Below are 60,948 nucleotides of genomic sequence, written 5' to 3' on the forward strand. Positions count from 1 at the left end.
TCTAAGTAATTTCCACCAAAATAAATTTAACTTAGTGGAAAAAAAAAAGTATCCACAGCAAACTGAATTTACAGGAAAGCCTCCATCTACAAGAAAATCATTTTCATACCCTGAATTACCTTGAGAACAGTTCGTCTCCACCTAAACAAATCAACAATTTTGTTCCCTGGAGGATCTTCAGCTGACTTTTTTTCCCCCATTTTTTCCTTATTATTTTGCTAAACTTTCTCATTTTCATTTAATGATTCTTCTGGAGTTAGTCTTTTCTCTTTCAAAACAAACAGTTCAATTGGATGGAGGCTGGATAATTTCTTTGCTCTACATGACACTAAAGGCCATTAGCCCAAACAGGTGAAAAGGAAATGCATTCCTCTTGTTTTGTAGAGATCTGAGCCCTCCTGCAAACGTAGCTACCTCAAGAAGGGCCGGGATTTGCAAGGCAATTTGGCAGCAACTAAAACAAATAGAAAGTGAGATAAAGGACTCCTGCGCATCCACTGAGCACTGAGTGGTGTTTTTAAGCTGATCTAAGAGGAGATAGTTCTTACTTGACAAGTAACGAAGTGAAAATGAGGGGACACGTTTTCATGCAAATATGGGGCTAGTGTAAAGAAACAAGTCAATGGCCCATCACCCAATACATATCCCATCCCATCTTGTGGCTGTTCTTCTTAAGGTCTAGCTGGAAGAAAGGAGAATGAACATTAAGAGCATTTTGAGATTCTGATATTTAAAGCTAAGTGTTACCGGATTCCATTGGTTTTCAGCAGAGAAAAAGGCATTTCAGGGCTGGAGCTAACCCAATAGATGTTTGTCATTCTCCAGTGTATCTAAACCATTCTTTGTGGTTTATTTAGCTTACATCACGACTTAATCATAATTTTGTGAACAAGTTCGCACATCAGTGAGTTTAATTAATGAACTTATTCCAGGAACTAGGTTTTTAAGGCTTCAAATAGGCTTTTCTGGTCAGTGTTTCAGAAGTTAGGATACAGATTCATGATGAGATCCAACCCTAGATTTATACCCTGTGGGGTCATGTCCCCAGGCCAAGAAAGCTAGGCATCGGGAAGAAGTGTAAGGAAGAAGGATTGAAAATAACCCTCAAGTCTCTGCCGCAGCTTCACAGCCCTCCTTGAATTCAACCCTCCAGACAATTGTCGATTATAGTGTCTTCAGAAGAAGAAGGTAAAGCTTGAGAAAGTTAAATTGTTCATGGGGCCTTAAGTTTTGGAGTAAGAATTTCCATTCAAGCCTGTGTGACACCTCAGCTCAGAACTATCTCCCGGCCGCAGCATAAAAAAAGTGTAAAAGTCCTATTCAGGTGCCTAGCTCTGAATGTTTGTAGACAAGCTTGGCATTTTTGCCATTTAAAAAACCCTGCGATGGAGGGTCCACTCTGGCTTAGCTAATATCTTCAGGTATCTGTCCAAAAGACACTGTATGGGTAAGAACTGGTAAGATGTCTTAGCAAGAGAGAAAGAGAAATAAAATGTACACACGATTTCCCTAAATTTTATGTCCTGTGTTATCTAGTTGTAAACTGGGATTAGAATAATGGAGCCTAAATTTATTTATTTGTTACATAGCAAAGGGGAATTAAAGTTGTATGTTAACTGCCCTTTAAATAGTAGGAGATGATCATGCATTATCAGAGCAACTCCAGTGTCATCGAGGATATATTTGAAAGTGGAAATAGGGAACAGAAGACACAGGGTGATTGGCATGACTGAGAGGTACTCAGCCTGTCATTGCTCACTTTGAAGACGCCAGGCAGTGATGAGCCAAGCAATCTGAGAAACCTCCAGAACAGCAGTTCTCAGTCTGTGGGTCGCAACCCCACAGGGGTGGCATATCAGATAGACAATTCATAACAGTGGCAAAATTACAGTTATGAAGTATCAACGAAATAATTTTATGGTTGGGGGTCACCACAACATGAGGAACTGTATTAAAGGGTCACAGCATCAGGAAGGTTGAGAACCACTGCTCTGGAAGCTAGGAAAAAATAATTAAATGAATCAATCCTTCCCAAGCTCTGACCAAAAAGAACACAGCCTTCCTAACACATTGACTTTCACCCAGTGAAATTTCTAACCTACAGAAATTTGTGTCAACTTAAGCCAGGAAATTTATAACAGAATTTATATAGCAGCTGCCAAAAGCTAGCATCCAAGCTAATGTAGGGAAGAAAACTTCCCTTCTGTTCTCTTAGGTTCTATGACTCTCTTAAGAATTAAAGCAACATCAAACAGATTACCAGGATAAGTATGTATAATAGTTCTACATATTCACAGTAATCTTGAGAAGGAAGATGGTGGTTAGGTCCAAAACGTTCTCTGCCATACACAAGGAGCAATGAGTGACAGGGGACATGAAAGACAATCGGGCTTTGCTCTGAGGCAGTAACTCCTGGCACAGTGACTAGAAAGTGTACTGAGGAAAGCTAGCAGAAATGGGGGTTCTCTTAGTAAGTTTATACATGTCCATTACAGTATCAAGTCTCAAGAAATGGGCCGATGAGGTGATTCAGAAGGTAAAGGTGCTTGCCATGAAGCCTGGCAACATGAGTTCGATCCGCAGAACCCACCCATGTAAAGGTAGGAACCGAGACTGACTCCACAAGGTTATCCTCTCCTACATATGCACTGTACTATGCACACAAACATAATAATAAATAAAAATATTTTAAGAATGCTCTCGGGCTGGAGAGATGGCTCAGAGGTTAAGAGCACCAACTGCCCTTCCAGAGGTCCTGAGTTCAATTCCCAGCACCCACATAGAACCATCTGTAATGAGATCTGGCACCCTCTTCTGTATACATAATAAATAAATAAATCTTTAAAAAAAAAAAAGAATGCTCTCTTCCTGATGTGGTAATCCTCCCTTATCCAAGATTTTGCCCTCCACGTTTTCAGTTACCTAAAGTAACCCACTGTTCAAAAATATGTAATACAAAAAATGTACTCCACAATAATAATCTGTGAGCTTTCCATTGCGTGACTCTCTGAGTAGTATGATGCAGTCTTGCCTCATCCCACCCTGGATGTGAACCATTTGTCAGGTACACCACAATGTACGACCCACTTGTCAGTCACTTAGCTCAACTTACCTAGCAAATTGACTCCAGGTCATGGTTTTACCAAGGAATTCAGGGTTCCCTTTCATGAGTTATTAGTCTCTTTAATAAAAGAATTTTAAACAGTCTTAAAAGGAAGCTCAAGGACCATTTTATTAGAGTTTGGAAGGAAAACAAGGCAGGCAAGCTGCAAATCTCTGTGGCTGCCGGGAGGAGAAAATGGAGCAGCATAAGTCCTGCTTTTTGAGTTAGGGGTCTGGAAAGCCGGCATTTTCAGCAGTAGAGGGGGGTCAGTAAGCAGCTGCAGGAGAGTGAGGAGTTTCAGAGAACCAGAGAGAAGCCTAGACAGTCAGGAAAAGTGGGCAGGGCAGGAAAAACATACTTAGGCTTTTGGAGAAAGCTAAAGAAAAAAAAAATGTACTTTTAAATTTAGAACTTAAAAAGCTGGCAGGCAGATCTCTGAGTTCGAGGTCAGCCAGGATCACAGAGTGAGTTCCAAGACAGCCAGAACTACACAGAGAAAAAACAAAACAAAAAAAAAAAAAAAAAACAAACAAAAAAAAGCAACCTGGTAGGCTTAGCAGTGATTAGCAATGAAGATCCATCCATCCAAAAGCTATTGCACTGGAGAGGGGCGTTTGGCAAGCATAAATAAACACATTATCTCTTAAGGGCATTATTATTCCATCTTCATAGCACATCTTCAAGTGAATCAACTTTCCTAGGGGCAGGGGTAGACTTCTAGCTAGGTGATTGACAGGTCTTGCTGGATTACCCTTTTTGTTGTTTTTTTGGTTTTTGAGATAAGGTCTTATTATGTAGCCCTAGTTTAGAACCTGCTATGCAGACCAGGATAGTCTAGACCTCACAGAGATCTGCCTGCTTCGGCCTCCCAAGTGCTGGGATTAAATGCATACACAACCATTGGGGGGGGGGGGGGGGGGTGGATTAACTCTTGAAGGGCCAGAAATATTACTTTTTTTTTTCTAAGAAAGGGGCCCAAAGAGGGTAAGTTGTGATGTTTTCCTTTCTAGGGTTACTAAAGAAATGGGAGGCAGCATCCAAAGCAGATCATGAGGGAGTGCTTCTCTTCAATGACCTCCAAGGTTATTTATACCTATCTAAATACCCAGCATTCTCTCTTCAAGAGTTGAGACCCTAAGGTTATTTAAAAGATGGGCTGAAATTGGAGAGTAGGTATAACCAATTTTCACCATGAAAACCCAGAGCTCCAATTTCAAAGTTGTTCACTAAAGGGATAGGAGTGTCTGAATTGGCTAGCCCGCCTCATCATGGCTTCTAGACACCCGTGATGTCCATTTAGGAGAAGAGAGTGACAGGAAGCCAGAGTTCCTTCCGCTGTTCTAGTCTCCAGCCAGGATGAACCAAGGGCATTCCCAGCTTCTGGACCAGGATAAGAATGGCACCTGCCTGACCAGTATCACTACCCTGCTCTCACCCTTGGTCACAGTACTTGTCTTCAAGAAACCCTTACACAGTGACCTAACACCAGTTACAGCGCCTAAGCCTTGCCTCCCCCCATTTTATTGTGTTGTCTCATATTATCATCCAAAGCAGGTGAGCACAGTGAAGCAAGACATATCAGACCATATTAACATAACTTTCCTTGCACTATGTGGTTATAATTGACCTATTTTATAATAATTAATCTCTTACTGTGTCAGTAAGTGAACCTTTATCATATTAGGTATGTATCAGGAAAAAAATGTATATATGGTTTTGTATTATCCGCAGTTGGTTTCAGGCACATATGAAATATCAGAAACATGTCCCCTACGTATAAGAGTGCCACACTTTATTTTTAAAAGCTAGGGCCGCTCAGTGGTAGAGTGTTTGCTTGACAAGGCTCTGGGTTTGATAACCCCCTGTGCCACCAAAAATAAAATAAATAATAGGCAACCGTATATCTCATTTGTTCTACAGTCACAAGGGCACTCCTTGAGTCTTAAGATTGTACTGATCAATAAGTACTCAGGAATCATCTTCTCTGGCAACTTGCAGTTTTGTGAAAATAATTCTAAAGTATTATTTTCAAGAAGGGAGACTCTTAAGTCATGCAAACTTAAAAAGAAGGGCAAAGACTTTACACCACCTGGTAGTTTTGCAAGAAGCAGTATTAAAGTCAGCTCTAGCCCATTTGGCAAGCTGAGTTTTCAAGCAATTCAATAAGGACAACAAAGGCAGATTGCCGGTCTAGACACAACTGGTTAACGACCTACATGAAACCATAACCTTCCAGATTATCTTTTCACACTAGATGGGAATCTGAAGACAAATACTAGTACCTATAAAATAACCTCACCCCCTTCTAAGTTGGGAAGTAACCGAGTCTATAGGAAATCAGTCAAAGATGAAGCTCAGAACCAAGGGAGAGCAATTGCCTCCTTCTGATTTCAACTTCCAGGTAATTTTTAGCAAGTAGAAATCCAAGTAACTGTTATTAAAGTTTCCAGAATCAGAGAGAATAAACAGGTGCAGCAGCAGCAGCAACAGCAGCAGCAGCAGCAACAGCAGCAGCAGCAACAGCAACAACAACAGCACTCTCCTGCCTCAGCTCAGGGGTGGCAGTTTATCAGTGCTTCCCGCTCACACTGCCCCTTAGGAAATGACAATCCCACTTGCCTAGGCAGGAACCCTGGGACTTCAGTCCATACATCACTGGCTAGATTGAATCCATCCTTTAATTCAGCAAGACCAAGCTGTGGCTCTTCTAATAGAGTTGCGTCTTGGGTGTGGATGTCCATCAAGATAGATGAGACACAAAGGCTCCTCCCCTCCTGGAGTTGGTGTTACAGTGAGGTAGGAGTGAGAGAAGTTACAAATGGAACCTCAGACCTACAGGCTGTGAGGTGATGATCAACGCAATGGAAAAACAAAACCACCACCACAACAAAAAAAAAAAACCTTTAAGGAATGTTGTTGGGAGGCGTGAAGGCTGGACCTTAGTGTTTGAAAGAGGTGATCCTGGAAGACCTCCCAGAGAAAGCGGCATCTGAGGGAAGACATGACAAGCACTAAGAAGCACTTGCTCTTCCAGAGGACCCAGTTTCATACTCAGCACCCAGGTGGTGGCTCACAATCATCTAGACCTCCAGTTCCAGAGGATCCAGGGCCCTCTGCTGACTTCTGAGGGCACCAGGCATACACGTGGCACACAGACATCTAGGCAGGTAAAACACTCCAGCACACAAAAATAAATAAATGCATCTAACAAGGACCTTTTAAAGAAGAAACGTGACAAGACAGAGAGAGGCCGGTGTGTCTGTCCCAGGCAGAAGGATCATATATTCAGTGTGCTAAAAGAAAAAAAAAAAAAAAAAAAAGCAAGGGACCATACCAAACCAAGCGCAACAGGAATCACTGGAGATGAGGCCAGAGCCAGAGGGGAATGCCAAGAGTCATCAACTAGACTCAGTGTTTCAAGAAGTGCCTGAGCCTCACAGGATGAAGGAAGAACCCAAGGGAGACAGTGAGAGAAGAACAAAGCTGTCCCAGATATGTTGCTGACCTGGCCTGAGGGGCAAGAATGAGCTCTGGAGTGATTGTCCTTGATGTGGTGACCCTACCCCACAGGAGCTCTGGAGTGATTGGCCTTGCTGTGGTGACCCTATCCACAGGAGCTCTGGAGTGATTGTCCTTGCTGTGGTGACCCTATCTACAGGAGCTCTGGAGTGATTGTCCTTGCTGTGGTGACCCTATCCACAGGAGCTCTGGAGTGATTGTCCTTGCTGTGGTGTCCTTATCCCACAGGAGCTCTGGAGTGATTGTCCTTGCTGTGGGCCGACTCTCACACTTGTTGCTCAACCTCCTGGCTGGTACTGAGTTGGAAACAGTAGTTTGGGGTGTTGTATGCTATCTACCCAGACTGCTGGCTCTCTGAATAAAAAGCGTCCTAAAGGTTCAATTCCTGGAGCTAGAGACATGACTCAGAGGTTAAGAGTCCTGGGTGTTATTCCAGAGGACCCAGATTCCATTCTAGCACTCCCATAGTGGCTCACAGCCATCTATAACTCCGGTTCTAGGGGATCCAATGTCCTCTTCTGGCCTCCAGAGGCACCCAGCATATATGTGGCGCACAGATGTATAGGTAGGCAATACAACCATTCATATTAAAAAAAAAAAAAAAATCAATTCCTTTGCTCATTGACCCCTGGCAAGAGCAGCAGGAGCTTTAAGTGTCCCAGTAGAATCCTAGGCAGAGTACAGTGTCTGTACTTTAATGAATCCAGTAGTCCTGCTCAGAACAATTTACTGTTCCAGTGTACATAGGTAGTGTGGCTGTTTATTTGTTGTTTGAGACAGGATCTGAGCTATCTTTGAACTTTCTCTATAACCAGTGCTAACTCCTGATCTTCCTACCTCCCTTTCACAGGCATGCACCAACATGCCCAGCTCCCTCACCCCCACCTTATGTGTGGTGGTGTGCATGTGTACATGTATGTGTGTGCACATGTGTGCATGTGGAGACCAGAGGTCGATGCTGTATTCTTCCTCTATCTCTGTCCATCTTATTTTTTGAGGCAGGGTTTCTCACTAAACCTGGCTCACTAATTGGCTAGACCAGCTGGCCAGCAAGACCCAGGAATCCTCTCATCTCCCACCCCCTCACCCCGATCCATCAACACTGGAGACAGAAGCCAGCAGCCATATGCATATTTCCCCATGAGTGCTGGGGATCCAAACTCTAGTCCCCCTGCTTCCACAAGTTGTTGATTTTTTGTTTTCTTTTGTTTTTTGGAGACAGGATTTCTCTGTGCAACAGCCCTAGCTGTCCTGGATCTCTCTGTGTAGACCAGGCTGGCCTCGAACTCACAGAGATCCGCCTGCCTCTGCCTCCAAGTGCTGGGGTTAAAGGTGTGCCACCACCGTCCAGCTTCCACAAGTATTTTACCTTCTGAGCCATCTCCTCAGCCCTCCCTTCCTTCTTCCCTCCTTCCTGTCTGTCTTTTATACACCACTTTACTGTCTAGCTAAGATTGGCCTTGTGATCTTGTGGTACTCCTGCATCCAACTCCCAAGTGCTAATACTAGAAACACACACCACCATCCCCACCTGATTCCTTAACTTCATAGTCATCAGCCATAAACCTGAATTCATATACCCGAATGTAGACCTCTTTATACAAACATGGTATCTTCTTGAGAGTTCATAAATATTTCCCATGAGTTAATTCAGTTAAGATGTGCTCTGGGCATTCATAGATATATACCTAGACAAGAGAAATCTTCATCCCTTGAGTCTGCTGTTATGGCTTGGAGCATGAACTGTGAGATCTTGGATGGAATCCAACTCTTCTGCTTAGTGACTCTGCTTCCCTATGCTGGACAAGTCACAGCCTCTGAGAGTTCCACTAAAAGCAGTATCTAGCAGGGTCAGTGTGAGAAATAAGTAATGTCTACAATTTACTTTGTTGATTTTCCTCCGTAAGCATCCAATAAACGGTTCTTATTAAACAACTATGGTGTTAAGAGCCGATTTTGAAGCAGGATTGCTGAGCAAGAGCTACCTATCCAGGGCTCCAGTGCCTGCATCCGATGTCTGAGAGGATCACTTGTGGCCTAGGGTTCAGAGCACGTGTGGGGCCTGGATTCCATCCCCAGCCCCCACCCACCAGCCCACCAAAACAGTTGTCCACCCTAGAGAAAAAGAAAATAGGGCTGGGACGTAGCTCATTGTAGAGTGCTTGGCCAGCATGTTCAAGGTCCTGGCCTTGACCCTGGAAGAGCCTGTTGGGGAGATAAAGAATGTTCCCAGCAGGCGTGGCCAACCTTTTGAAATGGCTGTAATCCACAGATTTCACACTTGAGAATAAATAAATAAATAAACCATGAAAAGAAACAACAATGTTTTATATTTAGGCTTGTGCTGTCTGTATTCATACTATTTGTGGCTGCATGTGGCCCTTGGGTCACAAGCAGGATGCTTCTGGAAGGGGTTTGGTCAGAATGTGATTATGAAACTCAAAATCTTATTATCTTTCTACTATTTTTGTCTCTGATGGCTCGACCACCGAGTCACATCTCCAAGCCCAGAATCTAATCTCTTAATCTCAAACTTGCCAAACGATGACTTCTGCAGTCTCATATGTTAGCTGACTCTGCTAGGATTTTCCCTTTTTATACGTTCACTTTCCCATCTGTCCTGAGAGCTCATTGTTTCCGTGGCTGCTTCAGCTTTGGAGTTTGTTAACGTGTCTGTACCTTCAGCCTGTCTTCTGAGATGCTTGTCTAGAAAGCCTTAAGAGAAGGTAGAGCCAGAGGACAACAGGACACTCGCAAGGCACTGACACTCCTCTCAGCCCAGATCCTGCTAGTGATTTCTTGGGTTGTGCATGCCTAAGGATGATTGAGTAAAAATTGATCATTGCCTGCCATGAAAATTATTAATTAAACTCATAAAGCCATCCCTGGTTTCTACCCATTAATTGCTGAAATGAGTGTAACCTCTGCTTTGCATAGCACCTAGACATTGTGAATATAAAATAAATCATTTGGAAACAACTTATAGATTCTAGGAAAGAGGATTGAAATTTATCAAAATCTTCAGTTGAGATTTAACCCCAGCCCCCACAGGGAGTAAAACAGTTTTGAGGAGAAGATTATCAATATATGTTTTTAGCACACATAGTTTTCACTACTGTAGTAGGCATGCAGCAGACGTATGAAGCAGTCCCCTTGTAAAGCTTGTATCATGGTAAGGTAAGAGGAAGTTATTAACATCAGTTGTAGCAGCCAAGTCAACATGCACACTTTGGTCATAAGTATAGTAAAGCCATGATACATTGTCACTGGGTGGTGAACGGAAGCTAAAAAGAAAACACCACTGGGCTGGGTGACTCCACGCATGCTCTTACTAACTTCTTAAGCTTCCACTGAATGAAGGATTGCGCTCTCCTTTTTAGAGATGAAGGTCCTGAATCAGATTAGAACAAAGTCCTTCTAAACCAAGTCTAAATCTCCTGTTCCTTTGCTGTGTTGAGGAGGGCTTTAAAGTGTGCCACTAGTGTGCCTCTGGGCACACGGTGTGATTGTACTCCTCCACTCCCTACATACGGTCCAGCCATGTATGAGTGGGCATGAGACACGTCACTTCTGGCAGAGGCATCAGGAGTCAATCCACCTGTCACCTAGTGTCCTCTTTCTCCTGACATGTCACATTCCTACAATGGCTGTTTTGTCCACTTTCCATCCTCAGATGAAGACAATGCACATCAGAGTCTCCACCCAAACTTCAGTAAACACGTAGAATGAGAAACAAAATGTTTTTACTCTAAGCACTAAGTGTTAAGGCGTGGATTTTAAATGTCCCTCAGGACTTGTGTGTTGAATAAAAGCTTAGTCTTCAGCCTGGGCATTATTGGGAAGTTGTGAGACCTTCAGGAATGGGGACTCACTAGAAGGAGGTTAGGCCATTGAGTGCATGTCCTTAATGCCACAGACCCCAAAACACCAAAGCTAACCAACCATGAATGAACCTTCTCTCTCTCTCTCTCTCTCTCTCTCTTTCTCTCTCTCTCTCTCTCTCTTTGTTTTTTGAGACAGGGTTTCTCTGTGTAGCTTTGTGCCTTTCCTGGATCTCACTTTGTAAAGCAGGCTGGCCTCGAACTCACAGAGATCTGCCTGCCTGAGTGCTGGGATTAAAGGCATGCACCACCACCGCCCGGCAAACCTTTCCTCTCTTAAAGCTAATTTTCTCAGCTGTTTTTGTGATGCCAACATAAATCTAGCATACTAAGATTTGAGATTATTTACTCTGATTTTTAAAAAAGATTTGTTTATTTATTATGTATACAAAAGAGGGTGCCAGATCTCATTTACAGATGGTTATGAACCACCATGTGGTTGCTGGGAATTGAATTCAGGACCTCTGGAAGAGCAGTCAGTGATCTTAACCTCTGAGCCATCTCTCCAGCCCTATTAACTCTGATTTTTGCTTGTTTGTTTTATTAGTTTTTTGAGACAGGATCTCCCTATGGAATCTAGGTTGCCCTTCAGTGTTGTGTAGCTCAGGATGGCCTTGAACTAGCAATCCTCTCATCTCAGCTTCATGAGTTCTGGGATTACTTGCCTGACCACTAAACCCTATTTAAACCAACCAAACTTGACTTCTTGGAACTAGAAATAAGATGCTTGTGCTGGCTAAATTTGTTTGTTTGTTTGTCAACTTGACGCAAGCTGGAGTCATCCGAGAGAAAAGAACCTTAATTGAAAAAATGCCTCTATAAGATGGAGCTTGGGCAAGCCCATGGAGAATTTTCTTGATTGATGATTGAAGTGGGAGGGCCCAGACTGTTGCAGATAGTGCTACCCATAGGCAGTGTTAGAGTCTCAGGTTGAGACCTAACACACAGGTAGTCCCCAGAGGGCATAAGAAAATAAACTGAGCAAGCCAAGGGGAGCAAGCCCAGAAGCAGCACTCCTCCATGGCTTCTGCTTCAGTGCCTGCCTTGAGTTCCTGCTCTGACTTTTTTCAGTGATGGGCTGTGTGACACGGGACTATAAGTGGAAACAAACCTTTTCCTCCCCAAGTCGATTTTTTTTTTTTAAATTTAAATCACAGCAATAGAAACTCTAACAAAGACAATGCTGCTCTCATCTAGGCCAGTGAATCATTCTTTAAAATGGCTCAGTGTAGACCTTCTACCAAAGTTTGTAGGCCTCCAGTACCTGAAGTAAAAGTGAGAATTAAGTGTTAACTAAGGACCAGTTAGTAATCAATGAGGAAATTTACTGGAGGCTGAAAATCTGGGAAAGAATTTTATTATGTTTGTCTCATAACTTACAAGGCAGCTATTGTGTTTTATGATGTTACAGCTCTGGAGAAGGGTAAGAAATCGAACTCACGTGACTGGAGTTGACAAGGACTGCAAGAAAGAAATGACCTTAGCAAAGAGCAGCTCAGGTTGTTTTGTTTTGGAAATGACCTTAGCAAAGAGCAGCTCAGGTTGTTTTGTTTTGGAAATGACCTTAGCAAAGACTAGCTCACTTTGTTTTGTTTGGGTCTGGTTTAGTTTGGATTTGATTTTTTTTCCAGATAAGATCTCCTGGCCTCAAATTCCTGATTCCCCTGCCTCCATCTCCCTAGTGATAGAATTACAATTTGTACACCACCATGCCTGTCTATCAAGTCAGTTTTAGTCAGAACAAGAAGGGATTAAGACCACACATTTGGAGACTTGTAGGCAAGTTTGTAGAGAAGGACTTGAGGGATAAAGTCTAATTAGACCGTGGCTTTGTGGTAAGATCAAATCAAAGTGCGATCCTGCTTGTTGTAACCCAGAGTGGATTAATATGTTGCTCAACAGATCCTTTCACGTAGATACTTAGATAAAATGGCTTAAGGTATAGCTCTTCTACACAGCTTAATAAGCCTGACATGCCCAGAATTACATTGATGAAAGAAAGAAATATGAATGCAGCTCTTGACGCACAGACCTGAGAAGAGTAAGATAGACTAGAGTCTGACTACATTTTGAAACTGTGGGCCTAGATTAAGAAATCTAAGGCCGAAATAATGACTGCTGCATTCTATAGTACTAAAACTGTTCAGTAGCCCAATGCCCAATAATAAATCAGTATGACACCCTAGAATATGCCACTCTGGCATAAACGCTATTTTGAGCTGAAGGTGGTTGAGGAAAAGCAAACAGAGGACAGCTTCTCCTCCCTCCCCCACTCCAAGAAAATGGAGCTTCAGTTCCCATGAAGGCTTTCCCCTTCCTATAGCAGGAAGGAAAAAATAACCCTTATCACAGAGATGAAAGTGGTAGAAGACTCCCAAATGACCAAAACTCCAGAGAAGGTGCTACAAGAAAGAGCTACACATACAAAATCAAGGAAACACTGTGCATCCTCCAAATTAACTGATCAAAAAAGATGATAGTGCCAAGTCTCAGCACGAAGTGGAGTATGACTCACTTTCTTTGATGGTGTTAGTGTAAAATGTTTCAAAAATATTTTTTGAGAGTTTGGCATTATCTAGCAAAATCAGATTCAAGAATCTGGTTTGGGGGGCTAGAGAGATGGCTCAGTGGTTAAGAGCACTGGCTGCTCGACTGGGTTCAGTTCCCAGGGCCCATATGGCAGCTCACACCTGTCTGAACTTACTGTTTCAGAGCTTCTGACACCCTCATAGAGACATACATGCAGGCAAAACATCAATGATCATCAAACAAAAAGAAAGGAAGGAAGGAAGGAAGGAAGGAAGGAAGAAAGGAAGGAAGGAAGGAAGAAGGAAAGGAAGCAAGAAAGGAAGAAAGAAAGAAAGAAAGAAAGAAAGAAAGAAAGAAGGAAGGAAGGAAGGAAGGAAGGAAGGAAGGAAAGAAGGAAAGAAAGAAGGAAGGAGTCTGGCCCAGTCAATGAAATAAGGCCACATGAACGGTGGAAATGAGATATAATGACATGCAACAATATGGATGAGTATTAAAGTGAATCACAAGAAGTGAAACACAATACAAAAAAAAGAACACAGTGCTGGAGTCTGGTTCAATGGTTATCATGCTCATACATACACTCTCATACATGCTCAGGGCCATGATTCAATAAAGAACACACAAAATCAAAGAATCCATATCATCTGGAAGACTTGTTTCCTTACACCAAGTTCAACACCATACCAGTCTTCTGTATTTGTTAACACATATGTAGATGCTATAACTATAAATGAACAAAGAATGAGATTCTGGGCAGTGTCAAGATAGTGCTTACCTCTGGGGACTGCGGAGGGGGTTTATGGATGAGAGACACACAGGGGTCTGGGTCACCTGCCATCTCTATAGAAATAAGGTGTGGCTTTGCAAATATTCTCTTTACATTACCGAATCAGTACTCAGGTACTCTTCTTCTGATAAAAGTAAACTCTGGGTACCAGCGCTAGAACCATGGTTGTGAGTAATGTCACAGATGTCATTTGTAGCAAGGGCTAGTCTGTGGGCATTTTCAAGATCACAATAGGAGCTGGGCATGGTGGCACACCCCTTTGACCCCAACACTCAGGAGTCAGAGGCAGGCGGATCTCTATGAGTTCAAGGCCAACCAGGACAGCAGGGCTGCTAAACAGAGAAACTCTATCTCGAAAAACAAAACAAAATCATATTAGGAAGGGAAAGAGGGAACCGAATACTCGGTCAGCTGTTTGTATAGCATCTTTGCATTTTAAGGTGAAGATTTTTGGTTTGTAACACATTTCCCTTCAGGGAAATAACATAAGAACTTAGAAAACACATATGAAAATGACCTTGGGATGGATAGGGAAGCAAAGTGAGACAGGCTCTCACCTGTGGTGGTATTGTGTTCCCCAAAATATGGTGCAATCTAATAAACTTATCTGGGGTCAGAGCACAGAACAGCCACTAGTTACAGAGGCTAGAAAATGGTGGCACTCACGTCTTTAATCCTAGCATTCCAGAGACAGAAATCTGTCTGGATCTCTGTGAGTTCAAGGCCACATTGGAAACAGCCAGGCGTGGTGACACACGCCTTTAATGCCAAGTAATGAGCCTTTAATCCCAGGGAGTGATGGTAGAAAGCAGAAAGATATATAAGGCGTGAAGACCAGAAACTAGGAGCATTTGCCTGGTTAAGCTTTTAGGCTTTAGAGCAGCAGTTCAGCTGAGATCCATTTGGGTAAGGACTCAGAGGCTTCCAGTCTGAGGAAACAGGATCAGCTGAGGAACTGGCAAGGTGAGGTTGCTGTGGCTTGTTCTGCTTCTCTGATCTTCCAGTGTTCACTGCAATACCAGGCCCTGAGTTTGTTTTATTAATAAGACTCTTTAAGATTCCTGCTACACTCACCCTGTAGTCTAAGCTAGCTTCAGATTCATGACTTTTTTTTTTTTTTGTCTCAGCCTTCCAAGGAATGAACTCAGGGTCTCAGTTTAATACTGAGCTATATCCCATCCCTTAGTGGCAACGCTTTACTAGTAAAATTTTATGTCATTTTCTCCTTGTCCTGATATTTACATTTCATTTCCTCCCTTTGGGAATGGGAGATGTTTTATGCAGTTAAGTGAAATCAGTTTGTTCTTGTGTACCATTTGTATGGGGTCCATATCTGAACAGAGAACTGAGCATCTCAGGATCTTGTTGAATAGTAGGTTTTGTAGCATCAATTGTCTCTCCTGGGGTTGGCTCTTTGGGGTAAGGCCCAGGGTCATTAGGAGTTAGACTCTATATGTTTATACAAGACATCAGAAGTCACTAAAATAAGGTTCCAAGAGGTCAGGTCATACTGTTAAAGTGTGAGAATTTTGGCTTTTATTTTCTGGCTCTTTTGGCTCTACTTCCTACTTCCACCTTCTCTGACACATCAGCAAGGACAAATCACCAACAAGAAGCAAACATCATCTTCTGGAGTTTCATAAGAGCTGAGAAGGGACCTGAGGGTAGGTAGCAGCATTGCTGATTTGCCAGACTGTTATAGGATGATAAAGCATAAAAGGTTCCAGTGGCATTTTGGAGAGTGGAGAGAATTGTTACTATAAGAGGTTCAAGGCCAGACTGTGACATCGCTTGGAGGTCAAGAGGTCTGTCTTACTTACTGTTCTACGGCTGTGAGAAGGCATCGGGACCAAGGCAATTTATAAGAGAAAGCATTTAATTGGAGGCTTGCTTACAGTATCAGACGGTTAGTCCACGGTCATCATGGCAGAAAGCATGGTGGTAGGCACTGGAGCAATAGCTGAGAGCTCACATCTGATTTGAAAGTTTTAGGCAGAGAGAGAGAGATAGAGAGAGGGATGAGAGGTGTGTGTGTGTGTGTGTGTGTGTGTGTGTGTGTGTGTGTGAGAGAGAGAGAGAGAGAGAGAGAGAGAGAGAGAGAGGAGACTAGGCCTGCCTCGTGTAGGCCTTTGAATTTCTAAGCCCACCTCAGTAGTACTCTTCTTCCGACAAAGCCACACTCTCGAATCCTAAGCACTGGGAACCAAACATTCAAATACATAAGCCTGTTACGAAGAGCCCACCAGACATGACCACTCAGACAGTTGACAGCCAATCGGAAGTCTTCACTCCTATCAGTAGGACTACTTCCAAGTATTTTGCACCCACGTGTAGTGCCTAGTGTTTAGAGTAAGGAATTTTAAAAGGCAAAGCCCACATCCTGGTATTTCACTGATTAGCTGCAGGGGGAGGTTTTATGGAAGCAAGCAGTTTAACAGAAGCTAAGTTATCTGGAGCAGCTTGACCTCAGCTTTCTAGAACAGATTTGGGTAGTTTTCCACAGGCTCCTCCATCAAGAAGATCAGATTCTAGTTAAACCTAAAGTGACCTTAGCAAGAGTGTAAGATGAAGGAAGCTCTGTCTTGCCCTGTCACAAGCCTAGGGGAGGCTCATTCAAACCACCACAAGGTCCTTAGTGGTCGGAGACAGGTACCAATGTCAATAGTGACATTGATACAGCCGGAGCTCGGGGGCCTACAGTCTGGAAGATGCAATTATATGAAAGGGAATATAAGGCAGAGCTGAAAAGGAGACTTAAGCCAATAGACAGACCAAGAGAGAGTAGCCAGAAAAGCAAGCTCCTGTATGCCCTTCTGAGGAGCCATCCCTCAGAGATACTTTGTCTTAAGTCAGGTGTCTCTTCTGACAGCCTTTTAGCATCTCATGCTATCCCCAGCTGACAGGCACAGATGCAGCCTTCTCCCAGGGTCAATCAGGTATCTGCCTGGGCCTCTGCAGCATGTCAAGATCATGGCAGTTGGGGAGTACTGCTGAAGCTAGAGGAGGGATCCTCAAGGGCCTCGGGGGCCACTGAGATGTAGTCTAATTTCATAGCTATTTCGGCCTATAAGTTATGATAAGCCTAAGAAGCTGCCTGTGACACCATTCTCACTATGAGGCATGAACAAATGTCTAACCTACCAAAGTATGGACACCACCAAAGTCCAACTCGGTGAATCAGTGAGCTTTACTGGGGTTACTTATAGGAATATGGGCGAGGGGTTACTTACAATAGCAGAAATGACACATAAGTAGCTGCATCACCAAAGCCCACCCCAGAATCTGGAGCACTCAATAGGCAGCTCAATTTGTCTGGTGCTGTTTTTCCACAGTACTTACAGCTTATTTTCACTCCGGGAAGAGGTCTAGTGGATTTGGTCAGTTTCAGGGACTTCCTAAAACTGCTTCCTGAATATAAGCAGCTTCCCTATAGTGTAGTTTCCCTTCCCTTTAGAACACTCCTGTGTCTAAAGGAGCTTCCTTCGGAGGTGGAAGATTTTATCTGAGAAAAAATCGCTACACAACAGAAGCCAATCTGAGCTGGTTTATTCCAGTTCCTTTGCCTGTCACAATGCTAGTCCCATTAGGAGGCATATAACACCCCCCTTAGGTCAAGAGATCCCGAAAGGGGTAAGGGAGGGGCTGGTTATTAAGGGCAACTTGGAGATCAAGAGCAATGAGCCTGTAGAAAATGTCCCTAGCTGGAGAGCCCAGGTGAGGGCAATTAATTCTGCTTTTGGAGCTGGCACACTGGAATTTCCCAGAAGGGATCCAGACTCTATGACCTCTGTGAGGCTCATGATGACATACCTTAAACTACCACCATCTGTGGACCAGGTCCTTACAAACTCTTTGGGACTTACTTTGAAAGCTACCAAAAGTCCTATATATTGCCGCTGCTAACATGTGCCTGTTCTCTTTGAGAAGGTCACACCGTACTTGATTGGTCTCATCCTTTCCCTGAGAGCTTCCTCTATGAATAATCTTAAATCTGTGTTAAACTCTCATTCTAATAAAATCTAACTCTGTTCATATTGGCTTGTTCTAAAAGTCTCGTCGCTGGCAAAATCAGGAGTCATTTCCTCATCTGAGTGGATATCTCCGACAAGTCTCAGACTGCTGCTGCAGGTGGCCACAGGCAGCCTGTCTCTGGCCCCTCCCACTGCTGCTGACTTTAGGAGTGCCAAAAGCGCCTATTAACTCTCAAAAAGCCTTAAATGTGTCTGGGTTTAAACACGATGCCCCAATCAGGAAGAGAATGGGGAAGCTAAAAGGGACAGAAAGGAAAGGGTGAAAAGCTGTTTAGCACACAGATGAAGAGGGGTGCAGGCGTGGGTATTACATGGGCTGGTTCAGTTTGCATTGTTGGCAGTGAAGAGAACCAGAAACCCAAAGATCAAACCAGAATCAGTGGTCTAAGCAGGAAAAGCTATTCCTCATAATGTAGTTTTGATCCCTGTCACATCTAGGTTTACCCAAGGCTCATCCCTGGAGATGGTCATCACGAGATTCAGTATAAGCCACAGGGTCAGATCATTCAAGGGGAGCAAGACCTCAGACGTCATTCCTTGTTGGGCTACTCATGGTTCAGGAATGATGAAAAGGCGTTTGTCCTTTTTCGGGTGTTTTTTTTGTTTGCTTAGTTTGGTAGGTTTATGTTTTGGATTTTTGTTTGGTTGGGGTTTTCGGGGTTGGGGGGGGGTTGTTGTTTGTTTTGTTTGTTTTTTTGTTTGTTTGTTTTTTAAACAACAGAGTTTCTCCATGTAGTCCTGGTGTCCTGGAATTCACTCTTTAGACCAGGATGACTGGCCTCCTGAGTGCTGGGATTAAAGGTGTGCGACACCACCGCCTGGTTCTTTTCTCCGATTTGATCTGGGCTTCAAGTGCTTAGATGGAGGTTGACCTTCCTCATGAGAAAAAGAGGGAGATTCATACTGCCAGTGGACCCCCCATTCTGCAGGTTGGACGTGGCCCTCAGGGACATATATAGGCTAGCCACTTAGGAGGTTCCCAGAGATTGAGTTCCATCAGACTGAGTGGGGTGGCCAGTAGATGGAGCCCTAGGATATCCTGATATGGGCAGAGCTACTAACCTGCCACATAGTGTGCTTGCCACTTAGCTCTTCCCTCTTCCAGTTGACCCTTTCCTGCTCTGGAGGTCATCTGGTTACCACAGACTTGGAATTTTAATTACTGATTCTATGTCTTTAGATGTTATAGATCTGTTTATATTATTCAGTTTGTCTCATTTTGACTTTGGAGGGCCATTTGCATCTAGAGTTCACTTGTTTCTCTTAGATTTTCCAAATCAGTAGAAAATAAAATTTAAAGCATTTGCTTATGAGTTTATGAATTTCCCCGGTATTTATTATAATGTCTCCTTTTCATCTTAAAAATTATTAATTTGGGTCCACCACCACCCCCTTCTTTTGGTTGATTAGGGTAAGGGTTTGTTGACTTTTGTTTATCTTTTCAAAGAACCAAGTCTTTGTTTCACTGATTCTCTGTGCTGTTTAACTAGAGGGATTTAATTTTTTTTCTTTTTTGATTCCTTTAATGACTCATTCATCAATAGGGTGGGTTTTTTTTTTTAATTTTTAAAATTTTTTTATTTTTATTTTTTTTGAGACAGGGTCTTTCTGTGTAGCCCTGGCTATCCAGAAACTTACGATATAGATCAGGCTGGCCTGTAACTCATAGAGATCCACTCCCCTCTGCCTCCTGAGTGTAGGAATTAAAGGTATGTGCTACCATGACTGGCTAATTGTGTGTAATTTAATCTCCATGAGTTTCTATATTTTCTGTAGCTTCTCTTGCTGATTTCCAGCCTTATCCCATTCTGATCAGATAGAATTAAGGATATTGTTTAAATTTTTCCTTTTATCAAGACAGGGCTTCTTTTTTTGTGGTTTTGTTTGTTTATTTGTTTGTTGTTATTGATGGGCATTTAGGTTGTTTCCAGGTTCTGGCTATTACTAATAATGCTGCTGTGAACATAGTTGAACAGGTGTCCTTGTGGTATGATTGAGCATTCCTTGGGTATTTGCTCAAGAGTGGTGTGGCTGGGTCTTGAGGTAGATCAATTCCCAATTTTCTGAGAAACCGCCATACTGATTTCCACAGTGGTTGTACAAATTTGCACTCCCACCAACAGTGGAGGAGTGTTCAAGACATGGTTTCTCTGTGTAGCCCTGGCTGTCTTGGAACTACCTCTGTAGACCAGGCTAGCCTCAAATGCAGAGATCAAAGGTGTGTGCTCTTTCTTTGGTATATTGACAGAACCGTAGATGTCAGTTAAGTACATTTGACTTATGATGTCATTTAATTCCAGTGTTTATTTCTTTTGTGTACATTTGATCTTTTTAATGATGACAGTGTAATACTGAAGTTATCCACTTATACTTCGTTGGCATTAATGTGTGATTTGAAACTGAATAGTGATTGCCTTGTGAAGTTAGGTGAGTCTATATTCAGATCATATGTATTTAGAAATGTAATTTATTCTTGAATCAGTATAAAATAACTCTTTCATTCCTTATGACAAGATTTGGGCTGAATCCTCTTTTGCCCATTATTATAATAGCAGCACCTGTGTGTTTCCTGCTTCCATTTGATTGTACCACTCCCACCCTCTCCTTTAAATAGCGTTTATCTTTGACGTGTTTCTTGAAGACGAAAAAGGAGAGATTCTGTGTTCTAAACCAGTCTCCTAGTCCGTGTCTTTTGATGGTGAATTGAGAACATTTATATTCAGAGTTATTACGGAGAGCTGTGCATTGCTTCCTGTCATTTTGTCCATTTTGTAGTGTTTGGGGCTTTCTGAATCCCCTTTCGTTTAATGAGCCTCTTCGGATCATTTGGGTTTTTCCTGCTGTGGGATAATGCTTTTGTACACTGGTTTGATAAAACACTGATTGAGCTTGACTGAACCATTCAATTCCTGTATTTTGTCTTCATACACTGATATTCTTTCTTCCACGTGATCTATTCTATTCGGGAAGCTGACAGTCTTACTGTTTTTCATTTCTGTCATGACTTTGGTTTAGATTTTCTTCAGTCGCCTTCTTCAAACCCACATGGTTTAGTCCTAGAACCCTAACTAGAGGTGTTGAAGAAAAAAAAAAAAAAACGGGTCAGGTAGACTGTGCCCACTCCATTGGCATGGCACTACTACCACCATGACCCAGAGCCTCCATGTGTTTATTGTGTATCGCACAGGGGGAGGAGTTAGCTGACCTCCATAGGCAAGTGTCCTCCGGCCACACAGATCTGGGAAGAAGATGTTGCAGTTGTTAGTTTTTGTACACATTACTCACTTGTTTGCACTTGGCTCCTGAGGAAAGTTTTGCCATCCCTCTGAGCCTCGCCTGGGAAAGGCTCTGCCACTCCCATGGTGCTGAGGTATTGGGATCCTTGATACAACCATGTCCATGTCAGCGATACAAATTCACTCAGGACTTTATTCAACTAAGGGCTTCCTCCTCTTCCTGTAGTTAGTATTTCTCTCTCATTTTTTAGTTTTATTTTCATACCATAGATTAACTTCGATGTTTTCATTCAGCTATCTGTGTTCTCTTGGAAAATAGTCATGTCTTCTTTTAGTTGTTTGATCGCATTTATATGACTTCTGAATTCTGCCTCTGGAACTTTGTCCACGTTGTTTTCTTTGAGGATCCAGCTGGTAATTTGGGAAGGAGAAATGCCGTCTTGGTTTTTCATATTACTTTTGTTTCTGCCCGTCTAGGGCCAGTTAGTTAGTGAAGGTGGAGTCAGTTGTTGTTTCGGCTTTTCCTTCTGTTCCTGTTGCTTTTCTTCTTTAAGTGGACATGTTTGCAGTGTTCAGGACAGATGGGGGTTGTATTTTCATTTGTTAAGCTGAAGTTCCAGGTGCTGTCTCCAATCCGTCCCTGTGGGTTGAGTACTGTCCGTACCAGCAGTCAGTGTCCAGCAGTATATTAACAGACTCTGACACAGACGGCAGGTGACTACTGTTAGAAATAATCTTGGTGTCACAAGAAGGGACACCCAAAGTGAAAGGACCTCAGCGAGACAAATGTTGACTCTTGGTCAAGAGGGAGCACTACCCACAAAATGAGAAGAGGGAGCACTCCAAGGCAGGGAGTGCTCTTGGTTTTCATTCCAATGCAGGTGGTGGCTGTTTGTTCTCTCTTGCCTGGGGTCTGACCTCAGTCTTTCATGACTGGCTAACTTAAAAAGAATCAGTTCAAAGGGAAGGAGGGAAAACAGGAAGGGGTTGGTCACAGGTTCTGAGAATGCAGCAGGGTCTTGGTGTAAACAAAAGCTTTACCAGGTGGAGGGTCATTAAAACATTTGCATAAAGGTTTTATGGGTAGGGGTGAATTCCTTGTCTTGAATCAAAGCTTTACCGTGTTTGACAGAAAAGATAAATATTTAGTGTTTCTTACACTACAAAACAGACACTTGTCAAGTACCAATTGTTTTAGAGGGTAGAGGGACTACTATAGTCCTATGCGTTTTAGTATGTTGATGTGAGTGGGAGGGTAAGAAGTGAGCAGTCATGGTGAGACCGGAAATAAGTATCAGGTGGTTAGATGGGAAGTAGAGGAGAGGGATGCACAAGGGGGGGGGGGGGGGGAGGAAACTGAGGCAAACAGAAAAGCAGGGTGGGTATGTGGGGTTTGGGCTGATGGTAGACTACAAAGAAGAGGTAAAGATACCCAGATTTCATATACTAGGCCAGCTTCTGGGCCTTGGGAGATGTAACAGTAGGAGGAATGGGGCTCAGGGAAAGAGAAAGGAAGAAAAAAAGAGAAGAGTAAAAGTCATAAACAGTTGGAAACATCTCCTACAATGACCTACTGACTAGAGGATGGTCTCAACCTTTCTAATGCTGTGACCCTTTAATTCAGTTCCTCATGTTGTGGTGATTCACCCAACCACAACATTTTTTAAAAAGATTTATTTATTTATTATGTATACAGTGTTCTGCATGTATGTATGTATGCCTTCACACCAGAAGAGGACACCAGATCTCATTACAGACGGTTGTGAGCCACTATGTGGGCTGGGAATTGAACTCAAGACCTCTGGAAGAGCAGCCAGTGCTCTTAACCACTGAGCCGTCTCTCCAACCTGCACCCCAACCATAACTTAAAACATAACTTTAGCCATCACAGTAGCAGTCACTGGCAACCGTTTCTATGAACCCTCCTCTAGTATAACTATTGTAGATTTCCCAACTGAAGTTTGTAGGCCAGTTTGGTTGTGGTTGATGAAATAAGAGCAGTCCAGTGGTGGAGAAAATCTGATAACAGAGGTTTTGGAGACTGGAGGAGTAATTGGTGGGGTGATAAACTACCTCAGCTCCCTGTGGCTTCTAGTCTCTGTCCTGGAACTCACGAGGTAGTCCAGGCTGGCCTGAAACTCTTGAGTCCTCCTCTACTCTCTGTCTCCCAAATGTACCATTGGCTCTTACATATATGATTCTACTTGCTCTTAGCATTGCCATGGGAGGCAAATATTATCTCTCCTGGTTTACAAGGGAAACTAGGCTGTAGGTAGGTTAGACTCTTTGCTCAGAATTCCTTAGCTAGGAAATTATATCCACATATAGGCATATTATGATTTGAATATGAAATGTCCCACAGGTTCATATATTTGAATATTTGGCCTCCAGTCAGTGGTGCCACGTGTGAAGAGCATGAAATCCTTAGAAGATGGAACCTCACTGGAGAATGTGGTACTTGGGGGATGGGGATAGCATGGGGGCCCTGGGGAGGGGGCTGGGGTTTTATAGCTATGCCCCATTTTCTGTTCATTTCTGTGCCTTCTGAGTGTAACCACTGAGCCACATACCTAACCTTTTTTTTCTTTTTCTTTTTTTGTTTTTTGTTTTTTTTTTAATTTTCAATATAGGTTTCTCTGTGTAGCCCTGGCTGTCCTAGAACTTACTCTGTAGACCAGGCTGGCCTGGAACTCAGATATCTGTCCGCCTCTGCCTCCTGAGTGCTGGGATTAAAGGTGTGCACTACCACTGCCCCCCCACCCATGGCCTTATTTTTAATTTTGTGTGTTTATGTTCATATTATTGATGCAAATCAATTGAAAAATTAAAATCAAGAAATCTTACAAGTTTTTCCTATTTATTATAAAAGTAACACATTTTAGAATGGTATTTCTATACATGATGTTCAGTTAGTTGGTTAGCCACACAGGAAAACAAGGCTTCATAAGCCTGCCTCATAGGGGACCTTCTTATTCAAACCACCCCAGCATCCAAAAAACACACAGAGCCAGATACACTGATAGCCTTTCAAAAGTTTAATTTTTTAGCCTACTCCCAAAGTCCCATCTTCCCTAGATTTCACCTCCAGGAGACATGCTCATCTTCCCGCCACCAGCTACCGCCACCGCACTCTGAGAGTCCCCGAATGGATGAAAGAATGGCCATTTCTCTTCCACTGCGACCCTGCCTTGTGGAGTCTCCTGTGTGAAAGTATCCCCACCTCTCCATAAGAAAGCAGAGTCTGAGGTCCAGGCATACCCATCTGCCATCCATCCTATCAGAGACCCAAATTGAGTGAGTGAATGAATTCTGCTTCAGGAGGAAAATCATGTTCACGATGTCGCGGAGGGTTCACTTAGTCCCCTTCCAGCTTCTATCCTGAAAATCAAGCAAGCAAGTAAATGAACAGCAGACGACATGAAGGTCTTACTTACCGAGGAGTGCTCTTCTCAGACCTAGGACCCATGTCACCTCAGGCTTTTCATCCTTACTCTCTCTCTTCATCCGTCTCTTTACTCTTTCTGTCTTGAGTTTCCTTCCAGTATTTTTGTACAATGAAGACATACTATGTAAAAATACTAGGAAAAATCCATCTGTTTTCTAAGCCAATGGAAAAAATATTGTTTTTAAAAGTCGTACAAGGAGTCTGTGAAGACGGCTCAGTCAGCAAAGCGCTTGCCTTTCAGACATGAGGAACTGAGTTCATTTCCCATAACTCATGTAAAAACAATCCAGGTGTGGCGCTGCACACTTGCATTCCCAGTGATAGGAAGGTGGAGACAGGAGGGTCCCTGGGGCCCACAGGCTAGCCAACCTAGACTGCTTGATGAGTTCCAGGCCAGTGACAGACCATGTCTCCAAAAAAAAAAAAAAAGGCAGAATGTTGTCTTCTGCCCCATTCCCACACAGGAGGCACACACACAGACAGACAGACAGACAGACATATGTACATGTACCCTTACAATACACTCATAACCATATAGAAACCATCACATAAATGCCACTATTGGTTTTTCTGGTGTGAACTATGGAGACATCGTACTCTCCTCAAGAGTTAAGGACAGTTTGGCACTTGAGATATTGAGGCAGGAGGTCTTCAAGTTCAAACACCAGCCTGAGTCACATAGCAAGACCTCATGGAAGCACACTTTCACCAAAAAATGTTCCAAAGACAGTAACAGTATCTCAAAAAAGTTCTCTCCCCTGCCCAAAAGTCCTCTTCCTTCTGAATGTTACCACTCCGCCCCCAAATGGACTTCTTTCTCTGCTGGACTCACCTCATACACAAGGGTCAGAGTACTGAGTCATCGCCTGCTCATCTGTGAAATGAATTGACATGTTACTCTTGGGAGAATTCAGAGGTAAAAGTTCTGCTTTATCCATGTTCAGATGTCTCCGTCGTCATGAGCACGTTAGAGTGACAAGCACTTTCAATCACTAACACTGTGTGTTAGGGTGAATTATTAACTACATCAGTTATTGACTACATCAGAAACATCAGCACTCATCAGCTCCTTGAGAATAGTGGTCTACTTTGTTCCTTTGGTCTAAAGACCACAGCATGTAAAATACCTCTTCTGTAGATGCGTTTTTATTACTGATTGATTTTATTTCATTTGTTTGTTTTGAAACAGTCTTATATAGCCCATGCTGGCCTCAAACTCTCTATGTAGCTGAAGCTAGCCCTTATCTTTTGGCTTTTGCCTCCTAAGTGTTGAGATTACAGGTATCTACCACCATGCCTGGCTCCCTTCACCCCCACCTCCACCCCTGTGCTGGGATTGAACACAGGGCCTTGTGAATGCTAGCTAGTCAAGCACTGGACTGGTCAGCTATAGTTTTTTAGATGACTTAAAAAAAAGATGTTTTAGGTCAGGTAATATGATTGCATGCTGCTTGTCTTGGGAAGAAGTGTTTGTAAAATTAAGAGCAAGAAGCCATAAAAGTGAGATAAAATTGTGTTGGGAGATGCATGTAGCTCTCCATACTCACCTGGCAAGTAGTAGTCATAGACTTTGATGGTGGCAGGTTTCAGGTTGGTCACCAACACACTTTGGCTGATGGTCAAAGTGTAAGTCTGAGTCTTCTTTCTGAGCTGTGGGGAACACAGATCAAGCACATTAAAATGAGGGGGCCAGACAGATGGCTCACAATCATATGTCACTCCAGCTCTAGTGGATTCAATGCACCCTTCTGGCCTTCATGGGCACCCACAGGTACATGGCACAGACATCACACACACATACACACACACCCTTACACAAACAAAAAACAAAAATGCATTTAAAGACAACTTAAATGAACCATGCGGGTAACAGCATGGTGATATGTACCTGCACCACCCAGAGTCCAAGCACTCAGGAGGCTGAGACAAGAGAATCAAGAGTCTAAGATGAGCAGCAAGACCCTGCTTCAAGGAGAAGAGGGGAAGAGGGAGAAAGGGAAGAGGGAGGGAAAAAAAAAAACCTAAAATGAATTATAGCTCCGTGGTTGGATGCTTGCCAAGCACATGTGAGGTCACGGGTGTGATCTTCTGCACTACAACAAGCAGACAAACCAATGTGTCTTTCCGGAAGATGGACGAGCTGGACAGAGGGCTGAAAATGGGACATGGATCTTCACAGTAAAAGTAAGCTTTAGTTTGGTACATTCTCCCCTGTTGACTTTAAAATAAAAGTGACTTAGGCCAGTATGGTGGCGCAGCCTTCAATTTCAGTACTTTGGGAGGCAGAGGCAGGCAGACCTCAGTGAGTGCAAGGCCAGCCTGGTCTACAAAGCGAGTTCAAGGACAGCCAGGACTGTTACACAGAGAAACCTTGTCTCGATAAACGAAAAAATAAAATAAAAAATAAAAAGTAAAGGTGACTTTATTCCCCATGTGTAACAAAGTTTGATGAAAATTAGAATCACATCAAATTTTAGACTGTTACTAGGTCCTTGGAAACTTCTAATTTTATTGAAATGAAAACAAGTTCAATTAAAATTAATCTTAGCATTAAAATAAAATAATATGGACATATAACATATATTGAGGGCTTATTTTGTGTCAGTAATCCTTTCAAATACTTTTTTGGTTTTTTTTTTTTTTTTTTTTGGTTTTTCGAGACAGGGTTTCTCTGTGTAGCTTTGTGCCTTTCCTGGAATTCACTTGGTAGACCAGGCTGGCCTCGAACTCACAGAGATCTGCCTGGCTCTGCCTCCCAAGTGCTGGGATTAAAGGCATGCACCACCACCGCCTGGCTTCAAATACTTTTATAGTCTTAAATCACTTAATCCTCTCAAGAGCGCTGCAGGATTAGCACGCAGTTCAGTGGTAGGGCACTGGGTCAACCTTCAGCACTGCAAATAAATGAATAAAAATCGAATAGTTCTAGGACAGATATAGTTATCTGTATTTTACCAATACCTCATTTCATGGTTAGGGAAACCAAGACTTTCAACAGCTTGCCCAAAGCTACACAGCCAATAGCTAAAACCTGGAGTTCAGAGCACTATTTTGGATAAAGGCTTTGCTGTTAAGCATGTATTGTAATCTAGAATCACAATGATGCTTGTGGCTACCAAACACTCGAAACTGGCCAGAAAGAATGGAGATGGGCTGACAGGATAAAGCACATGCTGGTGTGCAAAAGCGGAATGCATATGCATAGGCATTCATTAATACATATCTCACTTCATGTTTCAATATATTATAAAGTTGAAATGTTGGAGAATATAAAGTTAAATTAAAAAACATTTTCTTAGCTGGGCGGTGGTGGCGGCGCACGCCTTTAATCCCAGCACTCGGGAGGCAGCGTCAGGTGGATCTCTGTGAGTTTGAGTCCAGCCTGGGCTACCAAATGAGTTCTAGGAAAGGCCGAAAAGCTACACAAAGAAACCCTGTCTTGAAAAACAAAAAACAAAAAACAAAAAACAAAAACAAAAAAAAAAAATGAAACCTCAATGGTGTAAACAGCTCAGGGTATCCGTCTGTGGGAGGGTATTTGCTTGTAGAGGCAGTACCTGGCTTTGTGGTGCACATCATGGAGCAGACCCCTTCTCACGTTGTGCACTCCCAGGTCCTGCTTGTCTGTGTACAGAACACTTGGACATGCAGATTTGAAGGGAAGCCAGTGGATACACACATAATCCAGCTCTTTGGTTAGTTCTGAACACCTACCTCCTCCAACTAAATGTTAAGTGTGTCTTTGCTGAACTCGACCTTCTTCACCAGGGGTTGCTGCAGAAGCTAGATTTGGAAAGGAGGAAAGAAAGAGATTAGGAGCCAGAACCAGGCTCTTGACTATCCCTGGGGTAAAGTATTTTACTCAACTTTAAACTCCCAACATTTCAGTCTTATCATGAGCCATATACTAACAAGGATGTATACTTTTTCCTTTTCACTACACCTTTGAATTCCAGTATGTTCTACATGTTGTAGATAGCCAACATGACTCTGCTTTTTCTGGCTAGTTTCAAGTGCTCCAGAATAAAGAGGCATGTAGGCCACGTGTACAGTATTTGCCTAGCATGTGCAAGGCCCTGGGTTCCAACCCCAGCACAGGATAAGAATAGAAACCAAAACCAATGCTGCTCCCACTTTATATATCCGATGCACCTCACTCAACAGCCCTTTCTGATGTCCGATCTTGAGTTGTAAATGGGTAGATGATAGATATCTAGGATGATGCCAACTTCACCGGGTTTTGGTTCATCAATAAGGTTAGGTTCTCTAAGAGACAGTTAAATAAATAAAAAGAAGCCACCTACTAACTGCCTGGTGCCTTCCATGGGACTGAACCCAGACAGCATCTTCACTTCCACAATGGCCATGTTGGAAGAGCTGCGGCTCCCCACGTAACTGAGGGCAGGAAGAAGCAGACTTGTTGTCAACCTACTATTTCCACTCTTGCTACACTGCATCATCATACACCCGTGTGTGGATGTATGCACATCCCCACTCCACCCACCCCCTCCACACACAAATTCAGTTCCCAAGACCCAGATGCCCTCAGCTTTCCTTGCCTGGTATGAATTGCGAGAGTCAAGGACCGAGGTAAAGCGAGTTTTTTACAACTAGCTTTTCCCGTTTCCACCTGAAGGCTGAAGGTCTCCGGAATTTTAGGAGAGAAAACGTTGTATCTCAACACCGTCTGGTGGAAAGAGATAACAAGATCAGAATAAAGAAGGACTTCAAATTTGTGCACCTCAGACCACTTTCCCAGGGAGAGAGAGACACACACAAAGGGAAGGAGAGAGGGAGGGAGGGCAGAGGCAGGAAGTGGGAAGTGAGCGATTGTGTTCGAGGTAAGAATTCTGACACTGCTTTCCTGTGCACTCCGTTCTCTTGGCCCTCAGCTTGCCTGCACATAGACGCAGCCCTGGCCAGAGGCCTCCACAGTGTATACTCCGGGGATGCTGGGTAATGCCTCCTGCTGCAGTACCAGTCGGTTGGCAGACTCTACGTTGAAAGTGCGTTGGAAATTCTCAGTGGATTTTACAAGCATGCTGACTCTCTCAGATGGCGTGTAGGCAACGGCAGCATACTTGGCAAGCGCTTGGAGGGCAACTACAGTATCCTGAAGTAAAACAAGCACATGCTTTACTGGTCTGTGAGCCATGCAAATAAACCTGAAGACCTGTAACCAGTGCCTGGGGGCTGAAGCCGGCTTGGTAGCAGCACTCCTAAGTATATAGAGAACTATATTCCCCTCTCCTGGGGAAGCTGATAGGGAAACCCCGACAACTTACATTTATAGAAAATCATCACTAACGAGTTGTTATTGAACAGTCTTAAGGTCATCTGGCCATTTTGGTGAATTCATACTTAGAGATAGAACTTAGCTTCAAAGGGGTTATTTCTAGAATCAAGAGGATAATGGCTCATTGTATGTTTTATGGCTCTCTTGTTGGAGGAGGAACTAGCAATAACTTGACGGTCCTAGGAAATTTATACCTTCTGCAGTTATTTATTCTGCAGTCATCTGTGTGAGGACCTCTGTCTGGCTGGAGAGGGCACCAGGACCCTTAGACAATCTTTCCTTTCAGTCCAAGGCTTCTTAGCTACTGAGGCACATGATATCTTTTCTTCAACTCTGAATAAGACGGACTGTCACTCAGAGCACATCCTATTGTACAGCTTGAAGCTTTCCATTAAAAAAAAGCATTTATATAGATTACGATAAAGAGGGAGAAAATGAGACGGCAAGCAAAACTGGTATGTTCTGCTCTCTACTGTGAGAATTTGTACACGCTTGACATTGTAAAATACGTATTCCAGAATAAAGGACCTCACTTTTCACATCCCAATGAGACGGAAAGAACATGCGTATTTGGACAGCATTGCCGCCCTGTGAAGTAGGAAGATGAGACACAACCCTGTGGAGGCTGCAAACAAGCTCCCCTGTACAGCTCTGGCTGCCCTTTGTGAGCCGGAACCACAAGATCATTACTGCTTCAACACACTGCAGCAATCCAACAGAAGGACGTGTGTGTGTGTGTGTGTGTGTGTGTGTGTGTGTGAGAGAGAGAGAGAGAGAGAGAGAGAGAGAGAGAGAGAGAGAGAGACTTCTTGTAATCACTAAGGATTTTAGTGAAAAACAATTCTGATAGGCACTTGTCACTGACAGTTCTAAAGACTTCTCTCTCACTGCTTGGCAATATATTATAATTACTTAGGGCTAAGCATTAAGACGTCTTTCCTGATTAAGAATGTCCCTGAGAGGCTGAGGTGTAGCCAACTGGCAGAGTGTTCTCTTAGCAGGTACAAGGCCCGGTTTCAGTCCCCAGCAGCAAAAATTGAAAATAAATAAAAATCATTTTCAATCTCCTAAGGAAAAACAACAAAAGAAGTTCTCTGAAGTAAGGCACAGCACCACATCTTTTTAAAAAATCCATTAAATTGGTTGGGTGTGGCCGCATACACCTTTAATGCTAGCACTAGGGGGCAGAGACAGGTGGATATCTGTGAGTTCAAGGCCAGCCTGGTCTACAGAGTGAGTTCCAAGACAGCCAGGGCTGTTACACAGAGAAACCCTGTCTCACAAAATCCAATAAAAAAAAGAAAGAAAGAAAGAAAAAAAAAACCGTAGACTAGCTGGCCTTGAACTCACAGAGATCCACCTGCCTCTGCTTCTCAAGTGCTGGGATTAAAGGCATGTGCCATCACCACCCAGCATGACACTAATTTCAATAAATCAATTTATAATTTCCATGAAGACAAGAAATACATTTTCTTCTTCATTTGAGTAATTTTTACATGTTAGATGTTTAATTTTCAGAACGATGCACTAATAACTAACTATCCTGTTATGATAAGATGCACATATGTGCATATGTGTGCGTGTATGTTTGTGCAATGAGTGCACTGTGGATTGAACCCAAGGCCTTGCCCATGCTAGGCAAGTGCTCTACCACTGAGCTCTAAGGTAACTTTTGATGCGTTCGAATTTACCACAAATTCTATCTTTTTCCTTTATCTCCTCCTGCTACTCTCCAGTTTAACGAAACAGTCTCCTGGTCCCCAAGTCCTGGGTCTCTTTCCTCTGGATTACCAAGCAACAGGTTAATCTTTTTGAAGCAAAGTTTATAAAACAAAACAAGCTACCTTAACCTCTTGGAATTATATCCCAGCTTGAAGCCTGCCATTCAAGGCCTGCCATAATAATGGACAGAAGCTCTATAAGGTGGCTTCTGTTCCATTGGCTCCAACTAAAACAGTTTTCCTAGTAGATCAGTGTCTCTGTTCACATCATTTCTTTTTCCTTTCAATAGTTGCCCACCAAAATTTTATATATCTGCTTAGATCCTTCTCTTTTAACAATTCTCTTGAAATTTTTTTTTGTTTTTTTAAATCTGAACTAGGCATGTAGCTCTCTCTCTCTCTCTCTCTCTCTCTCTCACACACACACACACACACACACACACACACAATCTTTCTATTCAAGTTGATAAAGTTTGCACCTTTATGGTGTTGGTTCCAGATCCTCCTTCATTTATATGATATCTTGAGAAAGGATCTGGCTGGGCCTTGAACTCAGAGATCAGTTCTGTGTCTCTGCCTCCCCAGTACTAGGATTAAAGATGTGCGCTCCTTCCTTTATATGAAATGTGACCTAGCTTTCCTTCTAAACTGTAAATATTTGGAGTAGAGATTATATCTTATTAACTTTCCAATACCTGCAATAATAGAAGGGAACATGCCCATGAACCCTCAATTTTCGTATTTATACAGATCCCCAATAAGCTGTATAATTCATTAACATAAATTTTACCATACTTATGGATTCCTATTCCTATTTACATAGAGTCCTAGTTAGCTTTCTGTTGCCATGATAAACACCATGACCAAAAGCAATTTGAGGAGGAAAGGGTTTATTTGGTTTTTATGACCAAATTGCAGTCCATCATTGAGGCAAGAACTCAAGCAGGGAAGGAAGCTGGAGGCAGGAGCTGAAGCAGAGGCCAAGGAGTGATACTGCTTACTGGCTTGTTCTCCTGGCTTGCTCGGCTTCCTTCCTTCCTTCCTTCCTTCCTTCCTTCCTCCCTCCCTCCCTCCCTCCCTCCCTCCCTTCCTTTTTCTTTCTTTCTTTGTTTTTGGTTTGGTTTTCAAGACATGGTTTCTCTCTGTAGCCCTGGTGGTCCTGGAACTCATTCTATAGAGCAAGCTGGCCTTGAACTCAGAAATCTGCCTGTCTCTGCCTCCTGAGTGCTGGGAGTAAAGGCATGCACCACCACCTGGCTCAGGCTGCGTTCTTTCTTTCTTTCTTTCTTTCTTTCTTTCTTTCTTTCTTTCTTTCTTTCTCTCTCTCTCTCTTTTTTCTTTTTCTTTTTCTTTTTCTTTTTCTTTTTTGAGACAGAGTTTCTCTGTGTAATTTTGGTGCCTGTCCTGGATCTTGCTCCGTAGACCAGGCTGGCCTTGAACTCACAGAGATCTGCCTGGCTCTTCAGGCTGCTTTATTATACCACATAGGACCACCAGTCCAGGGTGGCACTGCCCATGTGGTCTGGGCCCTCCCACATCAGTCATTATACAAGCCAATGCACCACAGACTTGCCTACAGATAATGTGATGGAGGCATTTTCTCAGTTGAGGACCCCTCTTCTTAGATGACTCTAGCTTGTGTCAAGTTGACAAGAACTAACCAGCCCACATGTCAAGTTGACAAGAACTAACCAGCCCACATGGTTACTCCACCAAATACTCCACAAAGAGAAAACCAAATGCGCCTGGGATCACTCATATTGTAACAGGCCTCCAGACCTTAGCATAACTGACGCCATGTTAGAGACACCATTCTGACCTTAAAACCCAGCATGTAGGCCCCATACACCTGCCAAAATGGAAACAAAGACCTAATCCATCAAAGACCTAGTCCACCATTCCAGAAAAGTTCCTAAAGGTACTGACTTTGCTTTTTGGTTTCTGTAGTTCTGCTTCTTGCTAATTGTGACAACGTGGCTATGGTTTGTGTACATAAAAGACAAAGGGCTGCAAGGCTCAGCTGCAGGATTCTGGCAAGTTCCCAGTACAGCTGCCAGCCAGCAATGAGGACTTTCTTTTCTATTTTAAGAGTGCCTTTGTGGTAGTCTCTGGTGGGCTGATCTTAAAACATGTTCACATGACCTAATTAATCCTTCTGTATATTTTCATATGCCTTTTCTCCATTTCTATAAGATTATAAGAACCCAGAGGGCAAGGGAGATATTTCTCTATGTCCACAGTGTACCTGACTATGTCAGAAAAGCAGACCGCTCACCTGAGTGGAAGAGAAGCCTCCATATGCATTGCGTTGCTTGGCCAACCAAGCCGCTGTGCGAGTGGCCTTGGCTACTTCCTCTTGAATCAGGCAGTTCTTGGTGAGCTGAGCCAACAACACGTAGGCTGTAAGTTCTACACTCACTGTCTGAGGCTCGGACCGAGGACTAGCACCTGCAGTGGCAGGTTTCTGGCTCCAGTGAATGGATTCCCCTACAGAGAAGAAAGAATCGCTGTAAAGGTTGGCCAAGAGCTGACATACTTTCTCATTTTCACTTACTAAGTATCATACCTTAAAGTGGAGAAGTGTCGGCCAAGAATCAATTGTGGGTTAGAAAATACTTCTCAGAATCAGCTGGTTCAGTTAGCCCTACGTATGTATGATGTGTGTGTGTGTGTGAGTGTGTATGCGCGTGCAAATGTGCAAACAACCACACATAACTCCCTAAGGTGAAGCTAGAAGGTCAGTAAATGTTCTTGCTGCAGAAATACGTGAGAACCATTCTTGTTAGTTGAAAGGTTCTGATGCTGATACAAATAAGTAGGCAAAAACTTCTGATAAGAATTTTATGTGCTTGGGGGCACTTGTTGCTGCTGAACAAGATTTCAGTAATGTTTCATTCTTTGCTTCACTTCTGCCAAGGCTGGCCATTTTGAAAACAAAAATGGTAAGATGTGAGCCAAGCGGTGGTGGCGCACATCTTTAATCCCAGCACTCAGGAGGCAGAGCCAGGTGGATCTCTGTGAGTTCCAGGCCAGCCTGGGCTACACAGCGAGATCCAGGACAGGCTTCAAAGCTACACAGAGAAACCCTGTCTCAAAAAAACCAAAAAAAAAAAAAAAAGTAAGATATGTATCCATAGAAGAAAATATGCTAATGAAAGTGGTCAAATAAAACATATTGATAGGGCAATCAGGTAGAACCAGGGGCAAAAATCAACCTTGATGACGGATAACCTGAAAGAACACATGGACAGAGAGAGTGGGAGAAGACCGTTTAAAGAGAAGTTGAGGTAATGAATAACTCATTGAGGTCATCTAACTGGAAGAACAAAGCAGAAACATGTGAGCTACCATTCAAGATAACATGAAAGGGACAAGCACTATGAATCAATCTAGTGAGGAACAGGTGTGTCCTGCCCAGTCTCAACGAGAGTCATGTACAAGACAAAATCTATCCTGAGCTCCTAGAAGAGGACAGTATGGGATTGGTGTTCACATAGATGGAAGCTGAGATTAAATTTCTGCCTGGAAATATAATTCTACATATGTAGATAAAGAAAATGTACTGATGTTTCACTTACGACTTTGTTATAACTTCAAATATTATTCTAAATATACCCAACTTGATCTTAGACCAAATATCTCCAAAATAGTTCTATGTCACCAGTAACCCTGACCAACTTCAACAGATGCATTCCCATGTTCCGAATATGCAGTGATGTCTTTTAAGGACTTAATGGACTTTCTCTCACAACTCCCAATGATGAGCTTGTGATTCAACTTCTACCAAAACAATCCCTAAATTTTAACATATGTGAGGCAGAGGACGGCACAGAAAATGATGGCTAACTCACAGCACACCTTTAACAATTCCAGAGAATGCCGACCATGACCAACATACCTGAGACCGTGGCCTGTTGATCTAACTTGTGAAGAAGAGCACTTCTGATTTCCATTTCTCCAGCCAGAGAGAAGGTATAAGCTAATAGGGCCTGGGTGTAGAGGTTGTTAGTGGTGGCGACAGATTTCCTGAGGCACTGCAGACCTCGTCTCACCATCGAGTCCTAAAAGGACAAGATGAACAACTAAGTTCATAAGGCGCTATCATAAATAAGATGGGAAGCAATAAGGGTACTGTCATATCTTCCTTGACTTTAACAGAGTGAATAGTGGGCCAGTGGTTCAGTGGATAATGTCACTTGCCACCAAGCTTGATGACCTGAGTTGGCTATCCAAAGCCCATGTGGTGGAAGCAGACAACCAACTCCTGTGAGCTGTCTTCTAATCTACACACACACACACACATACACACACACACACACACACACACACACAGAGAGAGAGAGAGAGAGAGAGAGAGAGAGAGAGAGAGAGAGAGAGAATAAAATATAAAATATAATGACAGGGTGAATAGGAACAAAAAAGAATAAATGTGTCTAGGAACAGGCATGACAAGGAGTTTGAAAACTCACATTGACTGTCTTTCCCATCTCCAGCAGTGCAGCTGTGATGTACGCAGTCAAGGAAATCTCATCATCAACACCACCCTAGAGGGAAGCAGAGAGACTGGACATCAGAGCTGGAGCGACACCTCCAAGAAGAACTCGCAGATTGAAGAAGAAACCATCTCCATAGGCGGTTTCTACAGCCCTGACTGCTGGGACACACCAGGAGGTAAGAAAGACTTCAACGGAAGCCACAGGAGGCGGCAGCCTGAGATCATCAGCTGGGTGGGCAATTAGAAACTCTAAGAGGGGTTTGATCAGAGGTTAAAGGTGGAGGAATAAGTTTCTCATGGGACCCTACCCCCCACCCCCCAGGAACACAAGCCCAGACCCTTATCCAGGAAAGATGAAATGTAACCTTCCCTATTCAACACCGTTCCTAGAAAGAGCTTCGGAAATCTGGAAAACTACGGATTCTAAATTATCCTTATTCCATAGAGAAGGAAATAAGTACTTAAAAACATGAAACGGCTTGCCCACAGAGGCGCAGCTAAAACACTGTAAATCTGGAATGTGAAGTTGCAGAGTTTATCTGGTGTTTTTGTACAGAACCACTGAACTTGATGACACCTGATGAGTTTCTTAATGGGCTATTTGGTTCCGGTAAGAAAGAAGGAGAAAAAACCAAAACCCTGGAATCTTTTTTTTTTTCAATATTTATTTTTATTTTTATATGCATTGGTTCTTTGCCTGCATGCATGTGTGTAAGGGTGTCAGATCTTGGAGTTACAGACAGCTGTGTGCTGTCATGTGAATGCTGGGAACTGAACCAAGGTCCTTTGGAAGAACAGTCAGTGCTCTTAACCTCTGAACCATCTCTCTAGCCTCAAACTCTGGATTCTTGTTCTAGTCAACTCCTGTTGTGTTCCTTGACGTACACGCCAACAGCACCCCAGAATAAGGGCACGTGTGCTGAAGGCTTGGCTCCCAGTCTCTGGTGCTATGGGGAGGTGGTGGGACTTTTCGGGGTTGGGTGGTGGGAGGAAGTTAGGTTACTAGAGGTGTGCCCTAGAACAGGGCAATAGGACCTTTCCTCTTCCTGACAATAAGACCCGCCCCCTTCCAGTCCGTGTCTCTGCTTCCTGTTTTCCACTCAGTGAAGGTTCCACCTGATGCACTCCTCCACCCAGGTCTGAAGCGATGGGGCCACGCAACTATGGACTAACACCTCTGCAACTTTGGGCCAGAATACCAGTGGCAGAAAGCAGGCTGCCACAGAGCATCCAGAGAGGAGGAAGACAGGGACTGACAGGATCGGCATGAGGATGTGATTCCAGTGCTCAGGATTACTCCTAGTCCAGCTCTTAGAATAGCCATGGGGATTGCCCCTCCAGGCAAGTTTATGCAGATCTCTCTCTGGGGGTGCTGTGAAACAGGCAAGCTGTTCCACATACCGGCACCTTGCCCTGTGTTGGGGAGTGTGACTGTTAAAGTGTCAACTTGACGAGATACACAGTCACCTGGGAGATACGCCTCCTGACATGCTGACTCCAGGCATGCTGATGAGGGATTATCTAGGTTAGTGAAAGTGGGAAGAGCACCCTGATGGTGGACAGTCTGCGGGCTGGGGTCCTGGACGGCATACAGAGAAGGAAATGAACTAAGCATGAGCGTTCATGTCTCTCTGCTTCCTGATTGCAGATACAGTGTGGCCAACTGGCCTCTCAAGCGCCCATGCCATGGCTGCCCTGACACAAGACCGTCAAACTGTGCACCAGGTTAAACCCTTCCTTCCTTCCTTCCTTCCTTCCTTCCTTCCTTCCTTCCTCCCTCCCTCCCTCCCACGATTTTGTCAGGTAGCGCACCAGAGCAACAGGAAAGTCTTTAACAGGAGGCGGAAGCAGAGAGGGGTAGGGCAGGGCCCTGGGAGTCTGGCTGCAAAGTCTCAAGTTCTAGCCCTGCCTCTCGTTGGCTTACAGTGTGGACAGTTTGCCACATCTCTGGGCCTTTGTTTCATCTGTAAATGAGATTAATAATAGCATACGGGTACTCGGCTCTCTGGTGTGCTGTAAACATTAAGTATCCAACAAGTGCTGAGAACAGCACCTGGTACAGAGCAAACCTCTTACAAAAGACACTGTGAAATGGCTTTGCTTCGAGCCTGAGGCAGTAGCAAGAGACCCAGAGACTGTCTGGTCCAGAGGTCTGAAACTTCAGCCACTGGTTCTCACTCCCAGTTTCCACTCACTGTCTGGGGTAGGAGCCGGGATTTGCATTTCGGACAAATCCCCAGCTGATGCTGATGCCCTTGATCTGAACACTAGACTCTGGAGACGCTTCTCATTCTATTGACGTGAAGACGGACAACCAGACTGGTAAGCACCCACAAGACCATCCACAGCAGGGATAGACCTGAAAAGGTACTGGGGGGGAGGGGCTGCAGACCCCTCGGCAGATCCCCACCTTCATAGCGGTGTGCAGCAGCTTTCCCACATTGTCATAGCAGCCACTGGGGAGCTGGTTTCCCGCCATCCACTTGAGGGCATCCTGGATGTTCTTGTCATCGATGAAGATGAATTTCTGAGCTTGGCCAAAGCACTTAGTGACGAAGGCTGTCAACCTGCACGGGTGGAGAAAAAAGCAGAGCAAGAAGTGGGGATCTCCAGGCAACGGCGCACAATCCCAGTTTGTTCTGGTTCTAAAAGGGGCCAAGACACAGTGCCCTGGAAACCTAGAAAAGGGTGAACTAAGGCCCAGGGAAAAGAGTGAGGGACTTGACCAGGTGTGAGCAAAACTAAGCAGTGCTGAAAGGTGTAGTGGGTAGCTGTTCCAGCTTTGAAAGTACTACCCCCATTGAGGCTTCAGTAACTGTCACACCTACAAGGCGGGGCCAAGGGAGGACCCCTGAAGACCCGAGATCCAGATGTCACATCCGATCTCTTGGTTCCTGGATACTGGAGGTAGATCGAGCTAGATCGAGCAGAGTTCTCCAGAGAACACTGCTGGACTGTACTACACCTTTCCCGGACCTTGTAACCTATCCTTTTACTTGTAAGTTACCCCACAAAATAAACCTCCCTTTTAACCAGGTAGAGTTGCCTTAATACTACAACCAATAGAAGAGCAGACACTGAGCTCAAGAGGAGGGGATTGCAGAGAGAGAGAGGGGGAGAGGGGGTGCTTCAAGAGTGAAGTTCTGGAGTACGGAGCCAGGTGGGAAGCAGGCAGTGTTACCTACCATGTGTTGCCATTTCCATCCTGTTCCCCGAAGGCGCTATATGAGCCATTGCTGTGTTTATACATCAGTTCCTTCTGGTACCCTGAGGAACCAAGATGTGGTTTTAGACCTCATGACAACTTCAACTCACGTCGCCAAGATTTTCAAGGGTGTGGGTCACTCCAGACACTAAGCTTCTCCCTAGCTTATCGACCTATTGTAAACCTTCCAGAAGGGTGTTCAATGAAGAAAGGTCTGACTTACCTATCTCCAGGAAGCCCACTGCCCGAGACCTGATCTCCTCAGTCAGCAGCCCTGTCTTCTCCAGGTACTGCAAGACATAGATGGTGGGAGCAAAAATGACCATGTTCTGCTCCCCACAGCCACCGGGCATCTGCACCAGACCGTCTAGGTGTTGGAGAGCTGTGCCCATGACGTCTCCTGCCGTGAAGATAGAGAAGTAAGGCATGTGGTGAAAAAGGAAGAAGAAATGTTGTCTTGGTTTGGTTTGGTTTGTTTTTTTCCAAGACAGAGTTTCTCTATGTAATAGCCCTGGCTGTCCTGGGACTCACTCTGTAGACCAGGCTGGCCTCAAACTCAGAGATTTGTCTGTCTCTGCCTCCTGAGAGCTGGGATTAAAAGCGTGTGCTACCACCACCTGGCCAGAAGGAATTCTTAAGAATTGTGACATTTACAAATACATATTAGCTGAGATTTAGTGAGAGCTCGCTGTGTGTTTTAGAGAGAAACACTAAGTTCAACATGTTCTCTACCTTAAAGAGCTCACAGGTAGGGGCTGGAAAGATGGCTCAGTAGTTAAGAGCACTGACTGCTCTTGTAGAGGACCTGGGTTGAGTTCCCAGGACTTACATGGTGGCTCACAAGCTACTGTAACTCCAGTTCCAAGGGATCTGATGCCCGCTTTCTGGCCTCTGTGGGCACCAGACAATAAACATACATCCATGCAGACAAAACACCCACACACATAAACAAAACAAACAAGCAAAACAGGGGTTGATAGTCAAGAGGCCAGCATTAGGAAACAGTTACATTTCTTACAAACAAGTCTAACACAGTTCTCTAATACTGGATGCGTAAAGGTACAGGAGCTCAGGAAAGCAGGTGTCCAAGGGCGTACAGGGATTTTTAAGTGGACAGGTTACCAGAGATGTTGCATACAAATCTACCATACTTAGCCTTAATACATAGGCTCCTCAACTGCACATAAATGCACCCCCTAAAGGGTGCATTCCTCCCAGACACTCATAATATGGATACTCTCTCCAAGTTACACCTACTGACAAAGGACACCCCATCCCCCCCCCCCCCCCCCCCACCCCCCGCCCCGTAAGCCAGCTAGCAGGATATGGTGACTCATTCATGTTGGAGACGTCAGGTTCAATTCAAATCTACGAATAGGTACATGATAGGAACGGTGTGAAAGGAATCTGTCAGAGACAGAAAGGAAAAAGACACCAGGGAAATGAACAGAGTCGCAGAGTTACGGACGCATCACAATCACAACAGAGAAAGTGACCCGGAAGGAATCTTAGAGGGTGAGCGAAGGAAGAAAGTGCTGATCAGTGCCAGCTCCTGCCAGGTGCTAGATAGTGTGGTGACACCTCTAGAGCACATCTTAGTCCCCATCGGTCCCCAATGGTGGTTACTGTTTCACTGAGGGGAAAGGAGGCTGGGGTTGTGTGTGAACTTGTTCCAGCCACGTAGTTCAGTGGCGAGATGACTACATCACACTCCAGGTCTACTCACTTCCACTGTTCTCCCAAAGGAGTAGAGTGCCCTGTGCACTGTTTGTGCGAACACGGCTGTTACCTTCTGAACTGAACACAAATGCTTCACTGTTAAATGGCCGCAGCAAACATCTTTTCTCTACCCAGTTTATAGATACCCTAAACCCAAATACACATCACACATCTGTAACAGCGAGCTTCCTCCTGCCCCAGCAAGTTCATTGTTTAAAAGATTTCATTTTTATCTTGCCTCAATTCCTTCAATTTTTAAAAAGAGATGTATTAAGTGTGTGTGTGTGTGTGTGTGTGTGTGTGTGTGTGTGTGTGTGTGTGTGTGCAGGTACCCTCAGAAACCTGAATAGTGTGCTAGATCCCTTGAAGCTACAGTTACAAGCGATTTTGAGTCAACTGACGTGGTCGCTTGGTCCTCTGGAAGAGGAGAATGTGCTCTTAACCCCCAGCGTCAAACAACGCCTTCAGTTGAAACTAGGTTTGTAATCCTATCTGGGGCACTGCTCTTGTACAGGATCCACTTTCCTTCTTTCACTCCTTCAATCCGGGACACTTGCTGCAGGTCCACGTGCTGCCCCACTGTGCCTGCAGCCTCTGGTCCACTCTGTCCTTTCTGAGCAAGCCCCTTACCCAGAGCAGTGATGTAAGCCTTGGCAGAGTCGGGAACAGTATCCACAGGGAGCTCCAGGGAGACAGAGTCTGAAGCCACCTCTCCTGTGACCACAGAGAAAAGGTGACATGGGTGGTGGAAATCATGGGATTCTGAATCAAGTTCTGTGACCTAGGGTTTCCTATACCCAGTGTTCTCCAGTACTTTCTATGGGGTGGCATGCAGCTGTGTTTAAGGCGATTCACAGTGATTTTTGCTGACAATAAATTTCAAGGAGTCCTACATGTGCTGCTTAGGACTTTCTTTCTTTCTTTCTTTCTTTCTTTCTTTCTCTCTCTCTCTCTCTCTCTCTCTCTCTCTCTCTCTCTCTTTCTTCCTTCCTTTCTTTCTTTTAAATCCTGCCTTTCAGTTCCTGATCCCAGCAGGGGTAACAACTCACTTTTCCCTTCTAGTCCTGTACATGTCTCTGCTTTGTTGGTTTGGTTTGGTTTGGTGACAAGGTCTCTCCCTATGTGGCTCTGGCTAGCCTGGAACTCTAGTTTAGACCAAATTGACCTCAAACTTGTGGTGATCCTCCTGCCTCTGCATTCAACTGGGATTATAGGTTCCACCACCACATCCAGCATCATCCTCCTTTTGTGTATGAAAACCGCCTGTTGCCCACGGGGCATCTTCCCAGCCCTCTCACCTTTTGGACACAGCAATGAGCTGTGAGTCTTCTCCACAAGGACTCCTTCTGGCTGTACGACACAATGGGTGAGCATCAGATGAACAGCATGATGGGAACAGAAGCAGGAGGAAGGACAGAAGGCCCTTCCCACGCTCCCACACTTCCCTCAGAATTTTAGAGAAGGGAGATTCTCTTTGAAGCATAGAAGGACCCTGTTTCAATCCAGGGATCGAATCCAGGCTCTTTCTAGAAACGTCTTTCCAGACACAGCCTACAGCTAGGGGAACCTTTAGAAAACTTGTTAACCAGGGGGTTCATAATGTGTTAAAAAAGCAACTGTGAGGTCATGAATCTGAGTAAGGGAAGCTACCATTTATTTGACTGTTTGCCACGAGCCTGGCGTCACATTGAGCGCTTTCACGGGCCACAGGCCACAGGTATTGGTTAGGCAAAGGGCTAAGACAAGAGGTCCAAGGGAGTAGAACACAGAAATTTCCAGACTGGAGGCAGAGCACGAGGGCTATGAAACTGACGGTCGGGGTGGGGCATTGAGCATCCTGTGTGGGTGTCGTCTCTACCTCTCGTACCAAGCCTGAAAGACACTCACCTTGACAAGAACTGGCTTGATGACAGTGTCGCTCCAGCCTCTGTCAGGGACAACCCCCTTCTGGCCCCCACAGAGTTCATCGCTGCCCACAGTCTTTGTACTAATAGTGAAGTTAACTTGACCTGAGGGGAGACAAAGAAAGGCGAGTGTCACCATAACAACCAGAGGGCCAGCGAGGCCTCTTCCCCTTTAGACTCAGACTGGCATGACCCATCCGTCACCTGGGACCTTGTCAACAGGGCAAGCTCTAGCTCAAAGGCCTGGTGTGCAGCCCGGATTCCGCACTCCTCAGGTATTCCTGGGTGATGAGGAGGCAGTGTGAAGGTGACTTCTAAGGGTGCAGGAGCCCTGCATTTTGATGGTTACCTCCTTTGCGGTGTGGGCTGACTTGAGCGACCCCATTGAGTGGGGGAGGGTGTTTGGTTTTGTGTTTTCTGTTTTTGGATTTTTCAGTTTGGGTACCAAGGGTGCTAAGGACCTTGTGACACATACCAGGCCCTCACTCTGCCATTGAGACAGGTCCCCAGCCCATGTGACTCATGTTTAGTGAGGAGACAGAGCAGAAGTAATGGGTAAGCTCTTCCAGTTGTTACACAAAGGCTGCAGGTTCTTTCTAGTGAGCACACTGGAACACTGGAACAGCCATGTGCTCTGGAGGAGGACAGTTGCTCTGTGATGAAACAGCCCAGAGAAGACGCATGGGAGACGTGGAATGGGGGTTCCAGCTCACGGCTGAGCCTAAGAATGTGGCGTTCGGACCACGAGCCAGCCAGAAACAGGGACTTTGACGTGAACTTGAAAGCAGATCTCCTCTCAAGTCTCCAGGTAAGACTGCAGCCTTGGCTCGCAGCTTGATGGCATCATGACAGACGTTAGTGCCACACAAACCAGGTGTGGTCACATGTGCCTATAATCTCAGCACTTGGGAGCTCGAGGCTTGGATCCAAAGTTCAAGACCATCCTCAGCTACATAGTGAATTTGAGGTCAGCCTGGAATATATGTGACTGTGTATAAATAAACAAATGTTTGTTCTTCCAACCCATTAAGTTTTCCAATAGTGTATAACTATTCAATCAAAGGCCATCTTTTGATTGCCGGGTTTTACTCCCTGAGAGACAGCCAGTAGGTTGGTAAGATTAAAGGAGTTAGTACAGGAGCTGGAAGGGTGGCTCAGTGGTTAACGTCTCCAGCTGCTCTTGTAGAGGACCCAGGTTCAGTCCCCAACACCCACATGGTGACTCACAACCATATAGAACTCCAGTTCCCGGGATCTGATGTCCCTTTCTGACCTCCACAGGCTCCTACATGCCCATGGCACATGGATATACACTCAGGCACGTACACATACACACAAAATTAAAAAAATATGTATTTTCTAAAAATGGATTGGTACATTAAACCAGTCAGCATGGTGCTTGTCCCACAGTAGGTCCTTGTCCTGTTATAATACCAAAAGCTCTCCCTTCACACTCAGAATATTCTAGATTGGATACATTTGATTGTCCCTTTGAGCCTTCCCATATTTACCTATCACACAGCCTAGAGGCAAATAAAAAGGAGGAAAGCAGAGACAAGCAAACGCAGCAGGAAAGCACAGAGGACTTGGATCCTGTTGGCTTCCCGGCTCTTGTTCCTCTCACCCAGCTCGACAGGGGTGATATCCCAGTGGAAGGTCTCGGCTTCGTCAGCACACAGGCACCTGGAGGCCTGAAAACCTGCCCGCGACTCTACACGGTACTCATCTGACGGGCCCAGGTGAGTCTGAATCTGAAGGATTAAGACATAAAAGGTCTGAGAGTGGACCATGATAGTGCAGGCCTGGAAACCCTAAGGCCTGGGAAGGCTGAGGCAGGAGCTCAAGTCCAAGTCAGCTTTGGGCCACAGAGGGAGTTCAAGGCCAGTGGAAGCAACTTTGTGCATTGGCGTTTTGCCATGGGTGTCAGGTCCCCTGGAACTGGAATTACAGACAGTTGTGAGCTGCCATGTGGGTACTGGGAATTGAACACGGGTCCTCTGGAAGAGCAGCCAGTGCTCTTAACCCCTGGGCCATCTCGCTAGCTCTGTGAGACTCTTTCTCAACAATAAAAAGTAAAAAGCAGGCTGGGAGGTGGGAACGGGGTGAGAGTGGATAACGGGAGGTGGGAATGACTAAAACATACTCACGAATGAAATTGTCAAAGACTAAACATGTAGATAAAGAAAGGAAAGGCATGCCGGGACGTGGTAGCTCAGTGGTCGAGCGTCTGGCTAAGGGGCTTGAAGCCATGTGTTCAACTCACAGTATGAAGGAAGGAAAGAAGGGAGGGGGGGGGAGGAAAGGGTGATCTAGGGACTCAGGGCCTGTGACAGCAGCAGTCTCCCAGGGAAATCTGGTATGCTTCCAATTTAGGGATGGCCTTGAAGTGGGCCTTCAGCTCCGGGGCCTCACTGCTGCGGCATGCCCACGCTCACCCTGATGCAGTCCTTCAGATAATTGAAGACGGTGGCTGTAAGGCGGAAGGATTCTCCGCGAACGACTGAGTAAGGCATCATCAGATCAACAAAGAATGGCTGGAAAGCCGTCAGCCCAACAGTAGGCGAAAGGCCGAAGCCTCTGGACTGGGAGGTGCAGAAGGTCATAGCCTTCCACTGTGTGATGGTATCAGGAACTGTGACCTGGACCACCTTGTTTCCGGAGTTACTGTGAACACAACAAGAGCCCAAGTGAGGTGCGGGGCCGAAGAGCATAGAGAATTGATCTGCAAACGGAAAAGTAGAGGCACCGGGAAGTAAATCTTGGGGTGAGGGAGATGTTCAGATACGGGAGAAGGGGTGTCGCGGTTATGCGGCTTGTGGCTTGCCAAAGAGGTCCTAAGCATCAGTGTGGATTTGGGGCGAGCGTGCAGTCTGCACTACGTGGGTGTGAGGTATGAGTCTGAGTGCTTGTTTTGGGACCCCGAGGGAGGAGCTCCTGACACGGAGATTTTCGAAATAAGACTCTACCGCATCACTTACCCGACCGGAAGCAGTTCCCACAGCCAGGTCTCCGGGAAGTACTGGCGGACCTGAGAGCCCACGGTCTGTGGCGATGGCGATGCGAACCCAGTCTCTGGGGCAATACCGCCACCTGCTGACGCGGCTAAGAAGAAAAATTTGGAAATCAGAAGACTGCTGGTAAGGGAGAGCTCATACAAAGCAAAGGACCGCCAAGGGTCATTGGGGAAGGTCGGACCGAGAGCTGTGGCCAGAGACTCGACAGATAAGGGACCCAAGCTCCACAGGCTCGTCCTGGAGAGACACGTCCTGCATCTCCCACCCAGTGCAATCTGAAGCGACAGACTCCGTGCGAGGGCAGAGGGGGTTTTCAGGGTCCCAGGGCCAGAGCAGCAGCTCACCTCCATCCATGGTATTGCTGTAGTGTGGAGGGAGGTGACTGCAGTCTACCGGCTTCTTGATTTTGGCATTTGATAGAATTTTCAAGCCCATGTCCTGAGAAGCACCAAAGAGACCATGAAGTGTGAAGGGGGCTTTACCTTACGACCAGACCTACAGCCAAGGAGTTCCATCCTCAAAGGTTTGAATCAAAATATCCTTTTGTTATTAATGGTGGTTATCACCCAGCATTCAGCCATGGAGACCAGCCTGCTTATTAGGTCACTTGTGGTCTGGGTGTGCAGCTCAGAGACAGAAACATGAGTGGCATTTGGAGCCCTGGGTTCCATCCCCCAAACCATAAGGAAAGGAAGATAACATTGCCTGAGACTTCAGTGTGACTAGTGAGGCCCAACTAGCTCAGCCTTAAAGTCATTAAAAATAAAGATGTTGGGCGGCGGTGGCACACGCCTTTAATCCCAGCACTCGGGAGGCAGAGCCAGGCGGATCTCTGTGAGTTCGAGGCCAGCCTGGTCTGTAGAGCAAGATCCAGGAAAGGCGCAAAGCTACATAGAGAAACCCTGTCTCAAAAAACAACAACGACAAAAAGATGTTTATGCTTCTTCCAAATGTCACTGTAGAGGCCACACCAGCTTAATCAGTCCTACGAAAACACAAGTGTTACAGAAAGGCAAGCATTAGAAAGAACACTCCGATGAAGACGACATGGCCTCTGACCTTGGACATCTCCTGGTCAGACTTGGCTCACACAGTATCCCAAGCCCTGCTCTTAAAACAGGTATAAACTGCTTTCTATGACAATGCAGGCCTCTGGGTCACTCCCCCACTGTTCCTTCTCAAGTGTCACCTGTGAGGGAGGGCCTTGGAAACAGTTCCAGGACAGCCTCACACAGTGGTTCTTTGAGCAGACAAGTTCTCCAGGCAGAAGAGCCTACAGAGACCGTCTCACAGGTCAGCCTCTCCCACATCCTTCCTGTCCGCATGAGCCGCTCTGCTTTCTTAGGTGTGGGGTCCCCTTCCCCTGTTCCCACGCCATCGTTTTCATTGTTTTCACGAAAGCATCAGGGCATCCACCTGGAAGAAAGTGAACAGGTCCGCGCCTTCAGAGTACCAGGGTCTCCAGATGATGGAATGCCTGCTCAGTCCCGCTCCGGGCACAGGATCGATGAGGGGTTGAGGAAAGTCCCATGGGCCGAACACCGGGCACTCATCATACTCAGCCACTTGGTAGGGGTAAAAATTGTACCAGGATGGAAACATCCCATAGACCTGCGATGGGGGGAGGGGAGAAAAGCCCGGACTCAGTGCAGCCCCTGGGGACCACGCCCACTCTGCAGCCACGGCTCACGCTGTCTCGATTCACTTGTACGGATTCTTCTGTTTATTCTATGGCAACCTCTACGGCACTTTTCCTGGGGCCTCATACTTCCTATTTCACTCTTCTTTCTTCTCAGCATCCATATTACTATGTCCTTCAAATACCTTTATTCCTTCTTCCTCCCTCCCTCCCTCCTTCCCTGCTTCCTTCCTTCCATCCCTCCTCCCCTCCCTCCTTCCCTCCCTCCCTCCTTCCATCCCTCCTTTCATCCCTCCATCCCTTCCTCCCTCCTTTCATCCTTCCATCCCTCCCTCCCTCCTTCCCTGCTTCCTTCCTTCCATTCCTCCCTCCCTCCCTCCTTCCCTCCCTCCCTCCCTCCTTCCATCCCTCCTTTCATCTCTCCATCCCTCCCTCCCTCCCTCCTCCTCCTCCCTCCCCCTTCCCTCCCCTCCCTCCCTCCTTCCTCCCTCCCCTCCCTCCTTCCTTCCTTCCTTCCTTTCTGGCTTCACTATATAGCCCAGGCAGGCTTTGAACCGACAGGCTTTGAATGCCCAATGCTGGCATTACAGGTGTGTGCCACCACCACACAGGGCTCCACTTTCAAGGCCTCTGCGGCCTTCCCAGCACCCTTCATTGGGCTCTTATTTCCCTAGGACTCCTGCCCACTGCCGTGCTCCGATACAGCTGAACTGTTCTCTCCATCATCTCTTTTGCCCCACGCCAGTCCCAGACCACTCACAGAGCTGTTGCTCAGCTCACTCTCCGGCCTGAGGAGCAGGACACTCTCATCCACAGCCCGGACTGCACACAGGGACCCAGGTGCTGCCTGAAGCTGTAACTCCACAACTGTCCCTGGGAGCTGCTGGGAAGGTGAGAAGCCAATGGAGACCTGGGGAAGAGAAAGGTATGCATGCAGTGGGGATCCAGTCATCCTGGACAGCAGGTGAAGCAAAGGGACCTGGGTCACCAGCCAGCGTGCCTCTGCCTGGGATCCAACCCATTCCATCACTGTTAGATTATTGATAACATATATTTCTGTGATACTAGAATGTTATGACAGAGATGCACAATGTGGGGAGACTGATAAAGTTTAGAAGAAAAACCTGGGGGACGGGGATATAAATAAGGCCAGCTGGGGTGGCACATGCTTATAAGCCCAGCACTTGGGAGACAGGTAAGAGGGCTGCCCCAAATGTAAGGCCAGCCTGGGCTACATAGCAAGGCCTTGTCACAAAAATAAAGAGAAGAGAAGGGAAGGAGGGAGAAAGGAACGGAGAAGAAGGAGAAAAAGGGAGAGAATACTGGAACAGAGGGGGAGCATGCCTCTGAGATGGGCTCTCACCGTAGCTTAGACTGGCCCTGAACTCACACTCATCTTACCCGCCTCCAGCTCTGGTGTCGGTTTAGAAGGGGAAAGAGAAGGAGGAGGACGAAGAAAAGGGGGAGCAGGAGGAGGAGCACTGGGGAGACCAGTAAGGGAAGGGGAAGGACCAGAAGGGGGAAGAAAGAGATTTCAGCATAGATCTAACACACTAAAGACAAGTCCAGTTCCATCAACTTCCATATTCTCCTCAGATTGTGCTGAACTTGCTGGTCTCCAACTTCATCACACACAAGAGCTTTCTCTTCCAGTTCCTCTTAACTGCCGCCTTACCTGGTTGTCGAAGCACATCTCCACGGAGAACTGAATTTTGTCAGCTATGACCCCTCCGCCGGGAAATATGGTGTAGATGACGAGGGAGGGGGAAGGGGCCATTCTGGAGGTGAAGGTCAGCGAGACGGAGAAGGAGCTTTTTGGTCCTGAAAAAGAAGAGGGGGCAGAGGAGCAAGGATGCACACCCACCTGCACGGCTCTTCTCCAGCGTCTGGTGGGGCCTCGGGGTCTGCACTGCCTCCCTTTCTCTCCAGTGTCTGGTTGTTAGCATTCTTCTCCAGTCACCTCCCAGCATAGGAACTCTTCCCTAGGATCGCCCCACACCTCTGTCTCCCAGAAGCATGCACACTCACTTTTCTCTTTAACCTTCAGCTGCTTCTGCCCTTCCATCTGCAAACTCCCTTTCCCTGTTACCTATGGAAGGGAGAGAGAAAAAAACCCAAAGCTCAAAAGTCAGTTCCCTTCCCTTGGGCCCCCTACCTGCGGAGCATGTCTGCATCCCCACCGGGAACTGCAACTCTCTGCACGCTTTTAGAGCCTGCGCAGTACCTCACCTAGCAGCTGTCTGCTTACCAGATAATGCTGCCTGCCCACAGGTCCTGAGGGCTCTTCTCCAAGTGGAGCCTTGGCTGAGAGCCAGAAAGAAGGTGGAAGAAACAAAGGACAGATGGCATTAAAAAAAAAAAAAAAAATCCCTCGCAGCAGAAGTCCGGAACTTCTCTAGGATCTCCAAGCTTTATTGTTTTATAATCCTTGTAGCATAAAGCCAGCCAGAAATCCATCATCACAATTGTTCTTTATTACAGTTCAATTAGGTGAAAATGAATCTGACACTGTCCAGAGCTGATCTGGCATCTGGCTCATGCAGGAGAATGCTACTACTTCCTAAGCACTCCCCGTGTGCTTGAAATAGAACCCGTGGCTTCTGTCTCAGCAGGCAGGCAGCCCTGCTCCTACCCAGTGCTCTCTGGCCATTCTCAGCCACCCGCAGGCTCTTGTCCCACCTCTGTCCTGAGACCCTTGTCTGTATTCTCACTGCGACGTATTCTCTGAACACTCCTCCCTAGTCTGCCGGGTCAAGATGGTTGTTTAACAGCTCATTGGAGGCAGTGAAATGACAGAAGCAATGGGCATGATCCAGAGGAGAGACAGTCTCAGAAACTGAGGGACAGAGGGAACAGAGACTCTCTCTGGGTCATGCCTCCCAAGGTTTATTTGTGTCTGGTTCCTTGAGTCACCGTGAGTAGCCAGGAACTTGCTTATCTTTACACACTACTTTCTGTCCACCAATTGGGGGTTTTGCTTCCCCACTGAGGCTGCAGTTGATGTCAACGTTCAGTTTATAACATTGCTTTGAATATAGTCCAGAAGCTGGGCACGCCTTTAGACCTAGCACTTGGGAGACAGAGGCAGGTGGATCTCTGGGAGTTCAAGGCCATCCTGTTCTACAGAGTGAGTTTCAGGACATCCAGAGCTACACAGAGAAACCCTGTCTTGGGGGTGGGGGGGAGAAAGAAAAAAAAAGAGTATAGTCCAGGGCTGGCAGGATGGATGGCTCAGTGAGTAAAAGATACCTGTGAAGCCTGGAGTCTGGGTTCAAGCCCCAGAATTCATAGAAGGGAGGACAGAACCAATTCCACAGCGTTGTCCTCTGGTCTTTACATGTTCAAAACACACACACACACACACACACACACAACACACCACACACACACACACCACACCACACACACCCCGCCACACAGATATCAGTCCAGGACAGTCAATGTGGCCCTGTGTGGTGGCTGGTGCCAGAAAACCCAGCACGCTGAGGACAGGCAGGAGGGTCAGAGAGTTAAGGCAGGTCTTGGATGAGTTGTGAGCTTGAAGCCAGCTTGGTCTACATGAGACCCAGTCTCAAAAAGAAAAGAAAGAAATGATAAAAGGAGGGAGGGAAGAAGTGGAGAGGGAAGGAAGTGTGAAGGAAGGAGGGAAGTGGAGAGGGAAGGAAGTGGGAAGGAGGGAGGGAAGTGGGGAGGGAAGGAAGTGGGAAGGAGGGAGGGAAGTGGGGAGGGAAGGAAGTGGGAAGGAGGGAGGGAAGAGGGGAGGGAAGGAAGTGGGGAGGGAAGAGGGGAGGGAAGGAAGTGGGGAGGGAAGGAAGTGGAGAGGGAAGAAGGGGAAGGAAGTGGAGAGGGAAGGAAGAGGGAAGCAATAATCCTCTAACTAGGAACTTCTGTTTTCTTTGAGATGCCCGGTGTATGTGGTTCTGGAGATCCGACCTAGGCCTCCATGCACCTTAGCCAAGTGCTCTGCCAACTAAGCTAGCTCCACTCCCAGCCCCTAATTGGGAGTTGTTGGTTGTATTTTTTTTTTTTTTTATTTCAATGCTATTTAGTATTGGTGTGACCGTGTGGAAACAGGGACATATGCAGATCTAGAGAAAAGAATAAATTGTCTAGCCTGCTGACAGCAACTTGGCCACATGCAGCAAAAGCCTTTAAGATGTGCCTCTGCATCTCCTAGCCCGGGAATGCATCTTACCAGGGGAGAGAGTGGGAGATGCAGTCACTTCATTTCTTCTTTATAACACAGGTTATATGGGTTATGAGTCGTGAAGATACTTTCTTGCACAATGACCAAGCCGTATCACAACGACTTAGACAAAAAAGCCTTCCAGTAACTGGGGTGCCTCAGGCATGAAGCAAGAATGGAAAGAAGCAGGACAACCAAAGACTATTCATGATCTGGGCCTAGGCTGTCAGGCCTCGCCTCTCCAAGGTTCCCACTCTCAGGCTTTTCTTCAAGAGGTAAAGAAGATGGCTGCTGCATCCACAGTGCATGTTCTTCTGCCTCTGTGGCTCCAACTGACGAAAGCTCTGTTCCTCCTCTCGCTTGCTCTGAATCAGTTATTGTAGCCAAGGTGCTGTGCTGAGCAGGGCCTGTGCCTCCTGCTCACCCTAAGGCCAGGCCCATGTCTCAAAACCCCCAGAGAGCACCAGGGAGCCGGTTTCCGATGCAAACACACAAGGGTCTCTTTAGTGTCAGGTTTGAACCTGGACGGTCAACCTATGCTCTGACACAGAGGATGGAGGGAAATGTGGCCGCCCAGGTCTCAGGGGTTGGGGGGAGGGTTTTAAAGGAAAAGACCACAAGATGGGAATTACATGCCTTGGCAGTTTTGGGGATTGGGTAGAAGGTATATGGGGCAAGGTGATTTTTTTTTTAAACTATTGGTCTAGACTTTCCGTGGGAAACTGTATTTGAAGCTATTGCATTAGACTTTTGGCTGGGAACCACAACTTGCTGACAGGATTATCTGGATATCTTCAAGGGCCATAAATTGTAGACAGAATGTCAGCAGGAGCATCTGGATCTTGTTAAATTTTACTGCCCTGTATCTGTTGTCATGGCACATCCTGAGGTCCTTCCTGGAACTGAGTACAGCAGGTGGTCTAAGATGGTGGCCCTTTCCCTAAGATGGAGCATGTAAAGTCAAGTCTAGGCCTTCACACTAGGATTGGTGACCCAGCTAGATGCCCATGGAGCTGGCAAGGGAAGACTGCCCCAAAAAAGCAGAGACAATTACCAGAGGAGGCAAATTGGGGCAAGATGCCTAGAAAACACAGCGTCCAGTCTATACAGGGTACAATAATACAGGTTTGGTTGAATAAACTGTCATCTTAACATAAAGCAGTGTCATGCAGCTGCTGGAAAAAATAAAGCTCCTTGAGTTGGGAAGATGGCTCAGCAAATAAGGGAGCTTGCCATCAAGACTGACAGGCCAAGTTCATTCTGCAGGGCCGGCACGGGAGAGGGAGAGGGGCTAACTGCCATAAGCTGTCCTCTGGCTGCCATTTGTGTACTTTTGCAGATGTTCATGTGAGCACATATAAGTAAGTGTAAAAACAAACAAACAAAACCTTTTTGATAACAATAATTTTAAGAATGCTTAAATGCACAGGCTCCTCTTCCTGAGGACCAGAGTTTGATTCCCAGCATCCACATGGCGGCTTACAACCATCTGTAAATCCAGTTCCCGGGTATCTATGTCTGCCTCTCTGGCATCCAGCATGCAAGTGATACACAGACAGACTTGCAGGCAAAACACCCATCCACATAAAATAAAAAATTTTAATGTTAAAAAAATCCATACACATGAAATAAAAATACATTTTGAAAAGAAAGAAATACTGTTTCCTGAGCCATAGACTGTATGTCTCAGACCTATAGTCAGAGCTACTTGCCAGGCTGAGCAAGAGGGCTGCTCATGTGTGCACAAGTTCAAGGCCAGCTGGGCAGCAGGGTGAGACTGTCACATACCCAAAAGTATATGCTCAATGGGGAGAATGTGTGTTTTATATGTGTGAGGCTCTGGACTAATCCTTAGCACGGAAAATTGTAATAATATTGTTCTCTGATATTGATTGAATGGAATTTCCCTATTAATAAGACACAAATCAGCAAGTCTGAAATTCTGCTTTCACTCAGAATCTAGAAAAATGTGAGCATTGCTCCCTCTCTGAGGATAACAAAAGCCAAACAGAGGCTGGAGAGATGACCCAACATTTCAGAGCACTCGCTGCTCTTGCAGAGAACCCGTTGGATTCCCAGCACCGCACAGTGGTTCTCAAATGTGAGCAAGCCCAGTGCCATGGAATCCAATGCCCTCCTTTGGCCTCTGCCTCTGCTTCCTTCAGCGAAAACAGCAGCTGTCAAAGCACTAACCGTATGCCTCTTACTGCCAGGCAAGAACACAGAGAGAGGTTCCTGCGTGGTATATCCACGTGTGCAGGAAGTCCTGAGCTCTGCGCTGCAGGAGGGTTGAGAAACCTGCTGCATTCCAGACACCGCCCTAAGCATAAGGCTTCGCAAGGGAAACTGGGAAGCTGTGGCGCCCTGAGAGCGATCCTGGCCAAATCTCGCTCTAGCACCCCTTTTAACGAGGCTGACTCAGCCTCCTGCACTGCCTACCTGTGGAGAGACGTGTTCATTTCCAGGAACAAGTACTGCTTTCTTAATTTTGTTTCGTTTCACACAAGATGCTGGACATTCAATCAAAAACCATTGCGTCCTAAGGGCGGGGCTGTTGCTCAGTGACAGAGTGCTTGTCTCCCTTGTGTGCCCAAGATTCAATTCCCAGTGCTGAGGAAAAAGTTGTCAAATGCGCTTGGTGTGGTGGGAAATGCCTATAATTCCAGCTACTCAGAAGGGCTGAGGCAGGAAGGACAGTATGAGGTCTCAGGCTAGCCTGGACTACATAAAAAATTATGTTTATTTGTTTGAGGGGAGCTGGGGGAGGGTGCATGCCACAGTACGTTGCTTGAGGTCAGAGGACAGCTTCCAGTTCTCTCCTTCCACCAAATGCGGTCTGGAGATTCAGGTCATCAGGCGACAAGCTGCCTGAGCCACTTCGCCTGCCCTCAAATACAATTTTCAAAGGGGAGGATGGAGATTACCTCAGGGTAGACAGCTTACCTCACATGTACAGGGCTATAGGTTTGATCTCCAAATCGTGTCAAAAACAAAAACAAACAAAATCATTAATATGTACCAAAACAAGAGGAAAACACCAATGGTCTCCTTTGTAAAAATACAGGGTAGTCACCAGGCGTGATGGCACAGGCCTTTGATCCCAACATTTTCAAAGTGGAGGCAGGCAGATCTCTGTGAGTTTGAGGCCAGCCTAGTCTACAAAATGAATTCCAGGACAGGAAAGGCTGCATAGTGAGACCCCGTCTCAATAAAAAAAAAAATTAAAAAAAAAAAAAAAGCCACAAAATAGTCTAAAAGATAGAAACGGTGTGTTAAAGGATCTAATGAAAATATTTGGATCATGTGCATGAACAGGCAGGAAATTTCAAAACAAAGATGGAAGTTAAAGAAATTCTAGAATATAAAAACATAGGTGTGTATAAGGCCATGCATGGGTTCAACCTCATCACAAAGGAAGAGGAGGAGGAAGATGAGAAGGGATTGGAGGAAGAGGAGGGGGAAATAGTAATACAATGGAAGAGGTGACTAACTTCAGAAAGCCCAGTAGTAAATTTAGCACATCAAAGAAAACAATCAATCATGCTAGACACAAGTCCATAGAAATTACCCAGAGTGAAGTATAGTGAGGACAAAAAGATTGAGAAAACATTGAACAGAGTGGCCAGGTGCTGTAGGACAAAGTAGTAAGTGGCTTAGTGTACTCACTGGAAGCTTGGGAGGAGAGAGAAAGAACAGAAAAAAATTTAGGGTCAGGAATGTAGCTCAGTTGGTAGAGTGCTTGCCTAGCACAAAACCTTGGATTTGATCCCCAGTGTCAGGGGGAAATGGGATGTGGCAAATGCCTGTACTTAATCCCAGCACTCAAGGCGTAGGCAGGAGGATCAGAAGTTCAAAATCATTCTCCTTTATTTACATGATGAGTTCCAAGCCAGCCTCGAATAGGTGTGGCCCTGTCTGCAAATAATAAATAAATAAACGTTTAAAGAGTGAAAATCTGGGGTTGGGGATTTAGCTCAGTGGTAGAGTGCTTGCCTAGCAAGCACAAGGCCCTGGGTTCAGTCCTCAGCTCTGGGGGAAAAAAAAAAAAGTGAAAATCTTTAAATAGAACGAAAGAAACCAGTTCAAGAATCACAGAGATTTCCAAATGTAAATATCAAAATAAAATATGCCACTGGCAGTGGTGGCGCACACCTTTAATCCCAGCCCTCGGGAGGCAGAGGCAGGCAGATCTCTAAGTTCGAGGCCAGCCTGCTCTACAGAGTGAGTTCTGGGACAGCCAGGGCTCCACAGAGAAACCCTGTCTTAAAAAACCAAAAGAATAAAATAAAATGTACCTAAACACATATTCAAACCATTAGACATGAGAACTAAAGAGGAAATCTTGAAGGTGATCAAGGAAGAGAGACACACTATGTATAGAAGCATTACGGTAAGAATTCAAGCTACTCACCCACATCACCACATTTCATGAGAAACTACACAAGCCAGGAAAACCACTTATAACATTAACATGCTAAAGGAAAGAGAACTGGAGATTCAAAATGCTGCGTGCAGCAAAAATATCTTCCCACTCTGAGAGGAGAATCTTTATTTTCTGTGTATGGATAGATGTTTTGTCTGCCTGTAGGTCTGTACACCACATTGGTGCCTGTGGCCCATGGAGGCTGGAAAAGGGTGTTGGACCCCTGGAGCTCCAGCTACCAATGCTGCTGAGCCATCGTATGGGTGCTGGGGACTGAACGCAGGTCCTCTGTAGGAGCGACTAGTGCTCCTGATCCTCGAGCCATCTCTCTAGCCCAGAAAAAAAAAATTACTTTATCTTATTTTTATTTTCCAAGACAAGGTTTCTTTGTGTAGATCTGGCTGTCTTGGAAATTGCTCTGTAGACCAGGCTGGCCTTGAACTCAGATATCCACCTGCCTCTGCCTCCCAAGTGCTGGGACTAAAGGCGTGCGCCAAGACCACCCAGCTACAAGTAAAGTTTTGATGGCATCAGTAAGAATTAAGTCATCTATATCGCCTACTCATCTGCATTGAACCTACTCATCTGCCTATTACCTACAACTGCTTTGTGCCACCACACTGGACTTGAGTGACTCGAAGGGGCTGTGCAGGACTGAATGCAGAGATGACAGGCATGTGCCACCACACCTGGCCTCAACTCAACCCATCATGGTCTATTGCTGTGGGCAGAGCTAGTTCCCCCTTTGCCTATGCCCCAAACCTCAGGATCTTGTGAACCTGACCACAGCACTCCAGTGTGTCTTGTCCCCTTCATCAGTGTGACTCTTTCCCTGATCACACTATGAAACCCTTCAGGGTGACGACCGCCGTTTTTCCACGCTCTCTCCCAAGCCTGAGGACTCAGTGTGGCATCTGAACGAAGAGCATGGGGCAGGAGTGTCCCACTTGCTGTCTGCCTCTCCGTGTCCTCCACAGCTGTTCTACTTCTGCCCCACAGACCCTCAACGCCTCTGAGTTAGGAGCGCTTGCTGGGTGAGTCACATTTTCCTAGGTCCTAATGCCAGGGTCTGTGATCCATTGTTCTGTGGTGGAGCCTAAGAATTTGGACAGGCATGAGTCCAACTCCCAAGGGGAACTGGTGCTGCTTGCTGGTCCAAGGGTGGTGTTTTGAGAACCATTGTTGTAATGCTGAGTGTAAGAGGGAGCAGTGGCCAGAAAGGCCTCCTGGAGTTCAGAGCGGAAGGTCTCAGAAAGCCCACCCCATCTCTGCATCTCCCTTTCCTATAGCCAACGGAGAGAGACTGTTTTCAGTCTGTTCCTCCCAGGACGTCTCTGAGCTTATTATCCCTATTACCAGCAATTTTAGATTGGGGCTCTGCTCCCCAGAGGGGATGAAAATAATAACCACGTGGGGTGGAAGGAGCAAGGTGCCAGTATTAATGAGCCCTCCATGGAATGAATCCAGATGTGTTCTTCTTTAATGGGAAAGAGAGTTACTTCAAAACTATGAGGGATTGTTTCAAGCTTTTATTGTGTATAATTTTCTTTTAAAACACATCCCTATAAGCAGTGATGCATAGTAAAACAATGAATGCTAAATTTAATCCACACCTTAGGGTCTTTGGTTTGCCTTAGAAGGCCCAGAATGTGATTCAAATCAACATTCTTGCAAAGCTCTCCTCTGGGCAATTCTTGGAGCCCAGGCAGACCATGTTTGGCTAATTCTGTCTCCCTAGAATTGTATGGTATCTGGAAGCTATCAATTAATAATGGACTGGTATAACTGTGCACACTCATCTCTCTCTATATATACATGTACATATCTGTGTGTGCATGTGCATGCATAAGATTAGGTATAAATGATTTAAGTGTCCCTTCAGAGCCTTGTTGCACAAACCTTGGGGACCTTGTTTCTACAATTCCAAGACAACCCCTTGGTATGTCTCCTTACTCTCCTGCCACATGCACACAATGGGCAGAGCAGACATGCTCATCTTGTCCTCTTTACTAACATGGAGCCCCCGAGATTCTCCCTGGAGGCTTTGATTTGTGCACAAGGGAAAACTAGTACATCCAATTAAAGTTTTGATATATACCAAATAAACTTTCAAACAATTGCTTACTACAAAGAATTCTTATCTGTAAACTTATATGAAGGTTTTGACACATACATATGTACATTATATATGTAATGTATGTATGTTCAAGTGTGTGGCCTAGTGGAAGGAAGTGAAGTTATTTGATTTGGGATATGGTTTTGAAAGCAATTTATGATCCCATCTTCTCTCTGCCTTTGCTTCCTGACCACCATGGTCTGGGCTCCTGTGCTTAACCACAGGCACCCCCAGTGATAGGCTGCCGCGCCCCAGGTCTATGGACTGAAACCTCTGAGCCTGTAAATCAAAATGGACTTTTTGTGGTGATATTGTGTCCCCCAATATATTGTGCACCCTAATAAACTTATCTGGGGTCAGAGAACAGAACAGCCACTAGACAGACATAGAGGCCAGAAAATGGTGGCACACGCACCTTTAGTCCTATCACTTGGGAGGCAGAGATCCATCCAGATGAGTTCAAAGCCACACTGGAAACTGCCAGGCATGGTGACACACATCTTTAATCCCAGGAAGTGATGGCAGGAAACAGAAAGGTACATAAGGCGTGAGGACCAGGAACTAAGTTTGTTAAGCTTTTAGGCTTTTACAGTTCAGCTGAGATCCATTTGGATGAGGACACAGAGGCTTCCAGTTTGAGGAAACAAGATCAGCTGAGGAATTGGCAAGGTGAGATTAGCTGTGTCTTGTTCTGTTTCTCTGATCTTTCAGTGTTCACCCCAATATCTGGCTTCCATTTTTTTTTATTAATAAGACCCTTTAAGATTCGTGTTACAAATTTTCCTCTGTATAACTTATTTTTCTTGGGTATTACGTCACAGCAATTGAAAGCTCTCTGACATGTACACAAAGTGTTCTTTTTACTATCTGCCCTTCTTGGGGTGTCCATGAAAGATGGGTGTTCACATGGCTTTTAACTGCCGCGCAGACCAATCTTGCCTCTTAGAAGCTTCAAATATGCATCAACAGTTAAGTGCTAGATGGCATTAATTAAACCCAGTAATTTCCAATCAACTACATTTACTATCTGATTAGCACCTACTTTGGATTTGAATCGGAGAGTCCCTCCATGTCTGTTTTCAGTTTAAATCAAACTGCCGTTGAAATAAACTTCAGAGTAGGAAAAGGGCCCATGAATAAGGTTTGGTCACAATACCAGCATGTTTAGAAACTCATGAAGGATCACTGGGTGAGTCTTGATTTCCCCTGTCCCCCACTCTGCCTGGGGAAGCACCCAGGCCCCTTACCACCGCCTCCGCTAGGAGGCCAAGTGGCCTCCAGGGGGAGCTGTCTGTCCACTCATACCAGACAACAGGTCCACTATTGCTTCCATCTCTTCTGATATGCTCTAAAGTCTCTCTTTAAATGCAATCATCACCGAGCGGTGGTGGCGCACGCCTTTAATCCCAGCATTCAGGAGGCAGAGGCAGGTGGATCCAAGTGAGTTCCAGGAAAGGCGCAAAGCTACACAGAGAAACCCTGTCTCAAAAAACAACAACAACAACAACAACAAACAAAACAAAAAAAAAAAAACAAAAAAAAATGCAATCATCAGCCAGATCATCTGCCTGGAATTTGGTGGGGAAAATAAGTCTAGTTAAGTAATTCCAAGTGAGGCTGACTCAAACCCCCTTCCTGGCAGATCACTTAGAGCCTACGCTGAGCAGTTCTTACCCACTGTTGGTGAGAGTGCACATTCATACAGCCACTATGGAAAACAGCACTGATTCCTGAAAAAAAAAAACTAAGAGTTTAATTTTTAAAATGAAATGACCACGTGACCTAGAAATCTTACTATTGTACAGAGGAAACAAAGCCATTGTACCAAATAGATCTACACTCCCCTGCCCTTGGCAGCGCTATTCACAAGAGCCCAAAAGGGAACTGTTGGAAGTGTCCATCACCTGGGGAAACACTATGACCAAAAAGCAAGTTGGGGAGGAAAGGGTTTATTAGGCTTACACTTCAGCATCGCTGTTCATCACCAAAGGAAGTCAGGAAAAGAACTAAAAGAGGGGCTGGAGAGATGGCTCAGAGGTTAAGAGCACCATCTGCTCTTCCAGAGGTCCTTAGTTCAATTCCCAGCAACCACATGGTGGCTCACAACCATCTGCAATGAGATCTGGTGCCCTCTTCTGTGTACATAAAAAATAAATCTTAAAAAAAAAAAAACAAAAACAAACAAACAAAAAAAAAAAACCAAAAAACCAAAAACTAAAACAGGGCAGGAGCCTGGAGGCAGGAGCTGATGCAGAGGCCATGGAGGGGTGCTGCTTACTGGTTTGCTCCCCATGGCTTGCTCAGCTTGCTTTCTTATAGAACCCAGGACCAGCAGCCCATGGATGGCACTACCCACCATGGGCTGGACTCTCCCCATTGATCACTTACAGCTAGACTTCAAGGAGGCATTTCCTCAACTGAAGCTCCTTCCTCTGATGACACTAGCTTATGTCAAGTTGATACACACACACACACACACACACACACACACACACACACACTCATTCATTCATTCATTCATTCTGTCAGTTTTGTTCCTCTAGAGAATCCTGACTTACACAAGCTCTATTCAACCATATAGTGACCAGGCAGTGGTGGCACACACCTTTAGTCCCAGCACTCGGGAGACAGAGGCAGGTGGATCTCTGAGTTCAATGCCAGCCTGAGCTATAGAGTGAGTTCTCAGACAGTCAGGTTTC

General features: G+C 45.3%; 1 protein-coding gene across 4 annotated transcripts; it reads right to left on the reverse strand.

Moving 5' to 3' along the window:
* Positions 1-24,030: 24,030 nt before the first annotated feature.
* On the reverse strand, positions 24,031-49,712 carry A2ml1 (alpha-2-macroglobulin like 1). Of its 4 annotated transcripts, none has more exons than XR_004944563.1 (25): positions 49,553-49,712; positions 49,200-49,345; positions 48,285-48,434; positions 47,302-47,496; positions 46,230-46,323; positions 45,850-45,973; positions 45,307-45,535; positions 44,496-44,622; positions 42,855-42,976; positions 42,266-42,317; positions 41,598-41,681; positions 39,472-39,648; positions 39,229-39,310; positions 38,454-38,610; positions 36,018-36,092; positions 35,447-35,609; positions 33,824-34,035; positions 29,429-29,644; positions 29,091-29,218; positions 28,836-28,926; positions 28,246-28,314; positions 26,420-26,493; positions 26,079-26,181; positions 25,364-25,405; positions 24,031-24,464 (listed from the first exon to the last, which is right to left on the reverse strand). XR_004944563.1 is itself a non-coding variant. In XM_036182771.1 (22 exons), the coding sequence occupies exons 1-21, from the start codon at positions 49,587-49,589 to the stop codon at positions 28,255-28,257; spliced, it is 2,721 nt and encodes a 906-aa protein (XP_036038664.1). In that variant the 5' UTR covers positions 49,590-49,712; the 3' UTR covers positions 28,030-28,155; positions 28,246-28,254. The 4 variants fall into 4 exon arrangements, 1 of the variants encoding a protein (XP_036038664.1); XR_004944562.1 differs by having other exon boundaries at positions 26,420-26,496; XR_004944564.1 differs by lacking the exon at positions 26,420-26,493.
* Positions 49,713-60,948: the final 11,236 nt, after the last annotated feature.

Source organism: Onychomys torridus, chromosome 3, assembly GCF_903995425.1.
Source record: "Onychomys torridus chromosome 3, mOncTor1.1, whole genome shotgun sequence".
Classification (NCBI taxonomy): Eukaryota; Metazoa; Chordata; class Mammalia; order Rodentia; family Cricetidae; genus Onychomys; species Onychomys torridus.

Coding starts and splice junctions, on each gene's coding strand:
- A2ml1 (XM_036182771.1), bottom strand. CDS start 49,589: ATGGAAGGGCAGAAGCAGCTGAAGGTTAAAGAGAAAA. Junction 45,536..45,849: donor TGGGAACTGCTTCCGGTCGG/GTAAGTGATGCG, acceptor TTGTGTTCACAG/TAACTCCGGAAACAAGGTGG. Junction 36,093..38,453: donor TGCTGCACACCGCTATGAAG/GTGGGGATCTGC, acceptor GCTTCCCTCTAG/GGTGGTGTTGATGATGAGAT.